The sequence below is a fragment of the Erythrolamprus reginae genome, chromosome 4, assembly GCF_031021105.1.
Source record: "Erythrolamprus reginae isolate rEryReg1 chromosome 4, rEryReg1.hap1, whole genome shotgun sequence".
Classification (NCBI taxonomy): domain Eukaryota; kingdom Metazoa; phylum Chordata; class Lepidosauria; order Squamata; family Dipsadidae; genus Erythrolamprus; species Erythrolamprus reginae.
Genome location: NC_091953.1, coordinates 427,366 through 498,215, shown reverse-complemented (window position 1 = coordinate 498,215; position 70,850 = coordinate 427,366). Strand labels below are relative to the sequence as shown.

Here is a 70,850-nt window from a genome sequence, read left to right as displayed (position 1 = left end):
CTCTACCTGGCTCAATAGCAGTAATTGTGGGAGGGGTCTAGATATCTATGCTCACTTAAATACGAGCCAGCAGTACTAAGATTGTGTGAAGTGTTAGTGTTGATTTATACTGCAGTGGTACGACCACCCTTGGTGGTCCCGGTTTGTCTCTTTGGGAGATTTTTTTGGCCTCTGGGGCATCAGGGAAGGTTCCAGAAGCGTCCGGAGGGCGAAACGGCCCTTTCCCCAAGGCTGAAAACCAGCTGGCCAGCGCAGGGGCTGAAACACGGCCGGGTGTCATGTGCCCTCCGACAGGGCTCCGTGCGCCACCCGTGGCCTGCGTGGCATAGGTTCGCCATCACGGGTATCGGGTCTCCTGCTTGGGGGGAGGGCTGGACTAGGAGACCTCTGGGGTTCCCTCCGGCTGCGCTCTGCTGCTGTGGCTGAGGCCCTGCAACTTCTCTGCAGTGGGGGGGGGCCTTCTCTTCATTGCATCATTTCGCCCCCTCTGCTGCTGCGTTAGGTGGGCCGCCCCCCCACACCGTCCTTCCGCCTCCCTCTGGCCGTGCTGCTCCCAGGAGCCTCTTTCTGCCGATGCCCCCCACCCCCACTTCGCTGGGCGCCCCTCCCCCTCCCTCTGCCTGACGGGCAGCCTTGGGCAACGGGCGGGTGGGGCGAAGGCAGGGAAGAGGCCTCCTGGGGAGCCAAACCTGCCCACCTACACCAGCCTAGCCCAGCCCCGGCCTGCCCTGCCCACGCGGGAACTGGGGCAGAGGGGGAGGGCGGCCCAGGCCTGGGGCTGTGGGAGGGGGCGACTGCCAAGGAAGTCGGAGGCTGCTGCACCCAAGAGGCGGCTCCCACTCCAGGATTTCTCCAGGGGCCTCGAGACAAGCGGGAAGCTTTTAGTTGTTCTTTTATTTGAGTATTTTGTCAAGTACGTATTAGTGGCATACAAAGATATAATAATATTTATATACCTGATACTAGTAAGAGAGAAACATTAGGATAAGGGATGGAAGGCACGCTGGTGCACTTATGCAGGCCCCTTACTGACCCCTTAGGAATCGGGTGAGGTCAACAGTGGAGAGTCTAAGGGTCAGGTTTTGGGGGTTTGGTGGTGATACTACAGACAGGTAGTGAGTTCCATGCATCAACAAAATGAGACAGAAGGAGGCGAAACAGATAATATATGCTGCTAAAGCCTCAAAAGAGGAAGAAATTGCCAAATCTCTAAAGAAGGGGGATAAAACCTTCTTCAGATATATTAGTGATAAGAAGAAGAAAAACTGCGGCATCACGAAGCTTAGTACCGGGAAAAATACATGCATTAATGGGAATAAGGAGATCGCTGACCATTTCAATAGCTACTTCTGTTCAGTTTTCTCAAAAGACACCTTACAAAATAATACTATAGAGGGATATAGCATTGCCTCCAACTGTACGGATTCAGCTCCAGTGATCTTAGAAGCCGATGTCTTAGAAGAACTTGAACGATTAAAGATAAATAAGGCAATGGGTCCAGATGGCACCCACCCCAGAGTTCTTAAAGAACTCAGATCTGTCATTGTTACCCCCCTGACTGATTTGTTTAACCAATCCTTGTTAACAGGAGATGTTCCTGAGGATTGGAGAATGGCAAGTGTTGTGCCTATCCACAAGAAGGGCAGTAGAGAAGAAGCTGGTAACTACAGGCCAGTTAGCTTGACATCAGTTGTCGTTAAAATGATGGAGACTCTACTGAAAAAGAGGATAAATCAGCACCTAAAAAACAATAAATTATTGGACCCAAATCAGCATGGCTTTACTGAAGGCAAATCATGTCAGACTAATCTCATTGATTTCTTTGACTATGTCACAAAGGTGTTGGATGAAGGTGGTGCCGTGGATATTGCCTACCTGGACTTCAGCAAAGCCTTTGATACGGTTCCACATAAAGAGCTGATAGATTAATTAGTGAAGATTGGACTTAATCCCTGGATAGTTCAATGGATTTGCAGCTGGCTGAAGCATAGACACCAGAGGGTTGTTGTGAATGGCGAGTATTCTGAGCAGAGTCAGGTTACAAGCGGTGTGCCACAAGGGTCTGTTCTGGGTCCTATTCTTTTTAATATGTTTGTGAGTGACATAGGGGAAGGTCTGGTAGGAAGGTTTGCCTATTTGCCGATGACTCTAAAGTGTGCAATAGGGTTGATATTCCTGGAGGCGTCGGCAATATGGTAAATGATTTAGCTTTACTAGATAAATGGTCAAAGCAATGGAAACTGCAGTTTAATGTTTCCAAATGTAAAATAATGCACTTGGGGAAAAGGAATCCTAAATCTGACCATTGTATTGGCAGTTCTGTGTTAGCAAATACTTCAAAAGAAAAGGATTTAGGCGTAGTGATTTCTGACAGTCTCAAAATGGGTGAACAGTGCAGTCAGGCAGTAGGGAAAGCAAGTAGGATGCTTGGCTGCATAGCTAGAGGTATAACAAGCAGGAAGAGGGAGATTATGATCCCGCTATATAGAATGCTGGTGAGACCACATTTGGAATACTTTGTTCAGTTCTGGAGACCTCACCTACAAAAAGATATTGACAAAATTGAACGGGTCCAAAGACAGGCTACAAGAATGGTGGAAGGTCTTAAGTATAAAACGTATCAGGAAAGACTTAATGAACTCAATCTGTATAGTCTGGAGGACAGAAGGAAAAGGGGGGACATGATCGAAACATTTAAATATATTAAAGGATTAAATAAGGTCCAGGAGGGAAGTGTTTTTAATAGGAAAGTGAACACAAGAACAAGGGGACACAATCTGAGGTTAGTTGGGGGAAAGATCAAAAGCAACATGAGAAAATATTATTTTACTGAAAGAGTAGTAGATCCTTGGAACAAACTTCCAGCAGACGTGGTAGATAAATCCACAGTAACTGAATTTAAACATGCCTGGGATAAACATATATCCATCCTAAGATAAAATACAGAAAATAGTATAAGGGCAGACTAGATGGACCATGGGGTCTTTTTCTGCCGTCAGACTTCTATGTTTCTATGTTTCTATGTAACTACTCGGTTACTAAAGTCGTATTTCCTGCAGTCGGGTTTGGAGCAGTTTCCTTTAAGTTTGTATCTGTTGTGTGCTCTTGTGTTGTTGTGGTTGAAGCTGAAGTAGTCATTGAGAAGAAGGATGCTGTAGCAGATGATTTTATGGGCTATGGTTGTGTCGTGTGTAAGGCGACATAGTTCTAAGCTTTCTAAACCTGGGATTGTGAGTCTAGTTGCGTAGGGGATTCTGTGGCGAGTGGAGGAGTGGAGGGCTCTTCTCGTAAAGTATCTCTGGACGTTTTCTAGAGTGTTTATGTCCGAAATGTGGTGTGAGTTCCAGATAGATGAGCTGCATTTGTGGATTGGTCTGGTGAAAGTTTTGTATGCTCTGGTTGGTACTGTGAGATTGCTGGAGCAGGAGCTATGTAGGATTAGGTGAACCTCTCTTGAAGCCTTTTGGGCCATGTTGTTGCAGGGGGCAACTTTGGCACTCAGGTCACTGGACGTGAGTTCTGCAAGTTAAACCTTTGAGCTCAGAAGCATGGACACAATGCAGGCAGCAGCCCTGGCGCTTGGGCTGAGCCCTGAGCTGACCATCCCAGACACATGTCACAACTTGTGGGTTTGAAAACCTGGCGTGATGGAGCCTCGTAACTCCAGGAGGTCCCACTGGTTGGTAGCTCTCACAGGATGTCCCTCCTTCCTCCGAATTTGGATCTTCCTCCATAAAAGGTCCAACCGTACTTCCTATGCACGCCCTGGGAGCCCAAGGAGCAAATGTTCTTCCCTCCATTATTGCTGGCGGGAGAATTCTGGAACTTGAAATCCACAAGTCTTAAAGTTGCCAAGGTTGGACACCCCTGCTTTAGGTTCATCCTCCCTGTTTAATAGTGGGCAGTACCACTCTTGAATTATCAAGAATGTCCACAGAGGAAAATGTGGGGCTCCACCAGATATGCAGGAGATAGGAGCAATTATTCAGCCATCCAAGACAGATACATTCAAGTGCATAAAATAGTCTTTACCTTAGAAATAGCAAAGTCCACACAATAATCATATTACAAGCCTGTCTTTGTCCTACATATCAGACATACATTACAGCTTACAAACATACGAAACAGAGCTTACTACATCGGTCTCAGTGAATCAGCCAAAAGAACAGAGAGAGCAGGGAGAGAGAATCATGCTTTCTGGCTCCCTCTTGTGGTAATTTGCAACACTACCTCTTAAAGCTATAGGACTTCAATACAAACATTCATTGTTAGCTGGTTTATATATCGCAAACCCAACTGTTCTGTACATAACAACTCCCAATTCTTCTGACCATTCCTCCTGGCACTGAGTTTCCACGCCCTCCACCATCTTTCTCACTTCTTCCTGTACCGCGTTCTCTGGTGAGCGGAACTGGACACGGTAGTCCAGATGTGGCCTGAGCCAGAGCAGCCTAGGGTGGAGCTTTTATTCCCTGTGAGCTTGAGACCACGTGGATGCAGCCGTGTCTGTGCTCCATCAGGACACCCAGACCCTTCGTGCCAGCGCTACTTTTTAAAAATAGCACTTAAAAAAATAAATGAGGATCTGGGTCTCCTTTGGAATTGACTGCAGGATCCGCCAGGCCAGCGAAGCGCAGGGGCAGCTGGGCACCGCAGGGATCCATCCACACAATGTCCGCACTTCCACGTATCTCAACATTGGCAGAGCTGCGTCTTCTCCCAGGGGACCAGAGTCCTGGATTCGATACACCTGTTAAAGGCCTGTTAAAGCGCTTTGAGGAACGCCACAGGGACCCGCTCTGCTCCGCCCTCGGCGTCTCTTGGCAAGGCAGAGCCTGCGGCCTGGAGGTCTCGGATCAGGCGGAGTCCGCGGTCCTTGAGTCTCTGGTTATCAGAGGGCAGATAAGATGGCCGGAGAGGTTATCACAGGGGACACAATTCCGCCTTGCCTAGTGTTGCTTCACAGTGCCACGGAGTCTGGGAAGAGCTCAAGGCCGGTCACGTAAGGAGGTGGACGGAGACTTTGGGAAAGAAGCCCACACCGCCCTGACCTTCAGTGAGGCAGAAGATGTGGCTGTTGACAGAAGCTGCTGGGGGGCCCTGGGGAGCCCCCTTCCTGTGTTGACCGAGGGGACCCATTGTGCATCCTGCCTGCCAGGGGATTTCGGCGGGCAAGGTCCAGGAGACGAGCCTCCCCTGCCGTGGCCCCCACCGCCCGGTGTTTCCTAAGAGCTGCCTCTGGAAGATGCCTTGGGGGGCTTAAGGGGGGGGGGTCGACCTAGAGACTGATTAACACCTAATCCCACCCCCATCCCCTCCTGTGTGTCCGGCTCCGTCCTTTGCCGTCCTGTGTTAATGCTTTTATGTGTCTGTGATTCTCTCTGTTCAATGACAACGTTAATGTTTCTTTGGGGCGTTTTAATGCTTTTATGCTGTAACCTGCCCAGAATAGTTGGAGAAGAGACAGGTGGGAAATAAATTTCACAAATAAGTGAAGTAGATAGATAGAGTTATTGATTGGCCAAGTGGGATTTGTTCTCAGTGGACATAAAAGACATTTGTCCAGAATCAGGAGGTACAAATAATTGCCATGGGGGTCAAATAAGCAATGGGGAAACAATATTAATAAAACACCTAAGGTGTCACCCTCGCTTTGTTCCATCTCTCCACACACTTCGGTGTCAGGAGTAGCGGGAGGGGGGGAGGGGGAGGGGATATTTGGGAGGGGGAAGACTCTGGGGGGGCCTGATAAGTTTCGCTCTCCTGGAGAAGAGGGGAGAAGGAAACTCCCTTAGAAGCTGCATTCCATAAGTATGAGGTGGGGGTGAAGATGTGTCCACCTGACAAAGATGGACAATTGGGGATTGGCTATTTCCCAAAGGGGGGGTGGGCAAGGGGGATTTTTTTGATATGAGCAACTGTCCCACCTTTTCCCTCAGTCTTTGCTTCGCTCTCGATGCTTTCAGGACTGGTTGGAGTAAAATTCACTATTGAAGTTCAAAATGGACTCTGAGTTTTATGTATTTTAAAATTCTGATTGAAGTTAACCTGACATCAGGATACAAGCAACAAGTTACAGTCATACAATCATTAGTGGAAGGAAATGAGTGATAGGAAGGATGAGAAAAAACTAGTGGTCACTGTAGTGCAGACTCAGTGAATAGTTGGACAGTATTGTTATTTGTTTAGTAAGTAATTAAATAAGTAAATTATTTACTAAATAAAGTAAATAAGCCTCTGTGGGTTTGAGGACAGTCTCCAAAAAAGAAGAAAGCTGTGAATGCAGCGAGACCCCCGGTTGCAGCCACAGGGGGCGTCCAGGTCTCTGGCTTCTTTCCTGGGTTTATTTAAGAGAGACTTCACCTGCTCTGTCAGGAGGAGCTCTGCGTTTGTGGTGAAACAGCGCCATCTGCTGCTCTGTCTGCAGACTCTCTCTCCTCCCTCTCTCTTCCTCTCCTCCCTCCCTCTTTCTCTCTTCCTCTCTCTCTCTCTCTTTCTCTCTCTCTCTCTCTCTCAGGATATGGGCTTTATGTTCAGCACTGAATGTTGGGATTCTCATATTTAAAATGGGGAAGAATGTTTTTGTTCCTTTTTTAAAAATAATGCTCAGCCTTTGTTCAAATTACGTGTCAGTGACTTGGCCAGTGAATAAATTCAGTATATGTAGTTCTTGACTTACAACAGTTCATTTAGTGACTATTCAAAGTTACAGCGGCGCTGAAAAAAAGGGGCCTATGGAACTTCTGACCACTGCAACACCCTCATGGTCACATGATCAAAATTCAGAAGCTGGGCAGCTGATTCATATTTATGACGGTTGCCTTGTGTCAGAATCAAGCGATCCCCTTTAGTGACCCTGTGACAAGCAGAGCCAATGGAGGAGCCAGGCTGACTTAATGACCGGGTGGTCAAGGTCATAAAATGGGGCAAAACTCACTTCACAAACGCCTCCCTTAAGAAGAGAAATGTTGGGTTCAATTCTGGTTGTAAGTCAAGGACTTCCCGAGAAGCCCTTCGATTTATGTACCACCTCATAGTGCTTTATGTCCATCTCCGAGAGGTTGACAATGTCGAAGCCTCCTTTGCCTTTTGCCCCCAACAATCTGGGTCTCCGTTCAACCCACCTCGGAAGGACGGAGACCGAGTCTACCTGCAGGCGGTTAGGATCGAACTCCTAGCAGTCGGCAGAGTTTGCCTGTGCCATTTATTACCTAAATAAATACATATTTGCCCTTCACTTAACAGGGTAAAGAAATGACTGCAGAAAGATGGAGAAGAACTTGTGACCCTGTGACATTCAGCATGCGACAACCTCTGCTTAGTGCGGCACAAATCCTCCCCCCCCGTGGACGTTATGGGGAGGGGGAGTCACACAGACTTTGGGAGGAGCCCCTCCCCTCTGCAGAAGAAAGCTTGTTTTGCAATCACCTTGATGCGCTCAGTTTGGGTAAAGGGCCTCGGACCCTGCGTTGAGCCGGGACTAGAGTCCATAATCCTTCATCCCGAAGAAGGTCCCCTCTCCTCCCTCTCCTCCCTCTCCCTCCACCTCTCTCTCCTCCCTCTCCTCCCTCTCCCTCCACCTCTCTCTCCTCCCTCTCTCTTCCTCTCATCCCTCCCTCCCTCTTTCTCTCTTCCTCTCCCTTCACCTCCCTCTCCTCCCTCTCTCTTCCTCTCTTTCTTTCCCTCCACCTCTCCTCCCTCTCTCTTCCTCTCCTCCCTCTCCTCCCTCTCCCTCCACCTCTCTCTCCTCCCTCCCTCTCCCTCTCCCTCCACCTCCTCCTTCTCCCTTTCTCTTCCTCTCATCCCTCCCTCCCTCTTTCTCTCTTCCTCTCCCTTCACCTCCCTCTCCTCCCTCTCTCTTCCTCTCTTTCTTTCCCTCCACCTCTCCTCCCTCTCTTCCTCTCCTCCCTCCCTCCCTCTTTCTCTCTTCCTCTCATCCCTCCACCTCCCTCTTCTCCCTCTCTCTTCCTCTCTTTCTTTCCCTCCACCTCTCCTCCCTCTCTTCCTCTCCTCCCTCCCTCTTTCTCTCTTCCTCTCCCTTCACCTCCCTCTCCTCCCTCTCTCCTCTCTTTCTTTCCCTCCACCTCTCCTCCCTCTCTCTTCCTCTCCTCCCTCTCCTCCCTCTCCCTCCACCTCTCTCTCCTCCCTCCCTCTCCCTCCACCTCCACCTCCTTCTCCCTTTCTCTTCCTCTCCTCCCTCCCTCTTTCTCTCTTCCTCTCCTCCCTCCACCTCCCTCTTCTCCCTCTCTCTTCCTCTCTTTCTTTCCCTCCCCCCCTTTCTCTGTACATCTACAGCAATACTGATAGAAGAGAATATTTTTATTTATTTTATTTTATTTATTTATTTTGTCCAATACACAATGAGGGTTTTAGTGGGTATATATATTCGTAGCTCGGTGCTGAACTGAGGCAGGGTCCTTGGTGCTCTCTCAGCTGGGTGGTTCTCTTGCAGATGTTCCTTGCAGATGTTTTCTTGACCCAACCAGGCAACACTGCCAGTGCTAGAAGGTTCCGCTCTCTTCTTTGACCGACTGGTGGCTTCCCCTGGTGGGTGGGAACACGCTTGGTGCCTCCTGGTTGAGCCTGGCTGGGCTTCCTGTTAGCCTGTTGGTCTAAATCGGTAGTTTTGGCTGGATGCCAGGGGATCAAATCAGGCACATAGAACAAAATTACAAAAAAATGACAACAGTTGACCAAAGCCTAAAAGGAAACAGAAAACCCAAAACGCCTGGTCAGCAACCAACCTTTAGATGATCAGAGGAGACCAACATTACACCAACAATCAAGAAGTAAACAATGCTAGGATCATGGAATTACCAATTCTGACAAATAATCAAACCGTAAACATCGGCCTATTCAGGGAGGAGCCCTCAAGAAGGCCCCAGCAAGACGGACAGGGCAGGTCACTGCCACGCAAAAGAGGGCAGCCTCCTCCGGACCCTGGTGAGGTCCCCAAATTGGGTCGTGAAATATCTGCAGGAAAACCACCGAGCCCGGAGAGCACCGAGTAGCCACACCAGCCTTCCGCTCTGGGCAAAGGCGGCTGAGCAAGATAGCCGGAACCGGCCTCAGCCACAGAACCCACCCAAGCAGATCCGGGTCAGATTCCCGGCTGGGATTTAGCGTCTTGCTCCCTGGAGGAGAGGGCCCGGGAGGCAGTTCTTGCACTACCACTGAACGGGACACTCAGCAACAGGGAGAAGCCAGGATTGGGGGGGGGGGCTCCTTGCAGCCGGGAGGAAAGAACCTTTCAGCCCCCATTGCAATGTCTGGGACCAGAACTCGCACGAGGACCGGCTCTTGCTCTAGGTGAGCTCCATCCTCGCCTGGTGACGGGAGCCCCCCCCTCATTCCTGGCTCTAAAACTGATCGGCTGATGTCTGATCGACGGACTCTTGCCAGGCTAAACTCTTGCTCATCTCACGTCACTGGACGGGATCTACTGTACATCCCAGGATTAGTGATGGCGAACCTTTTTTCCCCTCAGGTGCCAAAATGTCACACTTGTGCACATGCCCACATCCATATTGAATACCACTCCCCCCACAGCCCCCCCCATTTCCTGACTTCTTATGGGCCCATTTTTCGCCCTCCCCAGGCTACAAGAGGCTTTCTTGGAGCTTGGGGAGAGCAAAAGTCCCCTCCCCTGCCCCCCTGGAGCCCCTCCGGAGGCCGAAAATGCCCCCCAGACCCTCCGTGCGCCTCCTCGTGAGCCAAAGATCAGCTGGTACGTGCTGGAGCTGAACTAGGGCAATGGCTCACCTGCCAGCAGGTATGGGTCCGCGTAGCACCTGTGGGACCCGTGCTGTAGGTTCCCCATCACTGTTCTTCTGGGCAGTGGGTCTTCTGACTCTCTTCCTCTGCCCCTTGCCTCCCCCTTCCCCCCCCCCAGCATTTGCTTCCTTGGAAACCGCTGCTTCCCTGCAGTCCATCCCACCAGCTTCCCCTCCGCAGGCATCACTCACCACAGTCACTTTTGCTCAACATTTACTGAAGGTATTTTTCCCTTTTGAGTTGAGTTCTGCTCCCCAGCACACTCCTGTTCCTGCCCTTGTGGACTCTTTGGGCCACTGAGTTTCCTTAAGCAGCCGGACTCCCCCCCCCCATTAATGTCTCCATGACAAGGCCAGAGCAGAGTCATTTCGCGGAGGGTCTCCCAGCGGGACGCCCCTGGAAAAGGATTCGGATCACCCGCGTCCGGATCTCCTTGGTCCTCACGCCGTAGATGACCGGGTTGAGCATCGGGGGCAGGACGACGTAGAGGTTGGCGATGAGGATGTGGGCAAAGTGGGGGATGTTGTGCCCGAAGCGGTGGGTGAGGAAGGAGAACAAGGCCGGCGTGTAGAAGACGAAGATCACGCCCACGTGGGAGCCACAGGTGCTGAGGGACTTGAGCCGGGCCTCCTTGGAGGAGAGGCGGAAGACGGCCCGCAGGATCTTTGCGTAGGAAGCGGCGATGAGCGCCAACTCCAGCACGAGGAAGGACGCCACCCACAGGCCGTAGAAAACATTGGGGCGGATGTCCGCGCAGGCCAGCTTGGCGATGCCCATGTGCTCGCAGTAGGTGTGGGGCATGTCGATGTGGGCACTGCAGAAGGGCAGGCGCTTTGACATCAGGGTCATTGGGAATATCAGGCAGGCCGGCTTGAGCGTGATGCCCAGGCACATCCAGGCCACGGTGGAGGGTGTGAGGACGGTGGAGTACCTCAGGGGCTCACAGATGGCCACGTACCGGTCGAAGGCCATGGCCAGCAGCACCATGGACTCCATGCCCGTGAAGGTGTGGATGAAGAACATCTGGGCCAGGCAGGCGTCGAAGGGCATCCGGCCCAGGCCGAACCAGAAGAGGGCCAGCATCTTGGGCAGGGTGGAGATGGAGAGGCCCAGGTCCACGAAGGACAGCAGGCAGAGGAGGTAGAACATGGGCTGGTGGAGGCTGGCCTCAGCCCTCACCACGGAGAGGATGGTGAGGTTGCCCAGCAGCGCAACGAGGAACCCGGCACAGAAAGGGATGGAGAGCCACCCGTGCGCCTCCTCCAGCCCTGGGACGCCCAGCAGGACAAACACGGGGGAGTAGAAGTGGGTGCTGTTGGGGGGCCACATCCTCTCATTGGGAGGGGGGCTGGCTAGGAGTGGTTCCTAGGTATGAGCCTTGGCGGTTAGAGGGCACTACTGCAGGCTCCTCCTGCTCACTGCTAGCTGTAGTTCAGCAGTTGAAATCCCACCACCGGCTCCAGGTGGACTCAGCCTTCCCTCCTTCCCAGGTGGGTCAAATGAGGACCCAGATTGTTGGGGGCAAATAGGCTGATTCCCTGTAAACTGCTTAGAGAGGGCTGTGAAGGCAACGGAAGCGGTATGTAAGTGCGATTGCTCTGGCTGTTTCCTCCTACCGTCCATGCAATAGGTGCCTCCCACAGCTGCCCAGTCACAGGCCGGTCAGCCAAGAGCCCTGCCAGCTGGGAGGGTCCTGAGTGGTCAAGGGATCCAGGCCTTCGCAGGAGAGCTGCTGCAGAGACGCAGGCAGAATGGCTGGGGAGGAAGCGAGAGGCGGCCAGGCGGCTGAGGTCTCCCGTGGAGAAGGGCTGGCATTTATTGCCCCCCCTGGAAGAGCCCAGCGGTGCCGCCCGGCCAGGGTCTCCAGGGGGGAGGTGGAGAGGGAGGAGGCTAATTAATGCCTGGCCTCCTTTGCCCCAAGGGGCCCCTGGTGGCCTGCAGAGGGTTCCACCCAGGAATAACAGGGGGGGGGGGGGAGAGCCCTGGCCCAGAAGGGGGGGGCTCTGGGGGGAGCAGCCGAGTGAGGCTGGAGCTTCAAGACCAAGATAAGTCCAGTATTTCACAAAAGATGGGAAGGGGGCACAACTGGCTCTATCAAAGTAAATATTGAAAACACATACAGGAAGCCCAAAGCCGAATCCCCCCTCCCTCTACACGAAAAGAAACCAAGTAAAGTCTAAACAATTAGAAGCAACGGGAGAAAATATTATTTGTTTGTTTGTTTGACTGAAAGAGTTGTAGATGCTTGGAACAAACTCCCAGCAGACGTGGTTGGTCAATCCACAGGAACTGAATGTAAACATGCCTGGGATAAACATAGGTCCCTCCTGAGACATAAAATACAGGAAAGAGTAGAAGGGCAGACTGGATGGACCAGGGGGTCTTTTTCTGCCTTCAGTCTTCTATGTTTCTATGAAAAGGCAAATAGTAGACTAACAGGCTTGAAGATAAAACCCCGGAAGATGAAACACTATTCTTCTTTTTTTAAATAATTAAATCAATCTGCCTGTGTAAGACACAAAACCCAACAGGACAAATATACAACCATGAACAGGAGGCATTTGGTACAGACATTTTATGACTTGGTCCCATAATTACAGGAGTCAACGGGACGGTTGACGAACACGTACGTCTTCCACACAAAATACAAACATATGTGTATATATATATATATATATATATATATATATATATATATATATATATATATATATATATATGTGTGTGTGTGTAGATTGTTCTGAGTTCGGGTTTTGCCCTGTGTAATATTTTGCATGTCTATGCGACGTTTCGGCGAAATCACATTCACCATCATCAGGCTGAAGTTCCAATCTTTGTGTTGTTGTAAATGGAATGTTAGCAACTGTCATTTCTTCCTAGTATATACCAAGGAATACCAAGGAATCTATGAAATCCCTTGCAAAACATGTGCAGCCACATACATTGGACAAACTAACAGAAGAGTGAGCCAACGCATAGCAGAACATGTGAATGCAGTCAAAAAAGAAGAAAAGACCTCCTCCCTTGTCCAGCACATTAAAAAAACAGGGCACGAAATTGACTTTGAAAAAACTAAATTACTCCACAAAACAGAGAATTTATATAGAAGAATTTCTCTAGAAGCTATAGAAATTGAGAGGAGACCCCTTTGCATAAATAAAAGAGATGACACGTCCCGCCTACCAGAAATTTGGAAACCAGCCTTAAACAAAAAAAACACTTCATAATAATCAGCATGTCAATCCTTCTAATAATTATGATTTTAGAATTTTATATTTGGAAATCAGCCTTAAACAAAACACTTCATAAAAATCTCCATGTCATTCCTTCTAATAATTATGATTACACCAACCAATCAGATCACTGAAACATAATCACCCAATCTATTTGCTACATTCAAAACAAATCTCCACCCCCACACTATATACTAGGAAGAAATGACAGTTGCTAACATTCCATTTACAACAACACAAAGATTGGAACTTCAGCCTGATGATGGTGAATGTGATTTCGCCGAAACGTCGCATAGACATGCAAAATATTACACAGGGCAAAACCCGAACTCAGAACAATCTACATACATATACCCGTGAAAATTTACGAAAACAAATATATATATATATATATATATATATATATATATATATATATATATATATATATATGGAGACAGAGAGAATTACAAGTGAATAGAAATTAACTACAAATATAAATTACTAATTGTAATTAGGTATAATTAGGTATATATGAAAAATATCACTTTGTTGGAATGTATGTTTTATTTGTTTTATATTTATTTATTTATTTATTCTTTGTCCAATATACAATACATATGAAAGAGAATAGACATTAAGTAATATATATATAAAGATAGGAAGTAAAAAAGAAGAGAAGTAGATGGGAAGAGAATATATATAAAGGAGAGAATATATATGATACAAGGGATAAGGAAAGACAGTTGGACAGGGGACGGAAGGCACACCAGTGCACTTATGTACACCCCTTACTGGCCTCTTAGGAATCTGGAGAGGTCAATCGTGGAGAGTCTAAGGGAGAAGTGTAGGAGATTGGGGGTTGACACTATTGAGTCCAGTAATGAGTTCCATGCTTTGATAACTCGATTGTTAAAGTCATATTTTTTACAGTCCAGTTTGGAGCGATTAATATGTTTACATGTTTGCATGTCTCTTTTTCTTTCTTGGTTTTTTTAAATTTTAAAATAATCTTAGAAACATAGAAACATAGAAACATAGAAGACTGACGGCAGAAAAAGACCCCATGGTCCATCTAGTCTGCCCTTTTACTATTTCCTGTATTTTATCTTACAATGGATATATGTTTATCCCAGGCATGTTTAAATTCGGTTACTGTGGATTTACCAACCACGTCTGCTGGAAGTTTGTTCCAAGGATCTACTACTCTTTCAGTAAAATAATACTTTCTCATGTTGCCTTTGATCTTTCCCCCAACTAACTTCAGATTGTGTCCCCTTGTTCTTGTGTTCACTTTCCTGTTAAAAACACTTCCCTCCTGAACCCTATTTAACCCTTTAACATATTTAAATGTTTCGAGCATGTCCCCCCTTTTCCTTCTGTCTTCCAGACTATACAGATTGAGTTCATTAAGTCTTTCCTGATACGTTTTATACTTCAGACCTTCCACCATTCTTGTAGCCCGTCTTTGGACCCGTTCAATTTTGTCAATATCTTTTTGTAGGTGAGGTCTCCAGAACTGAACACAGTACTCCAAATGTGGTCTCACCAGCGCTCTATATAAGGGGATCACAATCTCCCTCTTCCTGCTTGTTATACCTCTAGCTATGCAGCCAAGCATCCTACTTGCCTTTCCTACTGCCCGACCACACTGCTCACCCATTTTGAGACTGTCAGAAATCACTACCCCTAAATCCTTCTCTTCTGAAGTTTTTGCTAACACAGAACTGCCAATGCAATACTCAGATTTAGGATTCCTTTTCCCCAAGTGCATTATTTTACATTTGGAAACATTAAACTGCAGTTTCCATTGCTTTGACCATTTATCTAGTAACGCTAAATCATTTACCATATTACAGACCCCTCCAGGAATATCAACCCTATTGCACACTTTAGAGTCATCGGCAAATAGGCAAACCTTCCCTACCAAACCTTCCCCTATGTCACTCACAAACATATTAAAAAGAATAGGACCCAGAACAGACCCTTGTGGCACACCGCTTGTAACCTGACTCTGCTCAGAATACTCGCCATTAACAATAACTCTCTGATGTCTATGCTTCAGCCAGCTTGAAATCCACTGAACTATCCAGGGATTAAGTCCAATCTTCACTAATTTATCTATCAGCTCTTTATGTGGAACCGTATCAAAGGCTTTGCTGAAGTCCAGATAGGCAATATCCACGGCACCACCTTGATCCAACACCTTTGTGACATAGTCAAAGAACTCAATGAGATTAGTCTGACACGATTTGCCTTCAGTAAAGCCATGCTGATTTGGGTCCAATAAGTTATTGTTTTTTAGATGCTGATTTATCCTCTTTTTGAGTAGAGTCTCCATCATTTTAACTACAACTGATGTCAAGCTAACTGGCCTGTAGTTACCAGCTTCTTCTCTACTGCCCTTCTTGTGGATAGGCACAACACTGGCCATTCTCCAATCCTCAGGAACATCTCCTGTTAACAGGGATTTGTTAAACAAATCAGTCAGGGGGGTAGCAATGACAGATCTGAGTTCTTTAAGAACTCTGGGGTGGATGCCATCTGGACCCATTGCCTTATTTATCTTTAATCTTTCAAGTTCTTCTAAGACATCGGCTTCTAAGATCACTGGAGCTGAATCCGTACAGCTGGAAGCAATGCTATATCCCTCTATAGTATTATTATTATTTTGTAAGGTGTCTTTTGAGAAAACTGAACAGAAGTAGCTATTGAAATGGTCAGCGATCTCCTTATTCCCATCAATGTATGTATTATTCCCGGTACTAAGCTTTGTGATGCTGCAGTTTTTCTTCTTCCTATCACTAATATATCTGAAGAAGGTTTTATCCCCCTTCTTTACAGATTTTGCTATTTCTTCCTCTTTTGAGGCTTTAGCAGCATATATTATCTGTTTCGCCTCCTTCTGTCTCATTTTATACACCTCTCTATCAGCTATACTTCCAGACTCTTTATACCTCCTATAGGCAGCCTTTTTTTCATTGACTATAGCCCTTACATCATTGCTAAACCATAGCGGTTTCTTCTTCCTTTTACCTTTAGTTACTTGCTTTACATAAAGTCTTGTGGCTTTTAAGATGGCCTTTTTTAATACAGTCCACTGGGTGCTTGCTCCTGCCATTTTATCCCTCCCCTTTAATTCATTATTTAAATATTCCCCCATTGCATTAAAATTTGTTTTTCTGAAATCCAATACTTTGGTTGCAGTATAGGATTGCTCACCATCAGTTTTTACATCAAACCACAAACATAGATGGTCACTGCAACCTAAATTTTCTCCCACCTTGACCTCTGAAACCCGATTCCCATTGGTAAAAACTAAATCTAGAATATTCTCCCCTCTAGTTGGTGTCTTAACTAGCTGTGCCATAGCTGCTCCTGTAAAGGCCTCTACTATATTCTTGCTTTTGCATGTAAGGGCACTGGGGATATTCCAGTCAACATCAGGCATGTTGAAATCACCCATAACCACAATATCTCCCTTTACTGCCATTAGGGTAATCTCATCCACCATCTTGTTGTCATGTTCCTCAGATTGCCCTGGAGGCCTATAGATCACCCCAATTCTAATGACAGAACCGTCTTTATTTTGCATGCAAATCCAGAGGGTCTCCAGATCTTTACATGTATTTTGAATTAGTATTGTTTTTAGACTTTCTTTAACATAAATGGCTACTCCACCTCCCCTTCTCTCTATTCTATCCTTCCTATACAGTGTATATCCTGGTATGGATATTTCCCATTCATTAGAATCCCTAAACCATGTCTCAGTTATGGCAACCAGATCCAAATTATCTCTAGATATTATGGCCATTAACTCACAGAGCTTGTTGCTCAAGCTTCGAGCATTTGTGTACATTACCCGAAGGACATTGTTTTCATTATTAGTTTGCCCCTTATCATCAACAACTATATCTATTTTATTTACAGCTCCCTTTTCATAAGCTTCCAGAAACTGATTTATCCTCATTGGTCGGGGACAGAAATCACCCACATCAGTTACATCTCTGTCCCCTTTACCTAGTTTAAATGCCTGTCCAAAAAAGTTCTGAATTCCTCACCGAGCACCTGGGCACCTCTGTATGATGGATGCAAACCATCCCTCTTAAACAACTCCCTATTAGACCACCTATTGACATCATGACTTACATAACCAAAACCTTCAGCTTTACACCACTGCCTTAACCACACATTAAACTCTCTGATACAACTTGTTTTACCCTCCTGGCCACAAACCGGTAACACCTCTGAGAACGTCACTGAATCAGTTATTTTACCCAGCTCCACACTTAGACATTGAAAATCTCTTTTTACTACATTAACATTTCTCTGGGACAAATCGTTTGTGCCAAGATGCACCACCACATCAACGTTATTATCTTTACTCACAGCCTTGATAATGTTTGTAATCCGCCTCCTATCCCTGTGGGCAGTGGCTCCTGGAAGACACCTCATCACCTTCACTACATCCTTCCTCTGTCCCAAATCAACACCTCTGACAATCGAGTCACCCACAAGAACATGTGTCCTCTCTTTATTTCTACTAACTGGACTTGGTATGGTGACACTATGCTCCTCATTTACAACAACTTCTCCTTTGAACATTCCCTCATTCTCCGCCTGAGGGGCCTTGCTAATATCTACAACATCCCTACTATTTAAATCCGCAAGAACATTATAGGAATTGGATACAGAGAGACCAAAATTGTTATGTTTTTGTTCAACCGCACGTAATCTTCCTGAACCAACAGTTGTCCAAACAGCCCTCCTCCTCGGGGGGCGCTGTGGAAGAGGAGGCTGCACACATGGCTGCATTACAGCACGTGGCTGGGACAATCTTTCCACTTCTGCCTGCAAGCTACAAACTAAGGACTGCAATCTAGAGATCTCGCCATCTAACCTAGATGTCCTAATGCAAAGAGGGCAGTACCCCAAGTTCCACAAGGTACTACGGAACACAACAGCCAAACAAGTTTTACACTGCACCAAGCCAATCATCTTAACAATGTATTGAAATACAGGTACTTAGCAAGTATATAAAGATTATTTTTTAAAAAAAGACTGACCGAGCTTAGCAGGGTCCCATGACCAGCCCAGGGCTTCCTACGGGCACCCAAAGCCTCTGGACCCTCCAGGGGAGCCACCGATCAGAGCCCGTCACCTGCCAGTCATCCTCTCGGAAGGGTCTCACCCCCCCACCAACGGGGCTGATATGCAAAGCATGAAGCTCTTGGTGCGAGGCTGCCCACAACCGGCACCGGCTGTTTCCCTGGAACAGAGGTAGGTCCAGTCGGCTCTTCTATGACCTGTGGACTTCAACTCCCAGAATTACTGAGGCAGCACGACTGGCTGAGGAATTCTGGGAGTTGAAGTCCACGAGTCATAGAAGAGCCAACGTGGCCTTCCCCTGCCCTAGAAGGCTTGCATATGTAGGTGTGTTCTACATAAATACACACACAAAATGTATGTACACAGAAGCCCCAGCCTGAAGATGACCAGTGGGACCTCGTCGAAACGTCGCCAGAAATTTCTGAATCCTACACGGGAAGAAACCCGAATATACCAAGACTGTCATACCTGTACCTGTGAAAATGTACGAAAACATAATAAAGAATAAAGAATACAATTTATTGGCTGCCCATCCTCCCAAGAGGCCTGTCCCTATGTCTCCTCCAGCGCACAGGGGCCTGCTGGCCAGCTGATTTCTGGCCTTCTTCCCAGCCATTGTTCACCCTCTCCAGGCGTAAGGAGAGCCTCCGGAACCCAAACCACCTGAGGGGCCAACCAGAAGTTCCCTTGCGTGGCCACTCCCGGCCTCCGGCTGCAGGAGAATCGGGCCCAGACAGGGGAGGCCTGGTGGCAGCTATCTGAGGGTCAGTAGCTGGGCAGCTCCACTCCTGCTTCGTTTCTGGACTCCCAGTTGGCCCGTGGAGTCATTTTTTCCCTCCCTGGCCCCTGAGGAGAGGGTGAGAAGCAGCCCCGGTGGACGTCCAGAGGCTTCAAAGAGGGGGGGAGGGCCGAGGTGCAGGGAGTGGCATTACGGGTGTGGGGGGACACGGTAGGAACCACCCCCCGCCTGAGGTCTTCACACACATGAGATGATGATGATGATGATGATGATGATTTAGATTTGTGTGCCTCCCCTCTCCAAAGACTCGGAGCAGCTCACAACAGAGACAGCATGTGCGCACACGTCAGGCGGGGACTGACATGCTCCAGTGTGCGCACCTGCCCGCTGGTCACCCATAGATGTGTGCGCAGCTCCATTTCGGCTACTGCCCCCTCCCCCCTGTCTGCCCCCTCCCTTTGGGCACCCCAGCCAAAACAGGTTCTCCCTCACTGCCGTGGGGCAACAGGGCGGCTTAAGTTTTATACACAGAGACATTAAAGCCATATATATATACATATGTAAGTATGTATATAGGTATTTATTATTGGAGTTGAAAGGGGCCTTGTAGTTCATCTAGTCCAACCCCCTGTTCAAGCAGGAGTCCCTCCACCATTTCAGACAAATGTCCGTCCAATCTCCTCTTGAAAGTCTCAAGTGTTGGAGCTCTCACAACCTCCGCAGGGCAACGTCTGTTCCACTGGTGGATTGCTCTCACCGTCGGAGAGTTCCTCCTTATTTCCAGGTTGAATCTCTCCTCGGTCAGCTTCCATCCGTTGTTCCTTGTCTGGCCTTCTGGTGCTTTGGAAAACAGCCTGACCCCCATATATGTATATATGTATATATGAAGGTCTTGGCATGTTCAGGTTTCTTCCTGTGTAAGTTTCAGAGATTTCTGACGACATTTCAACGGGGTCCCACTCGTCATCTTCAGGTGCTTTTGTCCTTGTGCCAGGGCGAACACACAAGGACAAAACCACCAGCCTGAAGATGACGAGTGGGACCTCGTCGAAACGTCGTCAGAAATCTCTGAAACTTACATGGGAAGAAACCCGAATATGCCAAGACCTTCATACCTGGACCCGTGAAAATCTACGAAAACAAATATGTATATATGTATATATGCTGTATGTGTGTGTGTTTGTTTGATGTCTCTTTATATTTTCATACACCTATGTTTTACACGTGCGCCCAAACGACCGGGAGTTGTGGGTCAGAGAGCCCTTCCTGGGCGGAGCAAGCACAGGATTCTCTTCCGGATCTCGCTGGTCCTCACGCCGTAGATGACCGGGTTGAGCATCGGGGGCAGGACGACGTAGAGGTTGGCGATGAGGATATGGCCGAAGAGGGGGATGTGGTGACCGAAGCGGTGGGTGAGGAAGGAGAAGAAGGCCGGCGTGTAGAAGACGAAGATCACGGCCACATGGGAGCCGCAGGTGCCGAGGGACTTGAGCCGGGCCTCCCGGGAAGGCAGCCGGAAGACGGCCCGCAGGATCAGCACGTAGGAGCCGCAGATCAGCACCAGGTCCAGCATCAGGAAGGCGATGGTGAAGAGGCCGTAGATGCTGTTTGCCTGGATGTCCGTGCAGGCCAGCTTGGCGATGCCCATGTGCTCGCAGTAGGTGTGGCCGATGGTGAGGTGGGGCCGGCAGAAGGGCAGGCGCAGCGTCATCAGGGCGATGGGAATCACCAGCAGGGTTGGCCGCAGCACCACGCCGGCACACATCCAGGCCACGCGCCCCTTGGTCAGGATGACCGTGTACCTGAGGGGGTCACAGATGGCCACGAAGCGGTCGAAGGCCATGGCCAGCAGCACCACGGACTCCATGCCCGTGAAGGTGTGGATGAAGAACATCTGGGCCAGGCAGGCGTCGAAGCTCATCCCGCCCAGGCCGAACCAGAAGAGGGCCAGCATCTTGGGCAGGGTGGAGGTGGAGAGGCCCAGGTCGATGAAGGAGAGCAGGCAGAGGAGGTAGAACATGGGCTGGTGGAGGCTGGCCTCGGCCTTCACCACGGAGAGGATGGTGAGGTTGCCCAGCAGGGCGATCGCGTAGCCCACGCACAGGGGGATGGAGAGCCAGGGGTGCAGCGCCTCCAGTCCTGGCACGCCCAGCAAGGTGCAGCCGGGGGAGTAGAAGTGCTGGGAGGCGTTAGAGGGTGGCATCATCCCAGGGGTAAGCACCTGGCGCTGGCCGGCATGTTCCAGCCCCGGACTTCAGCCGCCCAGGGGGACGAGCAGCCGCTGCACAAAGCAGGACCCTGGAAGTCACAGGAAGTCAGAATTAGGAGAAGACGGAGGGAGCGCCTCCTCAACGGGTGGAGGGACACCGAGAAGACTCCACCAACAGCCAAAGCATTTAGACTTCTGTCCATTTAGACCAGGGGTTCTCAACCTTTCTGATGCCGTGATCCCTTAATAGAGTTACTCGTGTCGTGGTGACCCCCAACCACAAGTCTAGCAACAATTCTCCCAACACAGCTTGAAGCTGATTGGCAGAGAGCTCAGAGGGACACCCCCACCGTCAACGCCTGATTGGTCGGATTGTAAAAAATATGCTTCAAGGTGGCAGAACAGAGCTTTAGTTCCTAACACCAGAAGAAATTCGTCTTTTCCCTTTTTGTCTTAGGCGACCCCCCCCTGTGAAACGGTTGTTTGACCACTCCCACAAAGGGCTCCCATTGATTTAGACTGTCCAAGGGGTTTACTGAGTCAGCTTCTTGCCCCCAACAATCTGGGTCCTCATTTCACCAACTTTAGAAGGAAGGAAGGAAGGAAGGAAGGAAGGAAGGAAGGAAGGAAGGAAGGAAGGAAGGAAGGAAGGAAGGCTGAGTGAACCCTGAGCTGGTCAAGATCGAACTCCTGGCTGTGGGCAGAGTCAGCCTGCAATGCTGCCTTCTAACCCCTGTGCCCCCCCCGGGTCACTGGAGGACGCTCTCTTTAGTCCAGGTTGCAGACCTTCCACGGAATCCAAGTCACAGAATGACAAAAAGAAAAAGAAATAACCCCCCCACAAACAGACCCAGAGGTGGAAGGGACGTTGCTGGTCTTCCACCCCCGGCTCAACCAGGAGCTCCAATGTTTCAAACAAGTGACTGTCCAGCCGCTTCTTAAAAGCCTCCAGCGATGGAGCAGCCACAACCTCTGGTGGCAAGCGGTTCTGTTGTATCCTGTAATGGCTACCTTGTATCTCTGTAAATAGTTTGTACCTTGTTAAAGCGCTGTCTGAGCTAGAATCAGGAAGTCGCTCCTGATTGGCTCAGACGCGCGCTGCTCTTGCTTTGGCGGGAACCGCAAATGTATAAAAGAAGCGGTTTCTCCCAAGCAGAGCAGACGGTACTAGCTGAAAGTCACTTACCTTTTCTGAGCTGAATAAAGGTACCGTTCTCACTTAACCCTGCCTCTGGGTTTACTTCACTGGCGACGACGGACGAAAGAAACTACGCGTGCAACATGAACAACCTCCAAATCGGCTGGGCTCCTGAGTTCTTCGACCCCGAAAAGACTTCCTGGGACGACTACTTAGCCAACTTTGAGATCTTCCTCGAGGCAGCAGGAATATGGGACGCCGACGCCGATCGAAGACGGGCCATCTTCCTAAATTACTGCGGTCCAGAAATCCACGCCCTCGCCCAGACTCTCACCGACCCGCTGCCGGCAAGATCCGTCGCTTGGGACATCCTACAAGACAAGCTCGCGAGCCATTTCAAGCCAACAAAACCAGCCATGGTTTTCCGGCACCAGTTCTCTAGAATGGCTCAGTGCGAAGCGGAATCAATCAACCAATTTGCAACGCGACTTCGAACGGTGCTTGCGAAATGCAAGTTTGACAACCCGGAAGCTCGCCTCACCGATGCCTTAGTCTTTGGCATGAGAAACGCCTCGGTCAGGAACAAACTCCTCACCGAAGACGAACCGACCCTACAAACAGTGATTAAGCTAGCACAAACCGCAGAGGTCGCCGATGCCGCTGCTAAAGAGCTGATGGATCACGAAAGGAAAGAAGTCATCGCCAAGATAGACTCCACGTTTTCCCGCGCCGAGGACCCAGACGATCTCAGCCCACCAGCTCGCAACGAGGACAGCTGTTTCCTGCTGCAAGACCAGCTGAGACAACACAGACTTCCTCACCCTGCCGCCCCATGCGCCGGCTGCCGAGGAAACCATCAGCGCCAACGATGCCCCTTCCGGGACGCCATATGCCGCCACTGCAACCGACGCGGCCACATCGCCGAAGCCTGCAGAGCATCTGCACCGGAGGAAACCTTCACTCCGCGCCATCAACGACCCCAGAATCACACACCTCAACCGTGAGAAAACCGGCCTTTCCATTTTTCGAGCCGAAAGAACTACTCAGCCGCTAACCGCGACTACTCAAGAGGTAACACTCAATTTTCCGTGAATAACACGGCAACAAAAAATGGGGGCAAGATTGTTATTTCATTACTTCTAAATAACAAGCCATGTTCTATGGAGCTTGACACGGGGTCTAAATACACCATTATGCCGTGGGAAAAGCTTAAATTGTACATGCCTAGCCTGTCTAAATCTGAGCTATTGCAAACCTCGTTGGTAATTAGAGATTTTCAAGGGGGGATAATCTCTGTTCTGGGCAAAGTGAATGTACCTATCGTATTTAAGAATGTTAAATGTAATAATGGTTATACAGGATATCCAAAAGAAACTAGAAGTACAAGGGCAACAAGACCCAAGTACAGATAACTTAAATCTGGCACAAGAAAAGTTAAACAAAGGAATTGAACTATATTCAATTAATATAAATGGTCTAAATGCGCCAAAAAAGAGAAGCCAAACTTTAAATAAAATTGCTAAATTAAACTTCGACATTATTGCAATGCAAGAAGTCCACATCAAAAATAAATTCGAGTATCTACTCAAAAGAAATAAACTTGGGAATCTGTTTACATCACTTGCCGGGGAAAAAAAGAGAGGTGTAATATGTTATATTAATCCTAATATTCAAGCTGAATTGAAATATAAAGATAGAGAAGGTAGAATCTTAATTATAGAACTTACTATAGAAAAGGATAAAATAACTTTAATAAATATTTATGCCCCGAATGTAGGTCAAGAAAATTTTTATAAAAAACTATTAATCACCATCCGAGAACATTCCACTGATAATATCTGCTTATTAGGCGACTTTAATGGCATAACCAATAATGATATGGACTATAAGAATGATAAAAAGACCAAACAAAAGAAAAGAATATTACCTAAAACCTTTTTTGATCTAATCAAAGAACTAAAATTGAAAGACAGCTGGAGGGAGAGAAACCCCAAACTTAAAAAATTTACCTTTTATTCTGATAGGCATCAATCGTGGTCAAGATTGGATATGATCTGGACAACAACAAAAATTAACACCAAAATTCATTCGATAGATATAGAATCTAATTACATTTCAGACCATAGTGCGCTTAAAGTCTGTTGGAAAGGAAATAAACAGAGTTATAGATGGTCGCTTCAGAAATCTATTTTAAATCAGGAAGATTTTAAGCAAAAACTTAAAACTGAAATGAATTATTTCTTCCAAGAAAATCTAAAAGACGACACTAGCCTTCAAAATGTTTGGGACACTGCCAAAGCTGTTATTAGAGGGATAGCTATTTCAATCATGACTAGAAAATTTAATCAAAAAAAACAGAAGTTAGCTAATTTAGAAGAAGAGTACAGGGCCTTAGAAGAAGAACTTCAGAACTTCCCCACTAAAAAAGAAATCAAACAAAGTATGCTACAAATTAAACACCAACTAAACATAATTGACCAACAAAATTGGGCACAACAAATAAAAAGAACTAACCAATATAACTTTGTGAATGCCAACAAACCTAGCAAATGGCTAGCCAATAAACTCAGGAAGCAAAATGAAAAGAAACTTATAAACTGTCTAAAAGACAAAAATGGGGAACCATGCCATGACCTGGAAAGGAAAAAAACGATTGCTAGCGATTTTTTTAGTAAACTCTATGAATATTCTGAAACTATACTAAATAATACGCATGATACAAAAATTCAAGAAATCCTAGAGCAGGCTAAACTCCCTAAAGTACCGCAAGAAATGGTCAATACAATCAATAAACCGATCACAGAAATAGAATTAAAAGAGGCAATAAAAAGTCAAAAAAACAACAAAGCACCAGGTCCGGATGGACTCCCCACAGAACTTTATAAAGATCTTCCCAAGGAAATGGAAAAAGTCTTCTTAGAGACGTTAAATGATGCTCTAGATAGTGGCAAAATTCCAAATTCATGGACAGAAGCAAACCTAGCGTTAATTTCAAAAAAAGATACAGATCAGACTGATATAGCTAATTACCGCCCGATTTCTCTTTTAAATGCCGATTACAAAATTTTCACCTCTATCTTAGCGAACAGAATTAAAGGTTTTTTAAATTATTTTATACATCCAGATCAGAACGGTTTTCTCCCCGGGAGACAGCTAAAGAATAATATTAGAATCGTGCTTGACACGCTCGAATATTACGAAGCCCATAATGAGAAACAAGTGGCGTTAATATTTCTTGACGCCCAGAAGGCCTTCGACAATGTGTCTTGGAAATTTATGTTAAAACAGCTTGAATATATGGAATTTGGCTCCAAATTTATTAACGCAATAAAAGCAATTTACTCTATTCAATCGGCATATATAATTCTCAATGGGGATACATCAACTAAAATCTCTTTATACAAAGGCACAAGGCAAGGTTGTCCATTGTCCCCTTTACTATTTATATTAACACTTGAAGTACTAACAAGAATAATTAGAGACAAAGAAGACATATGGGGTCTAAACTGTAAGAAAGAAATTTATAAACTCCAAGCTTTCGCAGACGACTTGGTATTCATCTTAGAAGATCCTTTAAATTCAGGTCCTAAACTATTAGAAGTTCTGGAAGAATACGGTACAGTGGCAGGTCTCAAAATAAACAAAACCAAAACCCAAATTTTAACAAAAAACATGCGACAAACACAAAAAGATATCTTATCTGCCAAAATGGACATGCAAATTGTCACAAAAATTAAATATCTTGGTATCAATCTGACAAATAGAGTGTCAAGCTTAAAAGCAAACAATTATGATACATTATTGGACAAGATTAAAAAAGACCTGTCAAAATGGAGGAGTTTACAACTATCTTTTCTGGGAAGAATCGCAGCCATCAAAATGAACACTTTGCCCAAACTATTGTTTTTATTTCAAACTATCCCTATACAAGTAAAACAGGATTTTTTTACTAATTTGACTAAAATAACCAACAATTTTATCTGGCAAAACAAGCGGCCCCGAATTCGACTAAAATACCTACAAGGAAAAAAAGATGAGGGCGGTTTGGCACTTCCAAATTGGAAGGACTACTACACTGCTGCATTGCTAGATTGGATAAGAGATTGGATGAGTCTAACAAACACTAGACTTCTTAAATTAGAAGGCCACGACCTCCATGCAGGATGGCATTACTATCTCTGGGACGAAAAGTCGTCAACCCACAAATACTTCTCCAACCACCTGATTAGAAAATCGTTAATTGGCACCTGGAAAAAAACTAAAACGAAATTATACAAAGGAATTCCCATGTGGTATGCTCCTTTAGAAGCCTATGTACATCCCAATTTACATAAGAGAAATAATATATTAAGATATAAAGACATCTTAAACCCAAACGGGACAATCAAAACAAGATTAGAACTTGAAAATTTGGGCCAAAAAGTGGAATGGTGGGAATACCTCCAGATCCAGTCTAAATTTAACAAAGACAAAAAAAATTTCGGGATTACCAAAAACGCTCTGTTAGATAAGCTATGTATAGGCCCCCAAGATAAGATAATCAAAAATTTTTATGGCTATTTAAACTACAACGACTTGGACACCTTTAACCAAAAACCCAATGTTAAGAAATGGAACCGCGACCTTAAAAAAGAGATAACAGAGGAGGAATGGCAAATAATTTGGACAAAGAACTATAAACTGACTATTGCCACCTCTTATAAAGAAAACCTGGTCAAAATGTTTTACCGTTGGCATATTACCCCAGTTAAATTAACCAAAGTGAACAACAAACTTTCACCAATCTGTTGGAAATGTCAACAAGAATTGGGTACCTACTTTCATCTATGGTGGGAATGCAATAAAGCCAAAACCTATTGGGAAATGATTGGAAATTGGATTGAAGAAATATTAAACTTGACGCTTGACAAGACCCCTGAATGTTTTCTACTAGGTATAGTTAGGCAAAAATTGTCGAAACCCCAAGTTCATCTAATCATCCACTTAACTACCGCAGCAAGACTAACTTACGCGCAGTGGTGGAAAAATGAAGACCTTCCCCCAAATGAAGCAATATTAAGGAAAATAATGTACTGCGCAGAAATGTCAAAACTGACCCTATTAGTCAGGAACGAACCGTTAGATACGTTTAACAACTGTTGGGACCCTCTCTATAAATGGATAGGTAGCAACAGAGAGACCAATAGGCTTTAAGGGAAAAAAAAAATGAACTGACACAATTCCGGTATAAAGGACTTTATTATCTAATATTATTACACGAGTCTGTATATGTATTTAATTATGTAAACTTACCACTATTACTGATAACTTCTTAACAAGATTTGTAAACGCAACACTGGTATTTATCATTTTTGATAATCTAGCCGAAATATGTTACTGAGCAATAATATCTTGACCTAATTTTCGTTTTCAACTCAACCCCCCTGCTTATTCGCCGATATTGTTACCAGTTTTGTTTTTGTTTGTATGTTTTGTTTTTTGTTTTTTGTCTTCTTTCATTGTACCATATGTTGTATATATGATGTATATGTTTACATTTTAATAATAAAATTTATTAAAAAAAAAAAAAAAAAAAAGAATGTTAAATGTACCCTACCTATGATTGTTGTTACAGGGGCTAAGCACTCTCTCCTGGGGTTGGCTTGGATGGAACCTTTGGGAATTGAAATTTCTGGTATTTGTACTGTTAACTGTGATAGCATGCCTAACTTTTTACAAGAGTTCCCTGAAGTGTTTAGCCCCACCTTGGGGTCGTATAAAGGGCCCCCCATCTCGTTGACCCCAAGGTCCCGCCTGTCCGGCTCAAACCTTGCAGGGTACCCCTTCCGCTACTTCCCAAACTTGACCTGCAGCTGGATAAGCTCATAAACCAAGGCATTTTAGTTCCTGTGGAGCAGGGACCATGGGAAACACCCATAGTCACGCCTCTAAAACCGGATGGCTCCTTAAGAGTTTGCGCTGACTATAAATCTACGCTAAATAAGGCCCTCCAACACCACCCTTACCCCATTCCGGTGGTACAACAACTCCTGCACTCCCTGGGGGAAGGGAAAAGGTTTGCAAAGATCGATCTTGCGCAAGCTTATCAGCAGCTGCCTGTCGATGAAGCGACAGCAAACGCGCAAACGATTGTGACCCACAGGGGTGCCTTTAAATGTACCAGATTACAGTTTGGAGTAAGCATAGCCCCAGGGATATTCCAAAGCATAATGGAAAGATTGTTATCAGGGATTAAAGGGGCCATTCCCTATTTTGATGACATCTTAATTGCAGGGGAAAACCAAGAACAGCTCAACAAAAGGATAAGGGAAGTACTTCAGAGACTTCAAGACAAAGGGTTGAGAATTAAGCCTGATAAATGCATCTGGGGAACCAACAGTGTAGAATTCCTAGGTTATAAAATCGACAAGGAAGGTATCCACCCCACGACTGAGAAACTGAGAGCCATTAGAGAAGCCCCAGAGCCACAAAATAAGACTGAATTGCAAGCTTTTTTAGGCCTTCTTAATTTTTACTCCGTCTTTTTAAAACAGAAGGCAACAGCAGCAGAGCCTCTACACCGCTTGCTCCAGAAAGAAACCCCTTGGACATGGGGGAGCACTGAACACGAAGCCTTTGTACAAATAAAACAACTACTAACTTCTAAAAGTGTGGTAGTCCAGTATAGTACTTCGCTACCTATCAGGCTTACGTGCGACGGTTCCCCGTACGGCATGGGAGGAGTCTTGGCTCACGTTTTGCCTAACAAAACAGAGGCCCCAATTGCTTTCTTTTCCAGAACAATGACCAATACTGAAAGGAATTATAGCCAACTAGATAAGGAGGCTCTAGCGTTAGTGGCAGGGGTGAAGAAGTTTCATAATTACCTTTTTCGGAGGAGTTTCGAATTGGTTACCAACCACAAGCCCTTATTAGGCCTTTTAGCCCCTAACAAGCCTACTCCTCCATTTATGTCCCCAAGATTAATTAGATGGGCCCTTTTCCTCTCAGGATACCAGTACGAGCTCATCCATAAAGGGGATAAAACCATCAACCACGCAGATGGCCTCAGTAGGTGCCCCATGGCAGAGTTAGTGGAGGACCCTGCCCCATCTGCGGATGTCTTAATGATAGAGCTCGAAGACAACCCACTAACTACTGCAAGGGAGGTGGCTGCACATACGCAGCAAGATCCAATCCTAAAACAGGTGGTCAACTGTGTACTTAAGGGATGGCAAAATGACTCTGTGAAACCTGAATTGTGTGACTTCAAAACCAGTCACTTGAATTGTCATATGTAAAAGGTTGTCTGTTGTGGGGGGATAGAGTGATCATTCCTAAAAGCCTAAGAGTAAAGGTACTTGAAATGTTACATGTGGGCCATCCTGGGATTGTCAGGATGAAAGGCCTAGCTAGAGGGCATTTATGGTGGCCAGGTTTGGATGCTGATATTGAAAACTGGGTAGCCAAATGTGACCCATGCCAAGAATCATGGCCTAACCCCCCCAAAACAACTCCAGCAGAGTGGGAGCGACCTGCAGGGCCATGGTCCAGGGTCCATATTGATTTCGCAGGGCCAGTGGGGTCACAATACTTTTTAATAGTGGTTGATGCATTTTCCAAATGGGTGGAAATCATAGCAATGAACAACATAACCACAAGTGTCACCATCAAGGTGCTGCGCAGGCTGTTTGCTACCCATGGTTGCCCTGATATCCTAGTGTCTGACAATGGGCCTCAATTAACGGCCAGGCAGTTTGAATTGTTCTTAGATAACCTAGGAGTCAGACATGCACTCATCTCACCTTACTCGCCCTGGGCTAACGGGTTGGCAGAACGTTATGTTCGCGTGGCTAAGGAAGCATTGCGCAGGTCAGGCCCTGGAGATGTACAACAGAATTTGGACCAGTTCTTATTAACCCAGCACATTACCCCAAACTCTCACACGCACGTGAGTCCTGCTGAGTTACTAATGGGAAGGAAATTAAGGTCCCCACTGGATAGGTTACACCCAAAGTTTTGTACTAATAACCCAATGTTTGTAAACCCTGAAAGACAAATGTATTTGGGACAAAATGTGTTTGTAAAAAATTTCGATGGGGGTGCAAACTGGATGAAGGGAATTATTGTTAAACAAAATGCTCCTAAAACATATTTGGTAAAACTGGAGGATGGTCGAATGTGGAAGCGGCACATTGACCACATTCGGAAACGCATGGAAAACCCCCTGGAGCAAACCGCTGACAAAGACTCTCCCATTTCAACAGACGTTAACACGCAACCCGATTTAATAGTCATTCAAATGGACTTATCGGGTCAGGGAGAATCCTCCAGCGACGCCGAACCATCGTCCTCCTCCGAAGCCAGCGTTGTGCCTGCCAGGCCGAATCAACAGGCCGGAGCCCAAACCAGGCCCCAGCCGCGCCGGGGGAGCAACAGCGAACCGACCTCCACCGTCGGTAGCGAGGACGCAACTGAACTACGCAGGTCGGAGCGAGCCTCGCGGAGACCCAACAGATTGGACGACTTCGTCACATGGCTTTCATGATGGATGTATCCAAACTAAGGAGGGAGGGGTGTTGTATCCTGTAATGGCTACCTTGTATCTCTGTAAATAGTTTGTTCTTTGTTAAAGCGCTGTCTGAGCTAGAATCAGGAAGTCGCTCCTGATTGGCTCAGACGCGCGCTGCTCTTGCTTTGGCGGGAACCGCAAATGTATAAAAGAAGCGGTTTCTCCCAAGCAGAGCAGACGGTACTAGCTGAAAGTCACTTACCTATTTCTGAGCTGAATAAACGTACCGTTCTCAACTAACCCTACCTCTGGGTCTACTTCAGGTTCCACATGTGAATTGTTTTAACTATCATGGAGTTTCTCCTTAGTCCTAGGTTGCTTCCCTCCTTCTCTCTGTCCACTGCCTTCTTTGGGGCTGCCCTTTAGACAATGGCTGCTTTTATATCCCCCTCCCCCGATTCTTCTTTTCCCTAGACTGGACCCGCCCCATTGCTTCCATTCCATTGGGCACCTCCTGGCCCCCCCCCCCGCCCCCCCTTCGGCCCAGAGGCTTCCAACAGGAGAAGTTCTGGGCGTCTTCTCCAACCAGCTTTCGTTTCGTTGGGTTGGCTTCGGTCCCTTCTCTCACGCGTTCTCATCTCACCAGGACTTCCTGATGCCTCTTTCGAGTTCCTGGGAGTTCACCTGAGCCAAGACCTCACCTGGGAAGATGACCCGTCCCAGGTGGCCAGAGGCCCCATTTCTCTCTCGGGCCTGGCGGAAGCAATGACCAGCAATGACCTCCTTTGACCGATCTACGACAGAAAGCCTCCTCACCTATTGTGTTACGGTCTGGGGTGCTGGCTGGACAGCCACAGAGAGAAAGGCATTGCGGGGGGTGATGAGCGCAGCACAAAAGACCAGCTGCCCCTCCCCCCCATGAAATGACCTTAGCAGAGTGAAGAAAATCCTCAGGGATGATTCGCACCCTGGTCAGCCCTTCTTTACCCTCGGACCCTCAGGCAGGAGGGACAGAAGCACAGCCAGCCAAAGGGACAGGCTGAAAAAATAGCTCTTCTCCCAGGGCGGTCAGACTTCTGGACACAACACAACACCACAATTAGGTTTAATACGATAGACTTGCAGGTCCACTGCAACATGCAGCATAGGGGCTTTTTTTAGAATAGAACAGAGTAGAAATTAGAAAGAATAAAATAGAACAGGGTTAGGGATTATACTGGCATATAATATAATATAATATAATATAATATAATATAATATAATATAATATAATATAATATAATATAATATAATATAATATAATATAATATAATATAATATAATATAATATAATATAATATAATATAATATAATATAATATAATATAATATAATATAATATAATATAATATAATATAATATAATATAATATAATATAATATAATATAATATAATATAACATAACATAACATGGTATAGTATAGTATAGTATAGTATAGTATAGTATAGTATAGTATAGTATAGTATAGTATTGTATCGTACCTTACCGTACTGTACCGTACCATACGACACGACACTATACTATACTACATTATTATTATTATTCTATATCTATGGGGATGTGGCTGGGGGGCTTTATGCTCTGGGGAACCTGGGACCTCTGGAGACTGATTGATTCCGATGCAATGGGAATATGTGACAATTGCCCCTTGTTTGGGTTGAGGGGGTTCTTTGAGTTCGTGAGTTCTTGAGGTGCATTGGGTGTGTCCAGCCTGGGAGCAGCAAGTGAGGCTCATTCAATTTCACTGCGCACATACATCGCACATGATTTGATTTGGTTTGATGCTTATGTTCCCAAATCAGGATTTCTGGCGCTTGCTGTTTGCCAACCATCCACAGTGTGTTCAGAATGACCAAAGGGACCTTGGGGGTCTTCTAGTCCAAGCCCTGCTCAAGTAGGAACCCCTAGGCCATTTCAGACCAATGGGTGACCAATCTCTTCTTAAAAGGCACCCACCACTTTCTTGTGGCCAGCCCTAGAAACATAAAAAACATAGAAACATAGAAGTCTGATGGCAGAAAAAGACCTCGTGGTCCATCTTATCTCCCCTTATACTATTTTCTGTATTTTATCTTAGGATGGATCTGTTTTTATCCCAGGCATGTTTACATTCAGTTCCTGTGGATTTACCAACCACGTCTGCTGGAAGTTTCTTCCAAGGATCTACGACTCTTTCAGTAAAATAATGTTTTCTCATGTTGCTTTTGATCTTTCTTCCAACTATCTTCAGATTGTGTCCCCTTGTTCTTGTGTTCACTTTCCTATTAATAACACTTCCCTCCTGGACCTTATTTAACCCTTTAACATATTTAAATGTTTCGATCATGTCCCCCCTTTTCCTTCTGTCCTCCAGACTCTATAGACTGAGTTCATTAAGTCTTTCCTGATACGTTTTATACGTAAGATCTTCCACCATTCTTGTAGCCTGTCTTTGGACCCGTTCAATTTTGTCAATATCTTTTTGTAGGTGAGGTCTCCAGAACTGGACACAGTATTACTCCAAATGTGGTCTCACCAGTGCTCTATATAAGGGGATCACAATCTCCCTCTTCCTGCTTGTGATACTTCTAGCTATGCAGCCAACTATCCTACTCGCTTTCCCTACCACCTGACTGCACTGTCCACCCATTTTGAGACTGTCAGAAATCACGACCCCTAAATCCTTCTCTTCTGAAGCCCTTCCCCCGATTCATCGTTCCCACTGGGAGGAAGTTTCTCCTCGATCCCAGGTTGCTGCTCCCCTTGATTAGTTGCCCTCCATGGCTTCTTCTCCTGCCTTGGGGGTTTTGGAGAATATATTGAGCCCCCTCCTCTTCTCTGGGGCAGCCCCTGAGATCCCGGAAGAGGGCTCTCCGGCCCCCCTTGGTCCCTCGTTCCATTCACCCAGCCGTGCCCGGTCCCTGCTCCTCTTTGTGTGTTTCAGCCTCCAGCCCCCTGACCATCTTTGGCACCTCAAGGGTTTCTGAGCCTCCTTGCCTGCCCCCACCATTCTCACGTGCAGCCACAACCCCCCCCCCGATGCACAGGCAACCTGGCTGCCCCTTCCTCCCCCGTTTAGTTTACACCTTCCCTGCTTACTGTTGGACCGGGTGTCAGGTGGACGCAAAGCAGGGCAGTCTAAAGCCACAGCCTTCCCACCCCTCCGCCACGGCCTCTGCCTGGCCCTTCAGAGACAGGTGTGCCAGTGGGGGCGGGGGGGGGCAGTCATAGCCTTCAGGCAACAGGCACCTTTAAGGGTACCAAAGTGGCCTTCCTGAGCACAGGCGTTGTCCGGCTCTCGTCCCTCGTGTATCTGTCATTTGCTCAAACCAGCAGGAAGGTGAACGGATGTTTCAAACTTTAAATGAAGAGCCCTGTCTGTGGCTTTGATGCTTAATGGGGCATTTTAGTTCCCTGTGAGCCGACTGGAGAGAAGGCAGCGTGCAGGTTCAAAAATGAATAAATAAATGCAGCGGCTGACACCCCCCCCACCTTGCCAGGACCCCCCCACAGCCTCTCCACCCCCGCCCTGCCCACTCACCTGGAGAGAGCGCCTGCCAGCTGGGCTCAGCCATGGAACCGGGCAGCCGGCCTGCCAGAGGGGAGCGTCTGCCGGCAGCTGCATCCACCCGGACCAGGAAGGCGGCTGCTCCCACCTGTGTCTCTGCGCCACCTGCCCCAGAAGGAGCGGCTTTTATGGCCTGGCGCCCCCCGGAGTTTCCCTGGGGGATGGCAGGGCTGCTGAGTCGCCCGGAGGAGGGATGGCACTCCCGCCCCCCAGGGCCACCCGTCTCCCCTCCTGGCCCCAGAGAGATGGAGGTGATTGGATGAATGTTTGTTTGGGGATTTTATTGGTGTTGTGGCCCATGGCTGCCCCACAGAGGCCGGAGGGAGCAGCGGGGCTGGGTGCATGAATTCACGCCTGGACACTGTCAGGCGAGGCAAGACGTCCGGTTGCAATGACTCCACCGCCTCCATGCAGGAGAACAACACCCCCCACCCCCACCCCCGTTGGGTGGCAGGCACTGAGGACGTCTGACCTGGCGGAAGAGGGTGCAAGGCCAGCTGGATAGCCGCCTTCCAGGGTTGGAGGAGCTGCTGCGGACAGGACGGCATCCAGCTGCTCCCCAAAGCCCCCCCCCTGAGGGTGGGAGAAGGAGGATCAGGCAGGAAGCCCAACCCAGAACGAAGGGGGAGTTTCTGGACCACCAGAACAATTAATTTAATTTTAATTGATTTAACTTCTTAGCTGCCCAATTCCTGGTGGCCTCAGTCAATATAAAAGAATAAAATGTGATTTCCAACCGTCCTCACAACAGTTGCAAACCATCGTATCCTTGTTGTTCTTTCCTCATAAAAGTGACATCACAATCCTCTTCAACGCTGCGTCTAGTTATCTCTCATCTAGTTATAAAAAGATCTTGAGAAAGGTGCAGAGAAGAGCGACAAAGATGATTAGGGGACTGGAGAACAGTTAACATGTATTAAGAACAGTGGCTGGACTTTAAATTTATTATTAGAGTTGGAAGGGGCCTTGCAGGTCATCTAGTCCAGCCCCCCTCCACTCAAGCAGGAGTCCCTACCCCACTTTGAGGCAGAAGGCAGTCCAGTCTTCCCTTGAAGGTCGCAAGTGTTGGGCTCTCACAACCTCTGCTGACAAGCTGCTCCACTCTTGGGCCTGTCTAGATTCATAGAATAGAATAACAGCAGAGTCGGAAGGGACCTTGGAGGCCTCCTAGTCCAGCCCCCTCCTCGGGCAGGAAGCCCTACACTGCTTCAGACAGAGGGTCATCCAACATCTGCTTAAAAACTTCCAGTGTTGGAGGCAACTTCTGTTCCACTGATCAATTGTTCTAACTTTTCTAATAAAAAGAAGGACCGGGGTGACATGACAGCTGTCTTTCAATATTTGAGGGGCTGTCATAGAGAAGAGGGGGATCAACCTAGTCTCCAAAGCATCTGAAGGCAGAGTAAGAAGCAATGTGTGGAAACCAATTTAATTAGATTTGTATGCTGTCCATCTCTGGAGACTCGGAGCGGAATTCATGAAATTAATGAGATGAAGGACAGAAGGAGAGAGAGAGAGAGAGAGAGAGAGAGAAATTGAAAGGAGAGAAGAGACAAAGGGCTGGAAATTAGGAATAATCATAATAAAATAAAATAATAAATATTTTATTATTATAATAAATATTGCCTGCAGAGGCTGAATCTTTCAAGGGGGGATTGATGGCCATTTGTCCGAAATGGTGTAGGGCAGTGATGGGAAACCCATGGCAGGGGTGGCACAGGTGGCACGATGGAACCATATCTGCCGGCATGCGAGCTGTTGCCCCAGCGCAGCTCCAACCTCCACGTGTATGGCCGGCCAGCTGACTTTTGGCTGGCACAGAGGCTCTGGGAGGGCGTTTTTGGCGTCCAGAGAGCCTACGGGGGGGGGGGGGAGGATGGGGGGGGAGGGCACTTTTACCCACCCCCCGGCTCCAGGGAAGCCTTTGGGGCCTGGGAAGGGTGAAATACGAGCCTGCTGGGCCCACCAGAAGTTGGGAGAGAGGCCGTTTCCAGCCTCCAGGGGGCCCCCAGGGGGATGTGTGGGGAGCTGTTTTCGCCCTCCCCAGGCATTGAATTATGGGTGTGGGCACTCGCACATGCATGACAGTGCACACTCACGCTCTTTCGGCACCTGAGGGGGAAAAGGTTCTCCCTCCCTGGTGTTGGGTCTCCTGCTTGAGCAGGGGGCTGGACTAGATGACCTACAAGGTCCCTGGCAGGAATCAGAGTAGAAGGAGAGAGACAGGGCAGCGTCTGTGGTGCAAACTCTGCTCTGGTTGAGGGATTCTTCTTTCTTTCTCTTTTTAATGGGCTTTTTAAAAGGAGGGTTGTGAAAAGTGCAAGAGGAGTGAAAGCGAGCGAGGCGCAAGGGCAGAAAAGAAGTGCATGTGTGGAGGGGAGCCCAAAGCTCGGACACTAACCCCCCTCCCCCCCCTCCCCTCCCCCCTCCCTTCCCCTCCAGGCCCCCCAGCCTCCCTGCTCTCGCTCTGGCCTCCCGTCCTTCCTGGTAATGGGAACCCCCTCAGCAGGGAGAGCAAAACTCGCACTCTCTGCCCTGCGTCCACCCTTTGTGAGGTGGTGAGCATGGGCCGGAGACCCTCCTTGCTCTGCCCCTGAAGGCCGGTGGGGGCTGTGGGGAGCTTGGATGCTGCAGCTGGGAGGCCGAGAAGGAGCTTAGAGGGAGGGGCCCCTCCAAAGACACACACGAGCTCACCTAGAGAACGGAGCCTGAATTGGGGGCCTTGCCTAGCCCACCGGCTTCCACTGACCGCCAGTGTTACCAGCTTCAAGTGTCCGACATGGGATGGACATCAGGACCTAAACAAACTCTCCATTCGTTTACAGCCGTGAGCTGCCTACAACCCAAGTTGCCTTCTGGCAAACTGTGTTATCCAAAGACGAGGGACCCTCACCACCACACCTGGGAAACAGGGGAATATCAGGGAATTGATCAGGGAAATCGGCGGTTCGGGAAATATGAGGGAATTATTATTTATTATTTATTTATTTATTGGATTTGTATGCCGCCCCTCTCCGAAGACTCGGGGCAGCTCGCAACGTATCAAAAAACATAACAATACATCTTTTAATAAATGGAATAAATCAGGATAAAAACCCCAAACTCTATTAAAATGTTCAAAAGTCAGGGAAAAACCATGTAAAAAAAGCCCCCGGATTGCGCTGCCTGGCAGAGTCAGAGAAAAATGAGCTAAACTGTGGCACAACCTGCTTTCCCAGCTCCCGATATTTCTCCAGGGCTCGGCCGTTTGGTGTGACGTCATCTATGGCCGCGGCCTTAACTGGATCGCACGTTACAGGTTGGAGGAAAGATCAAAAGCAACATGAGAAAATATTATTTCACTGAAAGAGTAGTAGATCCTTGGAACAAACTTCCAGCAGACGTGGTAGATAAATCCACAGTCATTGAATGTAAACATGCCTGGGATAAACATAGATCCATCCTAAGATAAAATACAGGAAATAGTATAAGGGCAGACTAGATGGACCAGGAGGTCTTTTTCTGCCACCAGTCTTCTATGTTTCTATGTTTCTATGTGGGGGAAATATCAGAGAATTTCAAAAATTCTTCCCCCCCCGGACACCCTGCGACTCTGAAGAGCAGGAAATGTGGGGAAATTGCTCGCTGCTTTCGTGGTGGTCCTGAGACCTCCCCCCCAGAAGTCACGTTGCATGAACCGCCACTTCGGCCACTGTCACGTCTTGCAGAGCTGGAGGATTTTTTCTCTGATGGCCTTTGTCCGCTTTCGTGGTGGTCCTGAGACCTCCCCCCCAGAAGTCACGTTGCATGAACCGCCACTTCGGCCACTGTCACGTCTTGCAGAGCTGGAGGATTTTTTCTCTGATGGCCTTTGTCCGCTTTCGTGGTGGTCCTGAGACCTCCCCCCCAGAAGTCACGTTGCATGAACCGCCACTTCGGCCACTGCTATGTCTTGCAGAGCTGGAGGATTTTTTCTCTGATGGCCTTTGTCCGCCAGCCGTACACGAGGGGGTTCAGCGCGGGGGGCAGCGAGAGGTAGAGGCTGGCGAGCAGGACCCGGGTGGAGGGAGCCACCCCATGGCCGAAGCGGTGGGTGAGGAAGGAGAAGAGAGCCGGGGTGTAGAACAGGAGGGTCACACCCAGGTGGGCGCTGCAGGTGCCCAGTGTCTTCCGGCGGCCATCCTTGGACGGGAGCCGGAAGACTGTCCCGAGTATGAGGAAGTAGGAGAAGGAGACGAGGGCTATGTCCAGCCCAACGACTGCGGCAACCACCACCAAGCCGTAGGCGCTGTTGACCCTGGTGTCCCCGCAGGCCAGCTTGACTAGGGCCATGTGCTCACAGTAGGAGTGGACAATGACCCACGTCCGGCAAAAGTGCAGGCGCATCACCATTAGGACTAAGGGGACGAGGAGCACCACTGCCCGGACAATGATGGCCAGGCCCAGTTTGGCAATGGTGAAGCCGGTGAGGATAGTTGTGTACCGCAGCGGCCAACACACAGCCACGTAGCGATCCACGGCCATGGCCACCAGAAGACCGGACTCCAGGGCGCTGAAGGCGTGGATGAAGAACATCTGGGTCAAGCAAGCGTCGAAGGCAATGTCATGGGCCCCTAGCCAGAAGATGGCGAGCATCTTGGGGACGGTGGAGCTGGACAGCCCAATGTCCACCAGGGAAAGCATGGCCAGGAACATGTACATGGGCTGATGGAGGCTGTTCTCCATGTGGACGATAAGGAACACGACCCCGTTCCCTGCGAGGGTCAGCAGGTAGGCCATGCAGAAGGGAAGGGCCAGCCAGGAGTGAGCAGCCTCCAGCCCTGGGATCCCCACCAAGAAGAAGGACGGAGGGATGTCCACCTCTGTGTGGTTGGGCCGGGTCATGATGGACACAAGGTTGCCTTGAGTTGAAGCGACTGAATGGGCTGAAGTGACCATGGAAGGTGGTTGGTCAATGTCCAGGCATTGCTTCACCTTCTAGCTACGCTCGATCCTAGCTGACAACAACAACAACAACAATTAACAACAACAACAATTAACAACAACAACAACAGAGCTGGAAGGGACCTTGGAGGTCTTCTAGTCCAACCCCCCTCCACGATTTCACTGCAAGGGACCAAAGGAAACGGTTCACACAACCTCAACACTCTACATGAACACGACCTTTGCGGGACAAAAGGTTCCATCTAGACGTAGGAAGGGTCGAGAGGGATTGAGGGGAGCAGGGAAAGGAGCCTCAGAAACGGCCAGAAGAAGATGGGGAAGGGTCTCGGGCGAAAATGTCCGGCCAGCTGTCCAAGATTCTGCATTTAGCCCCAGACGAGCCTTTAAGAGGCCCTCCTGGCATCAGCCCTCCTTGCTTCCTTGACCTTGACCACCTGGGCGGTGCTCGGCCATCTCCGTTGTCCAGAGGCTCTTGGCCAGGGTGACCAGTGGCCAGACTCCTCAATGGGAAGCCCAGGGGAAGGACATCCGCAGAGACGCTCCTTAGACCGATGTGGTACAGAAGAGACCCTCTCCACTGCGATGACGTCCTCCGGGGTGGTGGTCCTTCCGTCCCCACAGACCCCTGGGTGAGGCTGAGAGGCTGGGGGACTCCGGCTCTTTCCGGATCTCCAGCGCTGGAGGTTCTGCTGAGGGTCTTCCATTCGCCGCTTTGGCTTTGGCTGCGCAAGGGCATCAGGGGGTTTCCTGCGACCCCTGCCTGGAATCTCCTTCCGCCGGATCACCTGACTCTCTGCTCCAGGTACGTCAGAGACAGGGAGGGGCTGAGGCAGGACCCCCTGCCTTTTCTCTCATCTTTCAGGGCAAATTGGGGGCTCTGGGGTGCAGCTCCGTTTTCGCTCCCCCACTGCCTCTCCCCCCCCCCATCCAGGCAGCAGCCCCCCCTTGGTCAGACAACCCTGAGGGGTCCTGTCCTCCACCCACCACCACCCCTGTCCATTCAAGGCATCATTTTATGTGTCCCTCATGTGCCTCCTTCTGTCTCACCCAGATGTCTCTTCTGCAGCAAGAAAAGTGGCTTGCAAGGAGCCCAGATGGAAAACATCTGGATATGCCAGTCAGTCACAAGCTGGCCATGAGCCCCCAGGGCAGGGGTGGGCCAAGTGGGCCCTTCTATGACAAATGGACTTCAACTCCCAGAATTCCTCAGGATTGTAAGTCATGGAAGAACCCACTTCGCCTGCCCCCCCCCCCGCCCCAGGGGGACGCAGCTGCTAAAACAGGCAGGTTTTGAGGAGTGGGGGAGTCAGGGTGGGGACGCCCACCGAAGCACAAAGTCCAGCTCCCCTTGACGGAGGTTGGGGTCCATTTGTCAGAAATGTCCTAGTCAGATCTTCACTGTTGGACTAAGTATCTCCAGGAACCGTCCCATTATTCCAGGTATAGGATTCAATCTTTCACCTCTGGTCAGACAATTTAGCTTTTGATTGGGACTCACCTGGAATTGGCTGTAAGACGGGCGGTTACATCAACATCTTCAACTGCAACAACACACAAGCACATAACAGATTCAGACTCCATGTGAACCGCTCCAAACTCGGCTGCAGAAAATACGACTTCAGCCACAGAGGGACCAACGCCTGGAACTCACCCCCCGACTCTGTGGCTTCTTCCCCAAACCCCAAAATCCTCAACCTCAGATGGTCTACTCTTGACCTCCCCCCCTTTCTAAGGGGACTGTAAGGGGGGCGCATAAGTGCACCAGTGTGCCTACTGCCCCTGTCCCCTATTGTCCTCTGTTATCATTACTTTCTATGTTATGTTCATATAAACTACTATCCTATACTTGATTGACAGATAAATAAATAAATAAATAAATAAATAAAAACCAATCAATCAATCCCCTTACTGTCAATAAGTCAACAGGTGGATGCAAAGCAGGTGGGCTCTGTCCGGGGGTGTGTGTGGCTTTGGGGCAGCTGAGATGCAGCCACACACAGCAGCAGCCGGGGGGGGGGGGGAGAGAAGCCCAGGGGGCCTCACAGGCCAAGGAGCCCCCCACCCCACAAGGAGAAGGAAGGGGGGGGCTGCATGAGATCATGGGGAGGGAGGGAGGGAGGGGGTGAAAAAAGCAACCCGAAGCTAACAAAGCACAGAACGGGTGGATGAAGACGTTGTCAACCAATGGGGTGAGAAACGAGATGTGAGAAACTGTCTCCCTGGGAATCAAGATGAAAGAGAGGGGGCCGAGGGGGCCCACCGGCCGGTCTCCCCGCCTGCACACTGATCCAGTGCCTGCCGAGGCCGACCCTGTGGAGGAGCCGCCCGTTCCTGCCTTCAGGTGGGCCCTGCCCCCCCTCACCTGGCTGGGCAGCAGCTCTCACCTGCCTCCGCCTGCGAGGTCCACTCCTGCAGGATCCCCGGCCACGCTGCTCCTTTAAGGAGAGCCATGAGATCCCTCTGGGCTTCCTGCAGCAGCACCGGCTCTCCTGTCCCCCCAGGGCCGGAAGGAAGGGCCGGGCTCCCTGGACACTCCGTCCCTGGACAGCCGCTCCTGGCGCTTGCAGAGTTAAGGACAGCAGGAGTTGGTATAAGCACAACAGAAGTTTAAAAAGCAACGATAAAAGAAGAAAATAGGATGTTGTTGCAGGGGGCTCTGGCCCTTAGGTCATTGGACATGAGTCCTTCAAGGTCTTTGACAGAGTGAGGGTCGTCTACAAGTCCATTTTCCTCCATGTTTGTATTCTGTATTCTGATTCTTTTTGTCAAAGGACAGAGTATTTGTTGGTGGAGATTTGAAGTTGTTTGACTATTTTGCTACATGGTCAAGGTCTTTTTGAAGGGTAGCAGCATTCTTGTGGAAGGGGCTTTAGCCTCTACAGCTCAAGCTCTGCAGCAAACCCTGAGCCCCTCACCCTCAGATATTATTATTAAGAGCTGGGGTGGAGCAGCAGGTAGAGTGCTGTACTGCAGGCCACTGAGGCTGACTGCAGATCTGCAGGTCAGCGGTTCAAATCTCATCACCGGCTGAAGGTTGACTCAGCCTTCCATCCTTCCCAGGTGGATCAAATGGGGACCTGGATTGTGAGGGCAATAGCCTAGCTCTGTTTAAAATGTGCTATTGCTAACATGTTGTAAGCTGCCCTGAGTCTAAGGAGAAGGGTGGCATAAAAATCAATCAATCAATCAAACAATCAATCAAACAAACAAAGAAACAAACAAACAAACAAATGTTATTGTTATTGTTATTGTTGTTTTTGTTGTTATTGTTGTTTTATTGGATTTGTATGCCGCCCCTCTCTGCAGACCTGGGGCGGCTAACAACAGTAATAAAAACAGCATGTAACAAACCAATAATAAAACAACTAAAAAAACCCTTATTATAAAACCAAACATACATACAAACATACCATGCATAAAAGTGTAAAGGCCTAGGGGGAAAGAATAACCCAGTTCCCCCATGCCTGGTGGCAGAGGTGGGTTTTAAGGAGCTTGCGAAAGGCAAGGAGGGTGGGGGCAATTCTAATCTCCGGGGGGAGTCGGTTCTAGAGGGCCGGGGCCGCCACAGAGAAGGCTCTTCTCCTGGGTCCTGCCAAACGACATTGTTTAGTTGACGGGACCCGGAGAAGGCCCACTCTGTGGGACCTAACTGGCCGCTGGGATTCGTGCGGCAGAAGGCGGTCCCGGAGATAGTCTGGTCCGGTGCCATAGAGCAGCTCTCACTCTCAAAGTTTCCCAGGAGAGACTCTAAGAACTCTTAGCTCGTTTCCATCTTAATTAAGGCCGGCACAACTTTTCAAATACTTATAGGATAATGTCAGCTTTCTTCTCACTGGCCAAGGCCATGACAATGTCTCTTTGCCTCTCCCGGTTTCTACGTGGAACGCTCCAATGAACACGTAAAATATCATCAAAATCAACCTGGGTCCCCTGCGCTTTCATCCAACCAAGAATTGTTTCAGCTGATTTCAAGCCTGGAGCAAAATCAGGTCTAAAACCACGCAGACGTACATTTCTTCTCCCTTGACGGTCTCCAAATTGGCAATTCTATCATTCAATAGCTTACAAATCACATCCTGACTTTTAACTTGATGCTCTAATTTCTGAATTTTTTTCAGCGGAGACATCTGCTCCTTTTTAAACTGTTTTAATATCTAAGGAAAGATTTTCCAATACAGATTCCACTCTCAGAAATCTTTGTTCAAAGCCAGTAGCAATTTGAAGCAGTTTCGTTTCAATTTTCCCGAGGCCACGGTCAGTCCCTTCAGCATTTCATTGAGATTGATTGCACTCACTTCCGTCTTCCCTTAAAACCGCCAATCTCAGGTTCTCTTTGAACTTCTGTAAATGCTCCACGCCTCTGTTTTTCTTCAAGAAAGATTTATGATGTTTTGAGGGAGAATTTCCCCTTTATTTAATTTATCACATTGCCTGAAAATTGATTGAACTTGGAAATATTGAATGAAATTATAGAAAAGTAAATATGGAAATATATTAATTGATGCATTGGTGTTCAGATAGATTTTCATAGTATTATCAGATTACTATAATACTATGATAAACATTGAAGAAATGAAGATTTTAAAGCATGGATATATTAATAGTTGTGCTTTTGGTTTTGCTGGTTTTTAAAGTTTTAATAGTAATTGATTTTGGGTTTTTATTATTAATTTCTTTTAATAAAAAAGAAGGGAATTCCCCCCCCCCCCTATTAATTAGGAAAAGGTTGTATAAAAGTTTTTAGTTTCTTTTAAGAAGAATGTATAAGAAGGAGGAGTAGGCATGATGGCCTATCTGGATTTGTAAGAGGATAATGATATTAATTGAAATATAAAATAACAGAATAACATAGTGGGAAGGGACCTTATTCTGCCCCAGCACCGAGCCCCAAATAATTACGCAACAAGTTGCTTTGGGTGACATCTGTGCTCAGGCCTGCAAATGTGCCGCTCGGACACTATACTTTTCCACCCACTAGAGGGAACATTGAATGGAATAGGATAGGATTTATTCATTCATTTATTTATTTATTAGATTTGTATGCCGCCCCTCTCCGTAGACTCGGGGCAGCTCACAAAGCCATAAAACAATTCATGACAAATCTAATAATTTAAAAACATTTTAAAAACCCGTTATTAAGCAGACATACACACATACCATACATAAATTGTATAGGCCCGGGGGAGATATCTCAATTCCCCCATGCCTGGTGGCAAAGGTGGGTTTTAAGGCATTTACAAAAGGCTAGGCTAGGATAGAATAGGATAGAATGGGATAGAATAGGATAAGATAGGATAGGATAGAATAGAATAGAATAGAATAGAATAGAATTCTTTATTGGCCAAGTGTGATTGGACACACAAGGAATTTGTCTTTGGTGCAGATGCTCTCAGTGGACATAAAACAAAAGATACATTTGTCAAGAATCAGGAGGTCCAACACTTAATGATTGTCACTGTGGTCAAATAAGCAACCAGGAAACAATCAATATTAATAAAAAATCTTAAGGATACAAGCAATAACTTACAGTCATGTAGTCATAGGTGGGGGGAGGTGGGTGATAAGAAAAAACTAGTAGTTATAGTAGTGCAGGCTTAGTAAATAGTTTGACAGTGTTGAGGGAATTCTTTGTTTAGCAGAGTGATGGTGTTTGGGGAAGAAACTCTTCTTGTGTCTAGTTGTCTTGTTGTGCATTGCTCCGTAGTGACGTTTTGAGGGTAGGAGTTGAAACAGTTTGTGTCAGGATGCGAGGGGTCAGTACATATTTTCTCCACCCTCTTTTTGACTTGTGCAGTCTACATGAATCCTCAATGGAAGGCAGGTGGGCAGCCATTGTTTCTTCTGCAGTTCTGATTCTCCTCCGAAGTCTGTGTTGGTCTTTTTGGGTTGCAGAACCAACCAGACAGTGATGGAGGTGCAGATGACAGACTCAGTGGTTCCTCTGTAGAACTGGATCAGCAGCTCCTGGGGCAGTTGGAGCTTCCTGAGTTGGCACAGAACATTTTCCTATCTCCTCATCCGAAAAGCCTCATCTCTCTGCTTGCTTCGCTGTGTTGGGTGTTGTCTTCAAACCGTTCAGTCTCCATCTTGCTTTCCAAGGAAATCAGTTGCCATTGGCGTCTTGGCAGTGTGGCAATCTGTCATTCCCAATTTTCTGACCTTGGCTCAGCAGAAAACTCCCATCCTTTTCTCTTGGGATCTGCACCCCTAGGTAACTGGAAACGCCTCCCAGTTCCTTGATTTCAACTCTTCTGGTTAGATGTGCTGCAATTGCTTTGTACTCTCTTTCAGTATTGCAACAAATTAAAAGATCATCTACGAAAGTAAGATGATATAAACATTGATCAATATAAACACTGATTTTCCTCACCTTGATTGAAGTTGACCCCCCCTTCTCCCCCCTCAGGGCTAGAACCACACGGAGTAACCTGGGAGTGAGAAGGAGGCACAAAACGAATCGTCCGGCAAGTGGCGGTGAGATGGGCCTTTGTGGGTCACTCTCTCCAGCCTCCTAAGGGCAAGGGGGGGTGATGTGTCCTCTTTCTTCCCCCCCGGAATCAAGACTTGAATCATCAGCCAAGAAAAAGGCCGTCCGCTCTCTAGTCTGCTGGGGTCGGACACAGCGTCCGTCCTCTCATAGGCCTGGCGTCTCTGGCTGGAATGCCGCACTTTAACTGCTGGAAAACACACCTGCTCAATCCCGTGACCCCCTGTTCCAAAGTTCACCAAGGGTTTTTTTCTTAGCCACCAGACAGAAGGAACCAGGTCTCTGTCCTTCTATTGCAGAGGTCTTCAAACTTGGCAACTTTAAGACCCTGCCTCAAGAAAAGCACAAATTTGTACCATTTTTTCCATTCTTACGGTTGAACAGTAAGAGGTGGAGCACTGTACTAATCCCTAGTGACTTGATAGTTCTTAAGGTGTGGTTAATATTAAACGTATGCAGGAATAAACTCTTGCATCTCCTTCTTCCACAGTAGTAATTCTTAATTTTTGGTGAACTTAATTTTACAACATTCATACAGCCTATTTAATGGGTCCCAGAGAGAGGAAAGCAGAACCTTCCTTAGTTTTCTCTCCGTGATCTTTGAAATGTTCCCACGCAGAAGGTACAAGTCTATTAGTTCTCTATGAAACTGATCAACCACGTTCCCTCTCTGTGCTGGCTCCTAAGTGTGGACCTCCATTGTTTGCCAGATCCTGAAATAGGTCTGCGCAGAGATCATTATGTTTACATGAATTGTGAAACTAATATTCTGAATTTTTTCCACATACAGTACTTCAAATGTGAAGTTATTTTACTGACTGAAAAGGAATCCTCAATATGAGTATTGCATTGGCAGTTCTGTGTTAGCAAAAACTTCAGAGGAGAAGGATTTAGGGATAGTGATTTCTGACAGTCTCAAAATGGGTGAGCAGTGTGGTTGGGCAGTAGGAAAAGCAAGTAGGATGCTTGGCTGCATAGCTAGAGGTATAACAAGCAGGAAGAGGGAGATTATGATCCCGCTATATAGAGCGCTGGTGAAACCACATTTGGAATATTGTGTTCAGTTCTGGAGACCTCACCTACAAAAAGATATTGACAAAATTGAACGGGTCCAAAGACGGGCTACAAGAATGGTGGAAGGTCTTAAGCATAAAACGTATCAGGAAAGACTTAATGAACTCAATCTGTAGAGTCTGGAGGACAGAAGGAAAAGGGGGGACATGATCGAAACATTTAAATATGTTAAAGGGTTAAATAAGGTTCAGGAGGGAAGTGTTTTCAATAGGAAAGTGAACACAAGAACAAGGGGAGACAATCTGAAGTTAGCTGGGGGAAAGATCAGAAGCAACGTGAGGAAATATTATTTCACTGAAAGAGTAGTAGATCCTTGGAACAAACTCCCAGCAGACATGGTTGGTAAATCCACAGTAACTGAATTTAAACATGCCTGGGATAAACATATATCCATCCTAAGATAAAACACAGGAAATAGTATAAGGGCAGACTAGATTGACCAGGAGGTCTTTTTCTGCCGTCAGTCTTTTATGTTTCTATGTTTCTATGTCTATCATAGTAGTTGCGTGGTCAGAATCAGCCCATTCCTGGATGTGAAAAACTGTAAGATGAGACAGAGTGAGTCTTTCAGTGAGTAACTGTGTGTACATTACCGTAAACACTATACAAGTATTTTAATATTGCAGGCATGCAGTATTATAAGTGATACTGATGTATAATGCTTTTAATTAAGTGGGTACATTGAATTAACATAACTTTGAGTTTCAAATAACACTGATTTCGTTGTTGTCTTGGGTGACATCTGTGAAAAAAATTCAGGTGCTCAGACACTATACCGTTCCGCACACACTGAAGAAATGTTAGAGGGAACATTGGTGAGGGGAATAAAAAAAATCCCAAAAGTTAAGGCTTAAAAAGAAGAAAGACTCTGAGGCGGTGAGGAGGAGCATGCGCCTCCCATGCACCCGGTGTGAGGCTGCCTCCCATACACTGCGCCAGAGAGAGAAGCCCAGGAGGGCGAGAGGGGGGAACCTCCTGCTCCTTTGGCCGAACGGCTGCTGCTGCTCCCTGCGTCCCCTTCCTTCCCATGCTGAAGGGCTCCCTTCTCCTCTCGCTCGCTTGCTTTGTAGCCAGCGCCTGGCCTTCCCTGTAGTGACTCCTCGGTTTGGCTGAAGCTGAGTTGATCTGGATGGGGCAAAGCGCCCCCTTTTGCCTTTCAGACACTCTGGGAGATGACCTCGCGCCCAATGTATGGGAGGCAGCACAAGGGAGTCGCCACAGCAAAGTGGTTTATTTTCTCTCCAAGCGCCCAGAGAAAGGAAAACAGTCCGTTCGCTCTGGGCTGCCAAAGCCTCCTTAAGCGCCACCGAAAGGCTCCTCCGGCAGCCCACAAAAGCCTAAGATGGCCAGGATTAAAGGGGGAAGGGCAGGAAACTGGCTGGGCCTTCGTGTCACTCTCAAATTTCCTGGGAATTTATTCCGGGCTTGGGTTCTTAAGTAGAAAATGCTTCTTCAGAGGAGGCAAAAAAATCTTGAACACCTGGTTTTTATCTAGAAAAGTTCTAAAGTAGAGGAGTTCTTGGGTAGAGGTGCCAAACCTAAAAACAGAAATACAAAAGAAAGAAGTTCCTGAATTTCATCTCTCAACTCTCTCTCCCTCATTTTCAGCTGGGCCTTTGTTCACTTTCTCTCCCTCTTTATCTCAGTTTCCACCAATGGAACCTCAAGGAAGATCTGGAACCGAGCTATGGATGTGCTGCCACTCAAGCGCTTTCCAGAATCCCCCCTCCTTGCCTGGATGGTCAGAGTGTCAGGCCAAAGCCATGGTTTTGACCTGGAGAGTTTGGCCTGCGACAAGTAGAATAATACTGTGGACATTGCGGAGGGGTGTTTGCATGAGAGGGGAAATGACTAGCCGTAACAAATTCGAGATTCAAGGTCATCTTTTGTTCAGCACCAGCCAGAAATACAAGAGTGGAAAGTGGACGCTGAGAGAACCAGAGTGATCCATGTGATGAACGTGTGGGGACAAGGGATGAACCTTTACCTGGGTGGAGAACAGAAGCAAACATTAGTGTGAGTTTGAGAACAGTTTGTGCCCAACATGGTTCTGCTAAAAAATTGGAACGTGGAAGAAGGCCGAGGCTTGGACTCGGATTTATTTCTCAGGAGACACATGAGTTATCACTCTTCCATGGAAAAACTCAATGTCCCTGGAACAGACCCAACTCTTTCTTCTTCTGGGCACTGACCTGTCAGATGTTTGAACATTAATTCAAACCACTAAACATTAATTATTGAAGTTTGCAGATGATACAACAGTAATTGTTCTCATTTGAGACAACGATGAAATCGCATACCAACGGGAGGTTGAACATCTCACTTTGTGGAGCGACCGGAAAAATCTACACTCAAAACTGTAGAAATGGTGGTAGACTTTAGGAGAAACCCTTCCACCCTTCCACCTCTCACAATACTAGACAACACAATATCCACAGTGGAGACCTTCAAATTTCTAGGTTCTATCATATCTCCAGACCTAGAATGGTCTCCTAACATCAAAAACATCATCCAAAAATCACCACAAAGGATGTTCTTTCTGCGCCAGCTCAGGAAGCTCCAACTGCCCCAGGAGCTGCTGATCCAGTTCTACAGAGGAATCACTGAGTCTCTCATCTGCACCTCCATCACTGTCTGGTTCGGTTCTGCAACCCAACAAGACCGACACAGATCTCAGAGGAGAATCAGCACTGCAGAAAAAACAATGGCTGCCCACCTGCCTCCCACTGAGGACCTGCACATGTCAAAAAAAGGGCAGGAAAAATGTTTACAGACCCCTGAAATCCTGGACAAACTGTTTTCACTCCTCCCCTCAAAACATCGCTAGAGAGCCCTGCACACCAAGACAACTAGGCACAAGAACAGTTGTTGTCTGCCCTTTAGTGCCTCCCACTCCCGCAGAAGGATACCATAGTCGATGGTATCGAAAGCCACTAAGAGGTCAAGGAGCACCAGGATAGTGGAATGACCCCTCTCTCGGGCCTGCCAGAGATCATCCATCAGTGCAAACGAAGTAATTTTGGTACTGTAGCCGGGCCTGAAACCAGACTGCCAAGGGCCTAGATAATCAGCTTCTTCCAAGGACCACTGGAGTTGGAGCATCACCACTTTCTCAACAACCTTCCCCAAAAAGGAGAGGTTGTAGACTGGATGACAGTTATTTAAAATAGAAGTATAGCTGATAGAGAGGTGTATAAAATGAGACAGAAGGAGGCGAAACAGATAATACATGCTGCTAAAGCCTCAAAAGAGGAAGAAATTGCCAAATCTGTAAAGAAGGGGGATAAAACCTTTTTCAGATATATTAGTGATAGGAAGAAGAAAAACTGTGGCATCACGAAGCTTAGTACCGGGAATAATACATGCATTGATGGGAATAAGGAGATCGCTGACCATTTCAATAGCTACTTCTGTTCAGTTTTCTCAAAAGACACCGTACAAAATAATACTATAGAGGGATATAGCATTGCTTCCAGCTGTACGGATTCAGCTCCAGTGATCTTAGAAGCCGATGTCTTAGAAGAACTTGAATGATTAAAGATAAATAAGGCAATGGGTCCAGATGACATCCACCCCAGAATTCTTAAAGAACTCAGACCTGTCATTGCTACCCCCCTGACTGATTTGTTTAACCAATCCCTGTTAACAGGAGATGTTCCTGAGGATTGGAGAATGGCCAGTGTTGTGCCTATTCACAAGAAGGGCAGTAGAGAAGAAGCTGGTAACTACAGGCCAGTTAGCTTGACATCAGTTGTAGTTAAAATGATGGAGACTCTACTCAAAAAGAGGATAAATCAGCACCTAAAAAACAATAACTTATTGGACCCAAATCAGCATGGCTTTACTGAAGGCAAATCATGTCAGACTAATCTCATTGATTTCTTTGACTATGTCACAAAGGTGTTGGATCAAGGTGGTGCCGTGGATATTGCCTATCTGGACTTCAGCAAAGCCTCTGATACGGTTCCACATAAAGAGCTGATGGATAAATTAGTGAAGATTGGACTTAATCCCTGGATAGTTCAATGGATTTGCAGCTGGCTGAAGCGTAGACATCAGAGAGTTATTGTTAATGGCGAGTATTCTGAGCAGAGACAGGTTACAAGCGGTGTGCCACAAGGGTCTGTTCTGGGTCCTATTCTTTTTAATATGTTTGTGAGTGACATAGGGGAAGGTTTGGTAGGGAAGGTTTGCCTATTTAGATTTATTGGATTTATATGCCGCCCCTCTCCGAAAACTCGGGGCGGCTCTATTTGCCAATGACTCTAAAGTGTGCAATAGGGTTGATATTCCTGGAGGGGTCTGTAATATGGTAAATGATTTAGCTTTACTAGATAAATGGTCAAAGCAATGGAAACTGCAGTTTAATGCTTCCAAATGTAAAATAATGCACTTGGGGAAAAGGAATCCTCAATATGAGTATTGTATTGGCAGTTCTGTGTTAGCAAAAACTTCAGAAGAAAAGGATTTAGGGATAGTTATTTCAGACTCAAAATGGGTGAACAGTGCAGTCAGGTGGTAGGGAAAGCAAGTAGGATGCTTGGCTGCATAGCTAGAGGTATAACAAGCAGGAAGAGGGAGATTATGATCCTGCTATATAGAGTGCTGGTGAGACCACATTTGGAATACTGTGTTCAGTTCTGGAGACCTCACCTACAAAAAGATATTGACAAAATTGAATGGGTCCAAATATGGACTACAAGAATGGTGGAAGGTCTTAAGCATAAAATGTATCAGGAAAGACTCAATGAACTCAATCTGTATAGTCTGGAGGACAGAAGGGAAAGGGGGGACATGATCGAAACTTTTAAATATGTTAAAGGGTTAAATAAGGTTCAGGAGGGAAGTGTTTTTAATAGGAAAGTGAACACAAGAACAAGGGGACACAATCTGAAGTTAGTTGGGGGAAAGATCAAAAGCAACATGAGAAAATATTATTTTACTGAAAGAGTAGTAGATCCTTGGAACAAACTCCCAGCAGACATGGTAGATAAATGCACAGGAACTGAATGTAAACATGCCTGGGATAAACATCCATCCATTCTAAGATAAAATACAGGAAATAGTATAAGGGCAGACTAGATGGACCATGAGGTCTTTTTCTGCCATCAGACTTCTATGTTTCTAGTTGAATCCAGGGGAGGCTCCTTGAGGAGGGGACACACCACCACCTCTTTTAACGGAGACGGGAAATACCCCTCCCCCAGCGAAGCGTTGATGGATGCAGCCTGACGGGATCAGCCAGGAGGGACACGGGTCCAATAAACAGGTGGAGGAGCTCACAGCTCCAATGGCCTTGTCCATTTCCTCAGGTGTCACTAGGTCAACCTCTTCCCACTTAACCCGGCTAAGACGGGTGCCTGTCATCTCGACTGACACATTGTCAGTCAAACTGCATCCCAATTGGAGTCCAGGTCCATCTGCATCTGAGCGACTTTATCAGCGGAAAACCTATTAAAGTCTTGAGCGCTGCCCTATAAGGGATCCTCTACTCCCCCCCCCCTTGAGGAGGGATCGAGTGACCCTCAACAGGGCAGCTGGCACAATCAGGGCAGAAAGATATGCAGATCTTGCCGCCTTGATCACCACTAAATAAGTCTTAATATAAGAACTTAGTAGTGTTCAGTCAGATCCAGATTTGCTGGCCCTCCGCTGCCCCCCTGGACGTCCCTTCTGATGCTCCATCCACCGGACTTCCTTGGTAAACCACGGAGATCTTCCGGGACTGCTGTCACAGAGAGGTCGCGGAGGCACGATTCGGTCGAGAGCCCCTCTTGTGGCTGCTACTAGGAACTACCGGTTACAGCACGGAAACCGCTTTGGTCGCGTTGATGGATGATCTCTGGCGGGCCCGGGACAGGGGTTTATCCTCTGTCCTGGTGCTCCTTGACCTCTCAGCGGCTTTCGATACCATCGACCATGGTATCCTTCTGCACCGGCTGGAGGGGTTGGGAGTGGGAGGCACTGTCCTTCAGTGGTTCTCCTCCTACCTCTCTGGCCGGTCGCAGTCGGTGTTAGTGGGGGGCCAGAGGTCGACTCCTAGGTTTCTCCCTTGTGGGGTGCCTCAGGGGTCGGTCCTCTCCCCCCTGCTATTCAACATCTACATGAAACCGCTGGGCGAGATCATCCAAGGACATGGGGTGAGGTATCATCAATATGCGGATGATACCCAGCTTTACATCTCCACCCCATGCCCAGTCAACGAAGCGGTGGAAGTGATGTGCCGGTGCCTGGAGGCTGTTGGGGCCTGGATGGGTGTCAACAGACTCAAGCTCAACCCGGATAAGACGGAGTGGCTGTGGGTTCTGCCTCCCAAGGACAATCCCATCTGTCCGTCCATCACCCTGGGGGGGGAATTATTGACCCCCTCAGAGAGGGTCCGCAACTTGGGCGTCCTCCTCGATCCACAGCTCACATTAGAACAACATCTCTCAGCTGTGGCGAGGGGGGCGTTTGCCCAGGTTCGCCTGGTGCACCAGTTGCGGCCCTATCTGGACCGGGACTCATTGCTCACAGTCACTCATGCCCTCATCACCTCGAGGTTCGACTACTGTAATGCTCTCTACATGGGGCTACCTTTGAAGAGTGTTCGGAAACTTCAGATCGTGCAAAATGCAGCTGCGAGAGCAGTCATGGGCCTACCCAGGTATGCCCATGTTTCACCATCACTCCGCAGTCTGCATTGGTTGCCGATCAATTTCCGGTCACAATTCAAAGTGTTGGTTATGACCTTTAAAGCCCTTCATGGCATCGGACCAGAATATCTCCGAGACCGTCTCCTGCCGCACGAATCCCAGCGACCGATTAGGTCCCACAGAGTGGGCCTTCTCCGGGTCCCGTCAACTAAACAATGTCGGTTGGCGGGCCCCAGGGGAAGAGCCTTCTCTGTGGCGGCACCGACTCTCTGGAACCAACTCCCCCCGGAGATTAGAACTGCCCCTACTCTTCCTGCCTTCCGTAAACTCCTTAAAACCCACCTTTGCCGTCAGGCATGGGGGAACTGAAACATCTCCCCTGGGCACGTTTAATTTATGCATGGTATGTCTGTGTGTGTGACTGTTAGTATATGGGGTTTTTTAAATATTTAAATATTTTAAATTGTCTGATTGCTTATGATTTGTTTTTTACATGTTGTGAGCCGCCCCGAGTCTTCGGAGAGGGGCGGCATACAAATCTAAGTAATAAATAAATAAATAAATAAACTACGCCGGATTGTGTGTAAGCGAATACAGTATTTCCCCAAGCAGCCTCCGAAAGCCCATTGGGTCCACCAGGCGTCTGGGGCGGAACCCCCTCATAGGTTCTCCCTTCCTGCGGGGGTGGATTGGGGCCCTAAAATCAAGCCACAGCAGAAAATGATCTGACCACGACAAAGGCAAGATGCCTAAGCCCTTTAAACTCAGGCCATTACTCAACTGCCCCAAGGGGAATGTTTGTTTGTTTATGTTTATTTAGATTTGTATGCCGCCCCTCTCCGCAGACTCGGGGCGGCTCACAACAAAGTGAAAAAAACCAGTTTACAACAAATCTAAATTTCTACTAAAAACATTTAAAAGACCCCATTTTCTAAACACACATACATACACACCTACCATTCATAAATTGTATATGCCCAGGGGAGATGTCTCAGTTCCCCCATGCCTGGCGACACAGGTGGGTCTTAAGGAGCTTACGAAAGGCAAGGAGAGTAGGGGCAGTTCTAATCTCCGGGGGGAGTTGGTTCCAGAGGAATGCCATGTAGGGAGTGTGCCCCCCCTCGTGGGTTGGATGCAGGAGAAGCCAGGCTTTTTCTCCAGGAGGGAGGGGAGGGGGGTTGGCCCGGGTCCCTCCATCCCTTGGCAGGTGGAGCAGGAGCCAGGTGGGGTTCCAGGAGCCCAGCCCCGCCCGAGATCGGCTGCTGCTTCCCTGTCAATCTCTGCTTTGACGGACACTGACTCACTCTCTGGGGCCCAGCCCCACCCCTCCCTCTTGCAAAAGGGCCCCGGACAGGCTGGGGCCTGTTCTCCTCCTCCTTCTGACCGACACCCAGGAGGGCAGGGCCATGGACGGAACTGCTCTGGCCAGACACATGGACGGCCTCGCATGACGACAGCAGGCAACTCCCTGGACCGGCCATAAAAGGCCCAGGTCTGGGCTGCCCCACAGGCTCCTCACTCAGAGACCCAGAGACCCGTCTGACGGCTGCTTCTCCAAGAACTTGAGCACCATGAGTTCTGGGGGGCTTTCTGATCCGGAACCAGCCACCTCTGAAATCCAAGGCCTTGCTGACCAGGTAGGTCGCCCAGCCAAGCCGTCCTGAAGACTTCGTCAAGTTGATCACATGAGATGCCATCTAGATCAGTGGATTCCAATCTTTTTAAAGCCTTGCCCCACCTAAGCGTCTCTAAAGCCCTGGGGCCTCCCCCCCTCCCCATATAATTCTTACTATTCAGAAAGTGAACTCCTGCTCAGGGGGAGGAAGCCTAAAAGCCCATTAACCTGGTTTAAACAAGGTTTCCATTGCCCACCTTGAAAATCAAACTGCCCCTGTGGGGTGTGGGCCCAATGTTAGGAACCAGGGGTCTGGATCCAGGCACGAGGGAGACTGAGAGATCTGGTTTTTAATTAGGCATTTTCAACTGTATTTAAAGCTGTTCTTTTCTTTGTCCTTTCTGAGTTGGGGGCCATACAAATAAGGTTAATAAAGAAATAAGTTCCCTTCCCTGCTTTGCCCAGAGAGACCCCATGGGCCTGACGGAGGAGCCCCCAAAGCATGCAGCCCCCCAGCCCCCACTCTCTGACCAGGCCAGCAAGGAGGTGTGGGGTGAAAAGCCCCCGCCCCCCGGCGTCACCCCAAAGGTCCCTCTAACTGCCTCCTTGCCTTGACCGCCTCCCTTCTGTCCCCAGGTGAAAGGTCAGCTGGAGGAAGCGACAGGCAAGAACTATGCCATCTACAGGGCCATATTGTACCGTGCGCAGGTGGTCGTTGGCACGAATTACTTTCTCAAGGTCAGTGGCTGAACCCCGGGATGCAGCGAATCCCAGGCGGGGGTGAGGGGGGTCAGCCTCCCCTTCCCTCCGCTTCCCTCTGGCCTCAGAAGACCCCCACCCCCCAGGTGTTGCTGTGGTCCCTGCCTCTGACCCCCTGGCTCAGTTCCCTCGTCCCCTCGTCTCCTTTAACCTCTTCTGCCAACCCCTCCCCTCCCCCACTGAGTCCCTGCAGGGTTCAATGCCAGGTCAGCCACTCCGACAGCCACAGCCTCATGGACCTGCTGACCTTCCCCCAACCCAGTCTCTGCCACCCCCAGCAGCCCCTCCTGGCAAAAAAGCTTCAGGCGTGGAAGTGTCTTTAGTGCCAGAAGAGCTTCAGGGAGGAGGGTCTCCTGCTTTGACCTCCAGCCACATGGGCCAGGCTGAGGGGGTCCCTGACCCATCCCTCCCAGCTGGGCTAGGAAAGAGCGGTGGGGAGGGGGGGCTCTTCAGCCAGCATTGGAAAGGGCGGGAGGGGTCTCCTCTCTTTGGAGGCTGGAGAAGGGGGCCTGCTCTGGGGTGGCTGAGCCTGGCCCAGCATTCGTCCCTAGAAGAAGGATCTGTAGTCACCCCCCAGTCCCTGGGCCTTTGGGGAGGGGGCTGTGGGGGCCCTGCGCCTGACGTCCTTCTTCTGATGCTCCACCCCACACAGGTGCAATTTGGTGGGAAAGACAAGGACTATATCCACCTGAGGATCTTCCAGGCCCTGCCCGCTCAAGGTGGACGTATTGACCTCTCTGGCTTCCAGCAGGACAAGACCCTGTCTGACCCCATCATCTACTTCTAGGCATCTCTGTCCGTCCATCTCCGTCTGGAGGGAGGGAGGGAAGCCGCGGGAGAAGGCAGGGAAGCTCCTGGACACCAATAAACACATTTGGAATCAGAGTCCTTGGCTTGCGACGGTTCGTTAGTGACCATTCGAAGTGACAAGGGCAGTGAAGAGGGTTGGGGCCGCTTTCCACACTCTCGACCGGGGCAGTTACCGCGTCGTCCCATGACCCAAATTCAGAGGGTCGCACTGATGACGGTTGCAGGGTCCTTGTGTGTCATGCGATGCTCTTTTGTGCCCCCGAGAAGGGGGCAGTCAGGTTCACTTAACAGCCCCTGAGACTCACTTGACGGGGGCAGGGAAGGGTCGCACAGTGGGGCAAAATTGGCAGTCTCGACCACAGGCTCAGTTGTGGGAGTAAGTCGAAGTCTCCCTGAAGTTAGAAACTCTCTTCTACTCAGTCAGATTCTCCAAAGCCCTGAAAAACTGGGGGGGGGAGTGGGGGGGAGCTGGGAAGCTGAGAGAGAGAGAGAGAGACCCTACTAGCCAGAAGCTCCACAGACCCCAGAGGGCCCCCAGCCCCTTCTCTGTAGGAGGAACGCAGGGACTCCCCCCACCCCCTGCAAAAAAGACTCCCAGCCGCTGTGTCCAGGCTTCAGCACCTGCCTTGAGGCTTCCGTCTCTCCGGAGGGACGAGGCAGGCAGAGACCGCGAGGGAGATCCGGGCAAGGGGCAGGTGGGGGCTACCAGGCCCTTCCAGGAAGGAGGGACGCCTGCAGGGGGGCCTCCAGCTGCTCAACGGTGCCCAGAGGGGAAGAGGGGAAGAGGGCAGCCGGGGGCCTTGGAGGGGGTCCAGACTCCCCAGGATTCCTCAGCCGGCCACGCGGCCCAGAGTTCTCCACCCCCCGTTTCACTGGGACTCCGCCCTCCCCCCAGTCCCAATAAAGGGGGTCCAAGAAGGAGAATGGCAGCTTTGGGAGGTGGGTCCCCCTCCCCTTCTGCCCAGAAAACCCTTGGCCCCCAAGCTCCACTGAGGTGGGGGCAGTGTCTGGGGGGAGGGGTCTCTGAGAGTTCCTGGGACCTGGAAGGACCCTCCCTGCCCTCCTCTTGGCCTTCCCTTTTGTGGGGGGGGGGAGGACAGTGCTGGGCAAGCTGCAGAGAAGCTCCCAGGAGGGAGGGGAGGGAGGCGGGCTGTGGTCAGTCCGAGAAGGAGGCGTGGGGTGGTGGGGGCTCTCTTCCCCGTGGGAGAAATCCAACCGAGGGGATCAGCCTCTTCAGGGTTCCTCTCCTGATCCCCAAAATATCTGGGTGGCCCCACCCACCCACAGTTCCAACTGCCCTCCCCCCGGGGACCCACCCCCTCCTCTCCCTCTGCATCACCCAACATCCAGACAGGAGGGGCTGCCGGGCGGCAGTTTTGGGGGGAGGGGTCCAGCCTGCGGAGGCAGCCAGCCCAGCCGCTGCCATTGTCCACCCCAGGCACAGAACCACTTCCAGGGTGGGGCAGTTTGGCTGAAAACAGTTGTAGTTGGCTGGAGCAGGGAGGGAGGGAGGGAGGGGGGTGGTCCTGCCGGCCTCGAAAGACCCCCAGCTTGATCAGTGCATCCCTAGGGTCTCCTGGGTGAAGGCAGATGAAGCCCACTGGTTTTCACTGTGGCCCTGCCAGCAGGGAAGCCCCTTTAAGGAGGCCGCCTGGGGCTGCAGATCTCGGCTGCCCTGGGGGGTCTTACGCAGGAGCCCCCATTTCCCCCTCCCCAGTTCTAAGATGGGTCTCCTGGCAGGGCTTTGTCGGAAGGCAGATTGAGGCCCTGAGTCAGTTAAACTTTGATCCGGTCACTCTCTTTCCTGTCAATTGCCTTTTGAGCCCCCTGCGGCTTTTAAGCTCCCCCCCCCTCTGCCTTCGTTGACTCTGTCCAAGCACTGCTGCTGCTCATCCAAGGGAGCATTACATTTAGGAAGGAAATATGGCCCCAGGAGTGCCTGGCTTGATTGATTTCATTCCTATGCCACTCACTCCAACACGGGCTCTGAGTGGCTAACAACAGGCGTAAATACAATACTAGTAAAAAGAGCAATAAATACCTCAATGGAAAAGAATAGAATAGAATAGAATTGAATTGAATTTTATTGGCCAAGTGTGATTGGACACACAAGGGATTTGTCTTGGTGCAGATGCTCTCAGTGTACATAAAAGAAAAAAGACATTTGTCAAGAATCATGAGGTCCAACACTTAATGATGGTCATAGGGGTCAAATAAGCAATGAAGAAACAATCAATATTAATAAAAATCTTAGGATACAAGCAACAAGTTACAGTCACACGATCCTAACTGGGAGGAAATGGGTGATAGGAAGGATGAGAAAAACTATTGGAATAGAAGTGCAGATTTAGTAAAAAGTCTGACAGTGTTGAGGGAATTATTTGTTTAGCAGAGCGATGGCGTTCGGGAAAAAACTGTTCTTGTACCTAGTTGTCTTGGTGTGCAGGGCTCTGTAGTGAAGTTTTGAGGGTCGGAGTTGAAACAGTTTGTGTCCAGGATGCAAGGGGGTCAGTCAATATTTCCCCCGCCCTCTTTTGGACTCGTGCAGTCTACAGGTCCTCGATGGAAGGCAGGTTGGCAGCCATTGTTTTGTTCTGCAGTTCTGATTCTCCTCTGAAGTCCGTGTCGGTCTTGTTGGGTTGCAGCACCAAACCAGACAGTTACAGAGGTGCAGATGACAAACTCAATGATTCTTCTGTAGAACTGTATCAGCAGCTCCTTGGGCAGTTTGAGCTTCCTGAGCTGGCGCAGAAAGAACATTCTTTGTTGTGCTTTTTTGATGATATTTTTGATGTTAGGTGACCATTTTAGGTCTGGAGATATGATAGAACCTAGAAATTTGAAGGTCTCTACTGTGGATACTGTGTTGTCAGTATTGTGAGAGGTGGAAGGGTGGAAGGGTTTCTCCTAAAGTCTACCACCATTTCTACGGTTTTGAGTGTGTTCAGTTCTAGATTGTTCTGGTCACACCACAAGGAGAGTTGTTCAACTTCCTGTCTGTATGTGGATTCATCATTGTCTCGAATGATAAATTATAAAATCTACAGTGCTATAAAAACTACATCAAAGTATTTGTTTTTATTGCTTAAATTTAATTTATCAAGAGGGGTTTGATGAAATATAATAATGGCATAATAATAATGAATTTAAATGTTTCTATTTGTTTGTTTTTTAAATTGATAAAGAATAAGTATATAATAATTACAAAAATCATGGAAAGCGCTGAAATGTCTAAAACAGCAATGGAAGCACAAAATAAAAAAGATTCAGAATACTATGAAATATGGGAAAATTGGTATAAATGGGTTTCTCAAAAAAAATATAAAAATTACTTATTGTAAAATCTTTATTCCACTAAACGACTAAATGCACCTTCGAGCACTTAAATCAACTTTAAACCAATTTAAAAATTGAGCACCAAAAACCAATTAAATTTGCAATAAAATTCATACCATATCTCTTTTTATCTGTCTTTCAACCAACTTAATATATACATTATAACACTAACAACTTTCACCAACATAACTAACTCCTATACCTACTTATCATATTATTCATATACTGTACTCCCCATACTACTTCCAGACAAAAGTCCCTAAAAACGTCTGCGCTAAACGCACATTTTTCTTTTCTCCCCTTCTCTTTCCCCTCCTCTTCCCTTACCACTATAATTTTTTTTAAAAAAACTTTTCATTTTCCTTATTTACTTGCTACTTACTGTACGTTTATAGTCATTAGGAAATATAACATTTTTGTTAAAAATATGATTTAATGTATACATATAACGATTAAGAAACTAAGAAACATTATATTCCTTCTAGGAAATTATATATATTACAATGTGTTACCATAAATGTTTGACTTTGTACCCCCCCATTTTCCTTCTTCCGTCCTACCCCTTCCCTTATTTCCTTTTTCCTTTTTCTTATATATGTAAATAAAGTATATTTTAAAAAAAACATGGAACCTGGACCTCAAAAACGAAATTAAAGAGGAGGAGTGGCAAACACTCTGGACTAGGAATTATAAATTGACTATCGCCACTTCCTATAAAGAAAACTTGATCAAAATGTATTACCGATGGCATATTACCCCAATCAAGTTAACTAAATCAAACAACAAACTCTCTCCAAATTGCTGGAAATGCCAACGAGAATTGGGCACCTACTTCCACTTATGGTGGCAATGTACCAAAGCAAATTTATTTTGGAATAAGATCGGAATTTGGATCGATGAAATGTTAAATTTAACACTTGACAAAACTCCTGAATGCTTTTTATTGGGCATAATCAGACAAAATCTATCGAAATCCCAAGTACACCTAATCATTCATTTAGTAACCGCAGCTAGACTTTCATATGCGCAGTGGTGGAAGAACGAAGAAGTACCCCCAAATGAAGTAATAATTAAAAAAATATTATATTGTGCAGAAATGTCAAAATTGACTTCACAAGTTAGAAATGAATCCTCGGCTACGTTCAACGAGTGTTGGGACCCTTTTTATAACTGGCTAGGAAGCAAAAGCGAGAACAATAGGCTATAAGATTGTGATTTTTGACTCCACTTCGAACTGTCACAAATCTGGTATAAACCATTTTATTATCTCATAAAATAACACGAGACGTTATATATATTTAGATAGGTAGATTTATTATTATCTGTTAACTTCTCCGCAATGTGTTTATTTCAACTCTGGCACTGAACCCTTCTGATACAATCCTCGAAACATGGTAATGAGCATATACAATTTGACCCAATTTTCGTTCTCAATACAACTCCCCCGTTTACTCGCCGACACTTTTACTCGTTTTGTCTATAGGTTTTTCTTTTGTTTTTCTTTTTTCTTTTTTTCTGTACTGTTTGTCCTATGTTTTGAATTGTATCTTATGTTGTATTATATGATGTAAATGTTTCCATTTTAAAAATAAAACAATTTATTAAAAAAAACAACAACAAACAAACGCATATTTTTCTTTTCTCCCCTTCTCTTTTCCCTCCTCTTCCCTTACCACTATAATTTAAAAAAAAACACTTTTCATTTTCCTTATTTACTTGCTACTTACTGTACGTTTATAGTCATTAGGAAATATAACATTTTTGTTAAAAATATGATTTAATGTATACATATAACGATTAAGAAACTAAGAAACATTATATTCCTTCTAGGAAATTATATATATTACAATGTGTTACCATAAATGTTTGACTTTGTATCCCCCCATTTTCCTTCTTCCGTCCTACCCCAGATTTTCTTCCTCGCCTTCCCTTCCCTTATTTCCTTTTTCCTTTTTCTTATATATGTAAATAAAGTATATTTAAGAAAAAAAAACTACATCAAAGTATTTGTTTTTATTGCTTAAATTTAATTTATCAAGAGGGGTTTGATGAAATATAATAATGGCATAATAATAATGAATTTAAATGTTTCTATTTGTTTGTTTTTTAAATTGATAAAGAATAAGTATATAATTTTTATACTGATAAAATTAGATATAAGGGTTTTTAGTCTGTTTTGAGATTTTCACTAAGAGGGAAGGAGGCACTGAGGCTTTGACATTAAGATTATAAGATGTGAAAGATGTTGATTGTGCCAATAGTATAAGGAATATTAATGATGGACTTAATTAGACATTAATGGAGATTTATCTTAGAAAGAAGGGAATAAGGGGTGTGTGATGATAACTGAAATTAAATAGATGGGATTTAAGAATGTATAATTTGATTATATAAAAATTACTAATCCAAAACTATTTTATTGTAACAAAAGAGAAGGTACAGTATATGGCTTTTTGTATTTTATGATGTGGAGGAAATTTTTTAAAAAAATTACTCTGAAAAAAAAGAAAAAAAATCTACACGAAACGACTGGGTGAGATCATCCGACCACATGGGATGCGTTGCCAACAATGCGCTGACGTTACTCAGCTGCATATCTCCATCCCAGTGAAGCGGTGGAAGTGATGTGCTTGAAGCCGTTAGGGTCTGGATGGGGGGAGATAAGTGGTCAAAGCCATGGAAACGGCAGTTTAACGATTCCAAATGTCAAATAATGCACTTGGGCAAAAGGAATCCTCACTCTGAGTCTTGTATTGGCAGTTCTGTGTTGGCAAAAACTTCAGAAGTTTTTCTCCAAAGGGACCAGAGAAGGATTTAGGGGTCATGGTTTCCAACAGTCTCAAAATGGGTGAACAGTGCAGTCAGGCAGTAGGGAAAGCGAGTCAGATGCTTGGCTGCATAGCTAGAGGTATAACAAGCAGGAAGAGGGAGGTTGTGATCCCGCTCTATAGAGCGCTGGTGAGACCCCATTTGGAATAATACTGTGTTCAGTTCTGGAGACCACACCTACAAAAAGAGATGGATCAAATTGAACGTGTCCAAAGACGGGCTACAAAAAGGGTGGAAGGTCTTAAGCATAAAACGTATCAGGAAAGACTTCATGAACTCCATCTGTCTAGTCTGGAGGACCGAAGAGAAAAGGGGGGACATGATCAAAGCATTTAAATATGTCAAAGGGTTAAATAAGGTTCAGGAGGGAAGTGTTTTTAATAGGAAAGGGAATGCCAGAACAAGGGTATCACAATTTGAGGTTAGTTGGGGGACGATCAGAAGCAACGTGAGAAAATATTATTTGACTGAAAGACTAGTAGATGCTTGGAACAAACTTCCAGCAGACGTGGTTGATAAATCCACAGGAACCGAATTTAAACCTGCCTGGGATAAACACAGATCCATCCTAAGATAAAATACAGGAAATAGTATAAGGGCAGACAAGAAGGGTAGGGTTAGGTATGATTGTTTTTTACATTAAGGGGTTTTAAACTGTTTTTAATTATTGGATTTGTATTGTTTTTATTGTTATGAGTCGCCCCAAGTCTTCGGAGACGGGCGGCATACAAATCTAATAAATCATAATAATAATAAGATGGACCAGGAGGTCTTTTTCTGCTGTCAATCTTCTAGGCTTCTATGTTTTGATTTTGAAATCTGCAAACCCCATTTAACACACTAGTCCAAATTGAATAAACCTTGGAATTCTAAATTAAACCTACTTAAATCACCTTAATATATTTCATTTATTTATTTATTTCATTTATAAATTTTATCAAAATTCATAAATCTACTACTGCTAAATGAATCAAAAAATAACTACTAAAATTAAAAAAAACTATTATTAAGTATTATAAAATATTCTAAAATATTCTAAATACAATCAACCATTTCACAAAAAGGCCTTTTCCTTGTCTATATTTAATATCTGTCTCTCCCATTTTTTTATATCGCTTCTTTTTATTTTTCATTTTCCTTTTATTCTTCTTCTTCTTCTTCCTCACCCATCTCTTCTTTAAATAAAAAGTCCCCCTTAAAAATCCCCCTTGCAAATCCCCACTCTTTAATTCCCATTTCTTTTGAAATTGGCAAACTCTGATGACTTTGCTTATATCTTCTCTTAACAGGGCTTAACTTCACATCCTCATCATTTAAGACATGGGCATTGAGCCGCTCCGAGTCTACGGCGAGGGGCGGCACACAAATCTAATAAATAAATAAATTGATACCTTCACCCACCAAAGTTGTTTCAGACGTTTCGATAACTTTACCCCCAGATTTCTCTTGTTCCACCTCAGCATGTAACCATACACCATCAAAAAATATGTAATATATCCCCCAATTAATTCATTCTTGATCCCCAAATTATTTTTTTCCCCACATTCAGTAATTGTCTCTATATGTTTCTGGTACATCTTCTACTCCCACTTCATGTTCTTCTGCTTTTTCTATTCCAATTCCAAATTCATCAAGTCCATTATAACGGTGGTCAATGTCCTCTTTGCCATCTCCAGTTCCAATTCCAATGTTAATATTCATCTCATTTCATGGTGAAAAATGTCCTCAGAAATCTCCATGCCAAGCTCCCCCAACAACCCTCTTATTTCTCTTAATTCCTCCATCTCCGTCTCCTTCACCTAAGAAATGGCTAATTTTGTCCAGCTGCTTAAACAAACAGCCTACAAAAAAGCCAACAAGGTGCTTTGTGTGTGTGTGTTTGTGTGTGTGTGCAGAAGCAACAACAGGTTTAATTAATTGAGATAGCACGTTTAAGTAAACAAAAAATTCCAACTCAAAAATTTTCTCACGAATACAGTCTCTACCAATAGATGGCCACCGTACCGTCCTTAAATCTCTTCTTGTTCTTGTTGTTTTTCAACTTTTCAACTTTTCAATCCATATATTGTATATATATATAAATTAAAAATAAGATTGTACAAATCCACCAATATTCTTCCAAAATGATTTTTAGACATTAACTTCTACTCCCATTCAAAACAAAAGGAGCAATTGTAGTATCCATTTAGCCGCTCTCCCCAATTTCTCGAAGTCCTTTTCCAGTAATCCATAAGCAGAAAGAAACAAAAAGGTTTCTCCCTCCGGCCTCAGTGTTCAACCTGATGGTCAATTCTCCTCGCCACAACTCCAGGACAAAACTTACATTCTTTTCTGGATGACTTCCAATTCTTCAAGCAACTCTTTCTAGCACGCAGCCTCCTCGGCTAATGGCGGCTAGCCGCCTTCGCACCGCTAATGGTGGAGGTTCCAGGTCTGGTCAACCCTGGGGTTTGCTGACCCTAAACAGGGAACAAACCAAGTCCCCTTCTTCCCCTCCCCTCCAGGGAGTTTTGGGGCAATTCAAACTGAATCGACACCCCCAAACAGTGGGGAACTGGCATTTCTCAGCGGGAGTGAAAGAAACGCCACTGCCACCAAGGCGCTGACCACGGCCCTCCTCCGTTTCATGTAGATATTGAATAGGAGAGGGGAGGGGACCAATCCCTGTGGCCTCCCACAGAGGAGGGGCCTAGGGGTCCTCCCACTAACACCGACTGTGATCGGCCAGAGATGTAGGAGGAGAACCACCGTAAAATGGTGCCTCCCATTCCCAATCTCTCCAGCCACCACAGAAGGATACCATGGTCAATGGTGTTGAAAGCCGCTGAGAGGTCGAGAACCACCAGGATGGAGGAGTGGCCCCTATCCCGGGCCCGCCTGAGATCATCCATAATCCTGCTGTAACCAGGTCTGAAGCCAGATTGAAATGGGTCTAGATAATCCACTTCTTCCAAAGTCCACAGGACTTCCCTACAAAGGGAAGGTTGGAGACAGGCCAATAGTTATTCAGTGAGGCTGGATCCAGGGAAGGCTTCTTGAGAAGGGGCCTCACAACCGCTTCCTTCAAAGGTTGCGGGAAGGACCCCTCACTCAAAGAAGCCTTGGAGCCAGCCTTGGGTCACCTCCCTCTAGCCGAAACCAGCCAGGAGAGACACGGGTCCAGAAAACAAGTGAAGGCAGTTGTTGCTCCTATGGCCTTGTCCACTTCATCAGGGGTCACAGGGTCAAACTCCTCCCACACAAAGGGGCAAAGACTCACCCCGGTCACCTCACTTGACACTGCCCAGTTGGAGTCCAGGCCGACCTGAATCTGACAGAATTTTGTCTGACAGAGACTGGACAAATTCCTTGGCTCTGCTCGGCCAGGGACCCTCTGTAATCTCCACGTCAAGAAGGGAGAAGGTCCCTAAACAGGGCGGCCGGGCGAGAATCTGTGAATGCAACAAGAGCGGAAAAATGAGCCCATGCGCCTCTTCCTGGGCATGCTCTCCCTCACGGACCTGGTGCTCTCCTCCCCCACCCTGCCCAAGCTGCTGGCCATCCTCTGGTTTGGCCAGAAGGACATTGGCTTCCACGCCTGTCTGCCCCAGATGTTCTTCATCCACTCCTTCACCGCCATGGAATCCGGCTTCTTCCTGGCCGTGGCCTATGACCATTAAGTGGCCATCTGCAACCCCCGGCACCATGCGGCGGTCCTCACCCATGCCCTCCTGGCCAAGGTGGGGCTGGCGGTGGTGGCTCGTGGGCTGGTGCTGTTCCTCCCGCACCCATTCCTGGCGGGGCAGCTGCCCTTCTGCGAGTCCAAGGTCATTGTCCACAGCTACTGCGAGTTCATGGCTGTGATGAAGCTGGTGTGTGCGAATACAGCAGCCAGTGGGGGCTAGAGCCTCGCCTTGGCTTTCCTCATCGGGGGCTTCGATGTCTTCTTCATTGGCCTCTCCTATGGCCTGATCCTGCGCATGGCCTGCACCTTGACCACCAAGGAAGCTGGCTTCAAGGCCCTGGGCACCTGCAGCTCCCACATCTGCGTCATACTCGTCTTCTACACAACGGCCGTCTTCTCCTTCCTCACCCTCTGCTTTGGACCAAAGGTCCTTCATTCCGTCCACATCCTCATCGCCAACATCTACCTGGTCGTCCCACCTGCTCTGAACCCCATCATCTATGGCCTGCGGACCAGGAAGATCCGGGAGAGGGTGCTGGGGCTCTTTTCCCCGGGATGTGACCTTTCCAAGCCCTGTTGCGGTCATGGACTGAAGGCGCCTCTTCCCTGCGGATGCCGCAAAGTCCCTGTGGGGAACAGGGTCTTCAGAGGGACTTAGGGCAACCCAGACGCATGGGGTCACTCACGAATTCGAATCCTAGAAAGAAAACTTTTCTCTCCGGGTGAAATGACAGTTTTGGGCTGTGTACTTCTTTTTATTGGGGGGGGGATATGCAAATTGGGTAAGGTTATACGCATATGTCAAGTGGTATACAAACATCCAATAACATAACTTCGGAGAGGGGCGGAGTCTTCGGAGAGGGGTGGCATACAAATCTAAGTAATAAACAAATAAATAAATAAATAACTCTAAGATATGACACAACTTCCAAGTCCTTCCTATCTACATATGGCACGTAACTAGCTTCTACTGAACAAATGTCTCTTATGGCCAATTTCCTGGGACCTTTGTTGTGAATATGGTTATCTCCTGTTTACCACAAAGCAAGGTCTTTTATTGCTGCTTTCGTCCTGTTTACCCCAGGAAATGTAAATATGCATCCTTTTATCACACAGTTCTCATCCTGCTGACACATTCTTGTTATTCAAGGGGAGCTGCCATGAACCGCTTTATGGCCAGTCACTTCCTCAAGCAGAGTTCACCAAAAATGCAGACTTGTCCTTATGTGGTTTTTACGTTCAGTCCTATTCTGGCTATTGGAATAAAAGTGTATAAGACAGTTAGGTTAGAAGTCCAGATATTGTTGTGGTTAGCTCTGGCCCAGCTCCTGCCCCAAGGACTGTGGATGTGGGGGAGACATCCACATGCTGCAGGCCTGTTTTGCCCCCGGTGGAATCTGCTGATGAAGGCTCCTCTGACCAAGAAGACAGGAGTGACAGGGAGGAGGAGAGTGGGGCAGACAGCTCAGAAGGAGATCAATTCTCTAGCTCCTCCTTGGATTCGGAACAAGAGTTAATGATACAGCCACGCATGCGGAGAGCGATGCATAGGCAACAACAACTGAGAGATTATTATCAAAGAAAATGAGGCCACCTGTGGTTGGGTGGGGCTGTGGTCATTAGTGAGGCTGCTATAAAGAGCAGCCTGTGGGTTTGGCCATTGTGGAGGATTATCTGATCGTTGTATTTTGTGCCTGCTTTGCTGACTTTGACTTTTTGTGTGCTGATTTTTCTCCACCCCACCTCTGTCTCTCTCCGGCTACTTCCTCTCTCTCCCTCTTAAGATTCTCTTGAGTGATTTCGGTTCTAATAAATTTTATATTAAACAAACTGATAACATGTTGCTAAATAATTATATTCTTTTGGTGTCCCTTCTCTTATAATATTCTAGATTTAGTTTTTACGAATGGGAATTGGGTTTCAGATGTCAAGGTGGGAGAAAATTTAGGTTGCAGTGACCATCTATGTTTGTGGTTTGATGTAAAAACTCATTGTGAGCAATCCTATAATGCAACCAAAGTATTGGATTTCAGAAAAACAAATTTTAATGCAATGGGAGAATATTTAGATAATGAATTAAAGGGGAGGGATAAAATGGCAGGAGCGAGCATCCAGTGGACTGTATTAAAAAAGGCCATCTTAAAAGCCACTGGACTGTATGTAAGACAAATAACTAAAGGTAAAAGGAAAAAGAAACCGCTATGGTTTAGCAATGATGTAAGGGCTATAGTCAATGAAAAAAAGGCTGCCTATAGGAGGTATAAAGAGTCTGGAAGTATAGCTGATAGGGAGGTATATAAAATGAGACAGAAGGAGGCGAAACAGATAATATATGCTGCTAAAGCCTCAAAAGAGGAAGAAATTGCCAAATCTGTAAAGAAGGGGGATAAAACCTTCTTCAGATATATTAATGATAAGAAGAAGAAAAACTGCGGCATCACGAAGCTTAGTACCTGGAATAATACATGCATTAATGGGAATAAGGAGATCGCTGACCATTTCAATAGCTACTTCTGTTCAGTTTTCTCAAAAGACACCTTACAAAATAATACTATAGAGGGATATAGCATTGCTTCCAGCTGTACGGATTCAGCTCCAGTGATCTTAGAAGCCGATGTCTTAGAAGAACTTGAACGATTAAAGATAAATAAGGCAATGGGTCCAGATGGCATCCACCCCAGAATTCTTAAAGAACTCAGACCTGTCATTGCTACCCCCCTGACTGATTTGTTTAACCAATCCTTGTTAACAGGAGAAGTTCCTGAGGATTGGAGAATGGCCAGTGTTGTGCCTATTCACAAGAAGGGCAGTAGAGAAGAAGCTGGTAACTACAGGCCAGTTAGCTTGACATCAGTTGTAGTTAAAATGATGGAGACTCTACTCAAAAAGAGGATAAATCAGCACCTAAAAAACAATAACTTATTGGACCCAAATCAGCATGGCTTTACTGAAGGCAAATCATGTCAGACTAATCTCATTGATTTTTTTGACTATGTCACAAAGGTGTTGGATGAAGGTGGTGCCGTGGATATTGCCTACCTGGACTTCAGCAAAGCCTTTGATACGGTTCCACATAAAGAGCTGATAGATAAATTAGTGAAGATTGGACTTAATCCCTGGATAGTTCAATGGATTTGCAGCTGGCTGAAGCGTAGACATCAGAGAGTTATTGTTAATGGCGAATATTCTGAGCAGAGTCAGGTTACAAGCGGTGTGCCACAAGGGTCTGTTCTGGGTCCTATTCTTTTTAATATATTTGTGAGTGACATAGGGGAAGGTTTGGTAGGGAAGGTTTGCCTATTTGCCCATGACTCAAAAGTGGGCGATAGGGTTGATATTCCTGGAGGCGTCTGTAATATGGTAAATGATTTAGCTTTACTAGATAAATGGTCTAAGCAATGGAAACTGCAGTTTAATGTTTCCAAATGTAAAATAATGCACTTGGGGAAAAGGAATCCTCAATCTGAGTATTGTATTGGCAGTTCTGTGTTGGAAATACTTCAAAAGAAAAGGATTTAGGGGTAGTGATTTCTGACAGTCTCAAAATGGGTGAACAGTGCAGTCAGGCGGTAGGGAAAGCAAGTAGGATGCTTGGCTGCATAGCTAGAGGTATAACAAGCAGGAAGAGGGAGATTATGATCCCACTATATAGAATGCTGGTGAGACCACATTTGGAATACTGTGTTCAGTTCTGGAGACCTCACCTACAAAAAGATATTGACAAAATTGAACGGGTCCAAAGACGGGCTACAAGAATGGTGGAAGGTCTTAAGCATAAAACGTATCAGGAAAGACTTAATGAACTCAATCTGTATAGTGTGGAGGACAGAAGGAAAAGGGGGGACATGATCGAAACATTTAAATATATTAAAGGGTTAAATAAGGTCCAGGAGGGAAGTGTTTTTAATAGGAAAGTGAACACAAGAACAAGGGGACACAATCTGAAGTTAGTTGGGGGAAAGATCAAAAGCAACATGAGAAAATATTATTTTACTGAAAGAGTAGTAGATCCTTGGAACAAACTTCCAGCAGAGGTGGTAGATAAATCCACAGTAACTGAATTTAAACATGCCTGGGATAAACTTATATCCATCCTAAGATAAAATACAGAAAATAGTATAAGGGCAGACTAGATGGACCATGAGGTCTTTTTCTGCCGTCAGACTTCTATGTTTCTATGTTTCTAATATTTTATAGTATTTTTATAGTATTCCCACCCGTTGCTTCTTGTCCAGCCTTCTGGGGCTTTGGAGAATAGGCTGACCTCCCCCACTCTTCTCTGTGACAGCTCCTCAAACACTGGAAGACGGCTACCCTGTCACCCCTGGTCCTTCTTTTCACCGGACTACACAAACCAACTCCTGCAGAGTGTTGTGTGTTTCCGACTCCAGCCCCCTAATCCTCTTGGTGCCTCTTCTCTGCGTCCTTTCCAGAGTCTCCACACTTTTTTTTTAATAATA

The 70,850-nt window shown here is 47.0% G+C and overlaps 4 protein-coding genes and 1 pseudogene across 5 annotated transcripts; 2 read left to right on the top strand and 3 right to left on the bottom strand.

Annotated features, from left to right (window-relative positions):
- Window positions 1-10,137: 10,137 nt before the first annotated feature.
- LOC139167068 (olfactory receptor 52E4-like) lies at window positions 10,138-11,103 on the bottom strand. Its single transcript, XM_070751496.1, has one exon. It carries the CDS (start codon window positions 11,101-11,103, stop codon window positions 10,138-10,140), a length of 966 nt encoding a protein of 321 aa, XP_070607597.1.
- Window positions 11,104-19,897: 8,794 nt separating this feature from the next.
- LOC139167173 (olfactory receptor 52E4-like) lies at window positions 19,898-21,266 on the bottom strand. The gene has a single exon (XM_070751592.1). It carries the CDS (start codon window positions 21,038-21,040, stop codon window positions 20,087-20,089), a length of 954 nt encoding a protein of 317 aa, XP_070607693.1. The 5' UTR covers window positions 21,041-21,266; the 3' UTR covers window positions 19,898-20,086.
- A 15,471-nt stretch (window positions 21,267-36,737) lies between these two features.
- On the bottom strand, window positions 36,738-42,403 carry LOC139166142 (olfactory receptor 52J3-like). Of its 2 annotated transcripts, XM_070749348.1 has the most exons (3): window positions 41,566-42,403; window positions 40,680-40,722; window positions 36,738-39,234 (listed from the first exon to the last, which is right to left on the bottom strand). In XM_070749348.1, the coding sequence occupies exon 3, from the start codon at window positions 39,173-39,175 to the stop codon at window positions 38,183-38,185; it is 993 nt and encodes a 330-aa protein (XP_070605449.1). In that variant the 5' UTR covers window positions 39,176-39,234; window positions 40,680-40,722; window positions 41,566-42,403; the 3' UTR covers window positions 36,738-38,182. The 2 variants fall into 2 exon arrangements, with proteins under 2 accessions (XP_070605449.1, XP_070605450.1); XM_070749349.1 differs by lacking the exon at window positions 41,566-42,403 and having other exon boundaries at window positions 40,680-40,990.
- An 11,910-nt stretch (window positions 42,404-54,313) lies between these two features.
- On the top strand, window positions 54,314-56,619 carry LOC139166176 (leukocyte cysteine proteinase inhibitor 1-like). The gene is made up of 3 exons (XM_070749406.1): window positions 54,314-55,014; window positions 55,629-55,730; window positions 56,404-56,619. Exons 1-3 carry the CDS (start codon window positions 54,949-54,951, stop codon window positions 56,536-56,538), a joined length of 303 nt encoding a protein of 100 aa, XP_070605507.1. The 5' UTR covers window positions 54,314-54,948; the 3' UTR covers window positions 56,539-56,619.
- Window positions 56,620-60,641: 4,022 nt separating this feature from the next.
- Window positions 60,642-67,054, top strand: LOC139167067 (olfactory receptor 52R1-like; annotated as a pseudogene).
- The last annotated feature ends 3,796 nt before the right edge of the window (window positions 67,055-70,850 follow it).

Coding starts and splice junctions, on each gene's coding strand:
- LOC139166142 (XM_070749348.1), bottom strand. CDS start 39,175: ATGGTCACTTCAGCCCATTCAGTCGCTTCAACTCAAGGCAACCTTGTG.
- LOC139167173 (XM_070751592.1), bottom strand. CDS start 21,040: ATGATGCCACCCTCTAACGCCTCCCAGCACTTCTACTCCCCCGGCTGC.
- LOC139167068 (XM_070751496.1), bottom strand. CDS start 11,103: ATGTGGCCCCCCAACAGCACCCACTTCTACTCCCCCGTGTTTGTCCTG.
- LOC139166176 (XM_070749406.1), top strand. CDS start 54,949: ATGAGTTCTGGGGGGCTTTCTGATCCGGAACCAGCCACCTCTGAAATC. Junction 55,015..55,628: donor TCCAAGGCCTTGCTGACCAG/GTAGGTCGCCCA, acceptor TTCTGTCCCCAG/GTGAAAGGTCAGCTGGAGGA. Junction 55,731..56,403: donor GCACGAATTACTTTCTCAAG/GTCAGTGGCTGA, acceptor CACCCCACACAG/GTGCAATTTGGTGGGAAAGA.